At 44.9% G+C, this 72089-nt stretch overlaps 2 protein-coding genes and 1 non-coding gene across 3 annotated transcripts; 2 read left to right on the top strand and 1 right to left on the bottom strand.

Moving 5' to 3' along the window:
* The first annotated feature begins 33088 nt into the window (after positions 1-33088).
* LOC127346391 (U4 spliceosomal RNA) lies at positions 33089-33241 on the top strand. The gene has a single exon (XR_007879555.1). It is a non-coding gene; the product is annotated as a U4 spliceosomal RNA (small nuclear RNA).
* Positions 33242-35096: 1855 nt separating this feature from the next.
* Positions 35097-39645, top strand: LOC127343229 (lipid phosphate phosphatase 2). Its single transcript, XM_051369352.2, has 7 exons — positions 35097-35520; positions 35613-35700; positions 35797-35906; positions 38119-38212; positions 38353-38541; positions 38620-38679; positions 39297-39645. Exons 1-7 carry the CDS (start codon positions 35278-35280, stop codon positions 39503-39505), a joined length of 993 nt encoding a protein of 330 aa, XP_051225312.1. The 5' UTR covers positions 35097-35277; the 3' UTR covers positions 39506-39645.
* A 20257-nt stretch (positions 39646-59902) lies between these two features.
* LOC127338519 (uncharacterized) lies at positions 59903-60573 on the bottom strand. Its single transcript, XM_051364600.2, has one exon. It carries the CDS (start codon positions 60571-60573, stop codon positions 60088-60090), a length of 486 nt encoding a protein of 161 aa, XP_051220560.1. The 3' UTR covers positions 59903-60087.
* Positions 60574-72089: the final 11516 nt, after the last annotated feature.

The raw sequence follows: 72089 nt of genomic DNA, 5'->3' as shown, positions 1-72089 counted from the left end.
CAAAGCCTCTTATGCAATACAAGTTGCATGTCGAACGAGGAACAAGTCTCATGAACGCGGTCATGTAAAGTTAGTCCGAGCCGCTTCATCCCACTATGCCACAAAGATGCAAAGTACTCAAACTAAAGATAACAAGAGCATCAACGCCCACAAAACCATTGTGTTCTACTCGTGCAACCATCTATGCATAGACACGGCTCTGATACCACTGTAGGGATTCGTTGCATAGAAAACAAAAAATTTCCTACCGCGAACATGCAATCCAAGCCAAGATGCAATCTAGAAGACGGTAGCAACGAGGGGATTATCGAGTCTCACCCTTGAAGAGATTCCAAAGCCTACAAGATGAGGCTCTTGTTGCTACGGTAGACGTTCACTTGCCGCTTGCAAAAGCGCGTAGAAGATCTTGATCACGGCGCCACGAACGGGCAGCACCTCCGTACTCGGTCACACGTTCGGTTGTTGATGAAGACGACGTCCACCTCCCCGTTCCAGCGGGCAGCGGAAGTAGTAGCTCCTCTTGAATCCGGCAGCACGACGGCGTGGTGTCGGTGGTGGTGGAGAAACCCGGCGGGGCTTCGCTAAGCGTGCAGGATGTGGTGGAGGAGAGAGGGCCGCTAGGGTTTGGGAGAGGGGGGCACCGGCCACTAGGGGGTGCGGCCACCTTGTGGTCTTGGGGTGGCCGGCCCCCTCCCCTTGGCCCCTCATTATATAGGTGGAAGCCCCAAGTGTTGGACTACAAGTCTCCGAATAAGACCCGAACCCAAAACCTTCCATGTGATAGGGAAACCTACCCAAGGTGGGAATCCCACTTGGGGTGGGATTCCCCCTTTCCATGTGGGGGGGGGGGGGGGGTGGCCGGCCCCCTTAGGGGAGTCCACTTGGGACTCCTCCCCCTTTAGGGTTGGCCGGCCATGGAGGTGGAGTCCCTTTGGGACTCCGCCTTCCAAAATGGTTTCTTCCGGACTTTTCTAGAACCTTCTAGAACCTTCCATAGAACCTTCCGGATCATTTTAAATCTTATAAAATGACTTCCTATATATGAATCTTATTCTCCGGACCATTCTTAACTCCTCGTGATGTCCGGGATCTCATCCGGGACTCCGAACAAATATTCGAACTCCATTCCATATTCAAGTTCTACCATTTCAACATCCAACTTTAAGTGTGTCACCCTACGGTTCGCGAACTATGCGGACATGGTTGAGTACTCACTCCGACCAATAACCAATAGCGGGATCTGGAGATCCATAATGGCTCCCACATATTCAACGATGACTTTAGTGATCGAATGAACCATTCACATACGATACCAATTCCATTTGTCACGCGATATTTTACTTGTCCGAGGTTTGATCATCGGTATCACTCTATACCTTGTTCAACCTCGTCTCCTGACAAGTACTCTTTACTCGTACCGTGGTATGTGCTTGATACGTCCCCGACGTATCCATAATTTCTGTCGTTCCATGCTTGTTTTATGACAATACTTACATGTTTTGCTTGCACTTTATAATGTTTTTATGCGTTTTCCGGAACTAACCTATTAACAAGATGCCGCAGTGCCAGTTCCTGTTTTCTGCTGTTTTTGGTTCCAGAAAGGCTGTTCGGGAAATATTCTCGGAATTGGACGAAATCAACGCCAAACCTCCTATTTTCTCCGGAAGGCTCCAGAACACCGAAGAAGAGTCAGAGAGGGGCCAGGGGGCCACCACACCACCTGGCGGCGCGGGCCAGGCCTAGGCCGCGCCGGCCTAGGGTGTGGCGCCCCCAGGTGCCCCCCTGCGCCGCCTCTTCGCCTATAAAAGCCCTTTCGACCTAAAAACGCAGTACCAATTGACGAAACTCGAGAAAGACTCCAGGGGCGCCGCCGCCATCGCGAAACTCCAATTCGGGGGACAGAACTCTGTTCCGGCACCCTGCCGGAGCGGGGAAGTGCCCCCGGAAGCCATCTCCATCAACGCCACCGCCTCCGCCATGCTCCGTGAGTAGTTCCCCCATGGACTACGGGTTCTAGCAGTAGCTATGTCGGTATACTCTCCCCCATGTACTTCAATACAATGGTCTCATGAGCTGCCTTACATGATTGAGATTCATCTGATGTAATCGGTGTTGTGTTTGTTGGGATCCGATGGATGATACATTATGATTAGTCTATCTATAAAGTTTGTGAAGTTATTGTTGCTGCAATCTTGTTATGCTTAATACTTGTCACTAGGGCCCGAGTGGAATGATCTCAGATTTGAGCTCTATATTATTGCTTAGATTGTATCTACAAGTTGTATGCACATGTCACTGTCCGGAACCAATGGCCCCGAAGTGACAGAAATCGGGACAACCGGAGGGGATGGTAGTGATGTGAGGATCACATGTTTTCACGGTGTGTTAATGCTTTGCTCCGGTGCTCTATTAAAAGGAGTACCTTAATATCCAGTAGTTTCCCTTGAGGCCCGGCTGCCACCGGCTGGTAGGACAAAAGATGTTGTGCAAGTTTCTCATTGCGAGCACGTACGACTATATACGGAAAACATGCCTACATGATTAATGAATTGATGTTCTTTCTTAATGCCTTTGATTCCTGTCAATTGCCCAACTGTAATTTGTTCACCCAACACTTGTCACTTATTGGAGAGTTACCACTAGTGTAGATCGCTGGGAACCCCGGTCCATATTTCATCATCAAATACTTGTTCTACATGTCATCATATTATCTCTGTGTTACTATTACTGCTGCTGCGTTACTATCACTATTGCTCTCATATCACTGCTACTTTCACATCACCCCTGTTATTAGTGCTTTTCCAGGTGCAGCTGAATTGACAACTCAGTTGTTAAGGCTTATAAGTATTCTTTACCTCCCCTTGTGTCGAATCAATAAATTTGGGTTATACTACCCTCGAAGACTATCGCGATCCCCTATACTTGTGGGTCATCAGTGGTCTCTTATGAACTCATTCATATGCTTGCAAGACATTAGACGACATTCCACCGAGAGGGCCCAGAGTATATCTATCCGTCATCGGGATGGACAAATCCCACTGTTGATCCATATGCCGCAACTCATACTTTCCGGATACTTAATCCCACCTTTATAACCACCCATTTACGCAGTGGCGTTTGATGTAATCAAAGTACCTTTCCGGTATAAGTGATTTATATGATCTCATGGTCATAAGGACTAGGTAACTATGTATCGAAAGCTTATAGCAAATAACTTAATGACGTGATCTTATGCTACGCTTAATTGGGTGTGTCCATTACATCATTCATACAATGATATAACCTTGTTATTAATAACATCCAATGTTCATGATTATGAAACTAATCATCCATTAATCAACAAGCTAGTTAAGAGGCATACTAGGGACTCTTTGTTGTTTACATATCACACATGTATCAATGTTTCGGTTAATACAATTATAGCATGGTATATAAACATTTATCATAAACATAAAGATATATAATAACCACTTTATTATTGCCTCTAGGGCATATCTCCTTCAGTCTCCCACTTGCACTAGAGTCAATAATCTAGATTACATTGTAAGGTACCTAACACCCATGGCATTCTAGTGTTGGTCATGCTTTGCCCTAGGGAGAGCTTTAGTCAATGGATCTGCTACATTCAGATCAGTGTGTACTTTGCAAATCTTTACTTCTCCATCTTCGATGTACTCGCGAATCGAGTGGTAACGCAGCTTGATATGCTTCAGCCTCTTGTGTGACCTTGGTTCTTGTGCATTGGCGATGGCACCCATGTTGTCACAGTATATGACTAGTGGGTCCAATGCACTAGGAACCACACCGAGCTCTACAATGAACCTATTCATCCATACCGCTTCTGATGAAGCCTCTGAAGCCGCTATGTACTCTGATTCTGTTGAAGACTTCGCCACCGTGCACTGCTTCGAGCTTGCCCAGCATCGCAGCACCATTCAATATAAACACGTACCCAGATTGTGACTTAGAGTCATCAGGATCAGTGTTCCAACTTGCATCGGTGTAACCGCTTACAACGAGCTCTTGGTCACCTCCATAACAAAGAAACATATCCTTAGTTCTTTTCAAGTACTTCAGGATACTCTTGACCGCTGTCCAGTGTTCCATTCCTGGATCACTTTGATATCTGCTAGTCAAACTAACAGCATGTGCTATATCCGGTCTAGTACATAGCATGGCATACATGATAGATCCTACTGCCGAGGCATAGGGGATATTATCATCATTTCTCTTTCTTCTGCCGTAGCCGGTCCTTGAGTCTTACTCAAGACCTTGCCTGGTAACATAGGTAAGAACCCTTTCTTGCTTTCGTCCATTCTAAACTTCTTTAGAATCTTGTCCATGTATGTACTCTGTGATAGCCCTATTAGGCGTCTTGATCTATCTCTATAAATCTTGATGCCTAATATATAAGATGCTTCACCAAGGTCTTTCATTGAAAAACTATTATTCAAATAACCTTTTACACTGCTTAATAGTTCTATATCATTCCCAATCAATAATATGTCATCTACATATAATATCAGGAATGCTACAGAGCTCCCACTCACTTTCTTGTAAATGCAGGCCTCTCCATGACACTGTATAAACCCGAAGTCTTTGATCACCTTATCAAAGCGTCGGTTCCAACTTCTTGATGCTTGCTTCAGTCCATAGATTGAACGCTGAAGTTTGCATACTTTGTCAGCATTTTTAGGATCGACAAAACCTTTGGGTTGTACCATATACAACTCTTCCTCAGTGTCTCCATTAAGGAACGCCGTTTTGACATCCATCTGCCAAATCTCATAATCGAAAAATGCAGCTATTGCTAACAAAATCCTCACAGATTTTAGCTTCGCTACAGGTGAGAAAGTCTCATCGTAGTCAACTCCTTGAATTTTGTCGAAAACACTTTGCGACAAGTCGAGCTTTATAGACAGTAATATTACCATCAGCATCTGTTTTTCTTTTGAAGATCCATTTATTCTCGACAGCCTTGCGGCTATCAGGTAAGTCTACCAAAGTCCACACTTTGTTATCATACATGGATCCCATTTCGGATTTCATGGCTTCTTGCCATTTGTTGGAATCTGGGCTCATCATCGCTTCTTCATACGTCGCAGGGTCCTCATCATTGTTATCCACAATCATGACATTTAGACAAGCATCATACCAATCAGGAGTGGTACGTTCCCTTGTCGATCTACGAGGTTCAGTAGTTTCCTCGTTCAAAGTTTCATGATCATTATCATTAGCTTCCTCTGTTGCCGGTGTAGGCGTTACAGGTACAACTTCCGGTACTACGCTACTCTGATCAATGAGTATAGATTCATCAATCTCATCGAGTTCTACTTTTCTTCCAGCCACTTCTTTAGTGAGAAATTCTTTCTCAAGAAAGGTTCCGTTCTTAGCAACAAAGATTTTGCCTTCGGATCTGTGATAGAAAGTGTACCCTATAGTTTCCTTAGGGTATCCTATGAAGACGCATTTCTCCGCTTTGGGTTCTAGCTTGTCCGGTTGTAACTTCTTTACATAGGCTTCGCAACCCCAAACTTTAAGGAACGACAGCTTAGGTTTCTTATTAAACCATAATTCATACGGTGTCGTTTCTACGGATTTTGATGGTGCTCTATTTAAAGTGAATGCGGCTGTCTCTAATGCATAACTCCAAAATGATAACGGCAAATCAGTAAGAGACATCATAGAACGAACCATATCTAAGAGAGTTCGATTACGACATTCGGACACACCGTTTCGTTGTGGTGTTCCCGGCGGTGTCAATTGTGAAAGTATTCCGCATTTCTTTAAATGCATGCCAAACTCATAACTCAGATATTCACCTCCTCGATCAGATCGTAGAAATTTAATCTTCTTGTTACGTTGATTTTCTACTTCACTTTGGAATTCCTTAAACTTCTCGAAAGTTTCGGATTTATGTTTCATGAAATAGATATACCCATATCTACTCAGATCATCTGTGAAGGTTAGAACATAACGATAACCACCGCGCGATGCTACACTCATTGGTCTGCACACATCGGTATGTATGATTTCCAATAAGTCAGTAGCTCGCTCCATCATACCAGAAAATGGAGTCTTAGTCATTTTTCCCATTAGACATGCTTCGCATCTATCAAGTGACTCAAAGTCAAGTGATTCAAGTAATCCATCGGTATGGAGTTTCTTCATGCGTTTCACTCCAATATGACCAAGACGCAGCAGTGCCACATATAAGTAGAATTATCATTCAATTTAATTCGCTTAGCATCAATGTTATGTATATGCGTATCACTACTATCGAGATCTAACAGAAATAAGCCATTCTTTTCAGGTGCTCGACCATAAAAGATATTATTCATAAAAATAGAACAACCATTATTCTCAGACTTGAATGAATAACCATCTTGCATTAAACAAGATCCAGATATAATGTTCATGCTCAACGCGGGTACAAAATAACAATTATTTAGGCTTAAAACTAATCCCGAAGGTAGATGTAGAGGAAGTGTGCCGACAGCGATCACATCGACTTTGGATCCGTTTCCAACGCGCATCGTCACTTCATCTTTCAGTAGTCTTCATTTATTCTTTAGTTCCTGTTTCGAGTTACAAATATGAGCAACCAAACCAGTATCAAATACCCAGGTACTAGAACGAGAACCAGTGAGATAAACATCTATAACATGTATATCAGATATACCTTCTTTCTTTTTCTTGACAAGGCCGCTCTTCAGATCAGCCAGATACTTGGAGCAATTACGCTTCCAGTGTCCCTTCTCCTTGCAGTAATAGCACTCAGCATCAGGCTTAGGGCCGTTCTTAGGTTTCATAGGAGGTGTGGCAGCTTTCTTGCCACCCTTCTTGAATTTTCCCTTAGACTTGCCCTGTTTCTTGAAACTGGTGGTCTTGTTGACCATCAACACTTGGTGCTCTTTCTTGATCTCAATCTCAGCAGCTTTTAGCATGCCAAAGAGTTCAGGTAACTCTTTGTTCATGTTCTGCATATTGTAGTTCATCACAAAGTTCTTGTAACTTGGTGGCAGTGATTGAAGGACACGATTAATCCCCAGTCTGTTAGGAATTACTATTCCCAAGTCACTGAGTTTCTTCGCATGCCCGGTCATGGCGAGCATGTGCTCACTAACGGAGCTGCCTTCTTCCATCATACAGCTAAAGAAATGTTTCGATGCTTCATAGCATTCCACGGCCGCATGAGTCTCAAATATAGCTTTCAGCTCATTCATCAACTCATGAGGATCGTGGTGCTCAAAACGTTTTTGAAGATCGGATTCCAGACTGCACAGGATGGCACACTGAACTTGAGAGTACCGAGTTTTCCGAGTTGCGTAAACAACTTTTACTTCATCGGTTTCAGTTTCTGCAGGAGGGTCACCTAGCGGTGCATCAAGCACAAATTGCAGATTTCCGCCAGAGAGGAAGATCCTCACATGACGGAACCAGTCGGTGAAGTTGCTACCGTTGCTCTTAAGCTTTTCTTTCTCTAGGAACTGGTTAAAATTGATTGGGGACGCCATCTCTACAACATATATTTGCAAAAGTTTAGACTAAGTTTATGACAAATTGAGTTCAAATTTTAATTCAACATAATTAAAAATCTAGGTGAACTCCCACTCAAAACAATATCCCTCGCATTGTCTTAGGGATCACACGAACCAAATCCACCGCACCTAAGTCCGATCATCACGAGACAAGGTGTGATTTCAATGGCGAACACTCAAAGTGTTCATCATATCAACCATATGATTCATGCTCTACCTTTCGGTATCACGTGTTCCGAGACCATGTCTGTACATGCTAGGCTCGTCAAGGCCACCTTAGTATCCGCATGTGCAAAACTGGCTTGCACCCGTTGTATGCACTTGTTGATTCTATCACACCTGATCATCACGAGATGCTTCGAAATGACAAGTCTTGGAAACGGTGCTACTAAGGATGAACACTTTATTCTCTTGAGATTTTAGTGAGGGATCATCTTATAATGCTACCGTCGCGATCTAAGCAAAATAAGATGCATAAAAGGATTAACATCACATGCAGTTCATATGTGATATGATATGGCCCTTTTGTCTTTGCGCCTTTGATCTTCATCTCCAAAGCACGGACATGATCTCTATCATCTTCGGGCATGATGATCTCCATCATCGTCGGCGTAGCGTCAAGGTCAATGGCGCCGTCTTCATGATTGTCCTCCATGTAGCAACTATTACAACTACTTTGAAATACTACTCAACATGAAATTTAAAGACAACCATAAGGCTCCTGCCGGTTGCCACAATACAATAATGATCATCTCATACATATTCATCATCACATTATGGCCATATCATATCACCAAACCCTGCAAAAACAAGTTAGACGTCTCTAATTTGGTTTGCATATTTTACGTGGTTTAGGGTTTTCGAGAGAGATCTAATCTACCTACGAACATGAACCACAACGTTGATACTAATGTTGTCAATAGAAGAGTAAATTGAATCTTCACTATAGTAGGAGAGACAGACACCCGCAAAGCCTCTTATGCAATACAAGTTGCATGTCGAACGAGGAACAAGTCTCATGAACGCGGTCATGTAAAGTTAGTCCGAGCCGCTTCATCCCACTATGCCACAAAGATGCAAAGTACTCAAACTAAAGATAACAAGAGCATCAACGCCCACAAAACCATTGTGTTCTACTCGTGCAACCATCTATGCATAGACACGGCTCTGATACCATTGTAGGGATTCGTTGCATAGAAAACAAAAAATTTCCTACCGCGAACATGCAATCCAAGCCAAGATGCAATCTAGAAGACGGTAGCAACGAGGGGATTATCGAGTCTCACCCTTGAAGAGATTCCAAAGCCTACAAGATGAGGCTCTTGTTGCTACGGTAGACGTTCACTTGCCGCTTGCAAAAGCGCATAGAAGATCTTGATCACGGCACGAACGGGCAGCACCTCCGTACTCGGTCACACGTTCGGTTGTTGATGAAGACGACGTCCACCTCCCCGTTCCAGCGGGCAGTGGAAGTAGTAGCTCCTCTTGAATCCGGCAGCACGACGGCGTGGTGTCGGTGGTGGTGGAGAAACCCGGCGGAGCTTCGCTAAGCGTGCGGGATGTGGTGGAGGAGAGAGGGCCGCTAGGGTTTGGGAGAGGGGGGCGCCGGCCACTAGGGGGTGCGGCCACCTTGTGGTCTTGGGGTGGCCGGCCCCCTCCCCTTGGCCCCTCATTATATAGGTGGAAGCCCCAAGTGTTGGACTACAAGTCTCCGAATAAGACCCGAACCCAAAACCTTCCATGTGATAGGGAAACCTACCCAAGGTGGGAATCCCACTTGGGGTGGGATTCCCCCTTTCCATGTGGGGGGGGTGGCCGGCCCCCTTAGGGGAGTCCACTTGGGACTCCTCCCCCTTTAGGGTTGGCCGGCCATGGAGGTGGAGTCCCTTTGGGACTCCGCTTTCCAAAGTGGTTTCTTCCGGACTTTTCTAGAACCTTCTAGAACCTTCCATAGAACCTTCCGGATCATTTTAAATCTTATAAAATGACTTCCTATATATGAATCTTATTCTCCGGACCATTCCGGAACTCCTCGTGATGTCCGGGATCTCATCCGGGACTCCGAACAAATATTCGAACTCCATTCCATATTCAAGTTCTACCATTTCAACATCCAACTTTAAGTGTATCACCCTACGGTTCGCGAACTATGCGGACATGGTTGAGTACTCACTCCGACCAATAACCAATAGCGGGATCTGGAGATCCATAATGGCTCCCACATATTCAACGATGACTTTAGTGATCGAATGAACCATTCACATACGATACCAATTCCATTTGTCACACGATATTTTACTTGTCCGAGGTTTGATCATCGGTATCACTCTATACCTTGTTCAACCTCGTCTCCTGATGTCGTCGTGGCGAACGAGCAGATGCCATGGGATGGCTTAAATTGGGGCCGAATGGGCGCTAGAGGATTCGGGGGAGGGTTTGCGACTAGGTGGGATGAACTTCCGGATGCTTTCCTCAAGAACTCAGCCAAAGGCCGGTAAGCAAGAAGAGAGATAAGAGGAAGAACTCTTTACTAGATCGCTAGCTTCATTCATCTCAACATGGTTACAGGTTCTTGGATACAAGGTCTATCGTCTAATCTCTTCTGTCAACCCGCGCCCGTATGAGGCAGTGCCCCCTCTCCTTATATAGGGGAGAGGGTGGCTTACAGAGCAAGAAACCCTAATGGCATCTTTGACTGGACAAACTACTTTACAAAGCTACTTTAATCATGGATGACGCCGGGGTCTTCTTTAATCAGGGACGCTGACGTCCTCCGGCATCTTTCAGCGTCACCCCTCTCTTTGGCGCCAGGGCTCCGATTAAAGTCACTTTGCTTAGCTCATCCTTGTCTTCTAGCTCTGAAGAGAATCTTTGACTGGTCTTGCCGACAGGCCCTTCTTTCTGGTATCTTCTTTATCCGGTTCCGGTATACCCCTCTTGGGGATACCGGCTTAGCTTCACTTAGCCAAATTCTTATCTTTGTGCTCCGGTAAGAATATTAAACTGGTATCTTGATGGTTCAAACCATCCAGTTTGGCATGCCTTTGGCATACCGGGGGTCATCCCCCCAACATTAGTCCCCGAAGCTGGTATAGTCTGTCGGATTCTATCCTACAGACCATGCCAGGTTCTCACGTTTTTAGGATACCGGTTTAATTTTTCCGGCGTTGAGTTTGGATCCGGCATCATTGCCCGAACTTTTCTTTTCTCTCTTTGCAAGGTATCCTCCGGCATCTTTGCACGGACTTTTCTTTTCTCTCTTCACAAGGTGTCTTCCGGCATCTTTTTTCTCCGGTATCTTCCGCATTTACTCTTTCCTCGGCGAAGTCGAGAATATCTCGGGCCCCGCGCCTGTCAGTGACATGCGCACTGTTAACTGGCGCGCCAGTGTCAGATGTCACTTCGCTTCGACTCCCGCGCGTGCATTAAATGCACCACTGCGGATCCCACTAGCCACTTCGGATCTGTGTGTGCCTCCGTGTGTCTTCTTATTTTTTCGCGTGTACCTCCTTGCCACGTGGCGGCCCGTGGTGCGAACCGTCGCGGCCCACAGAGCGAACCGCCGCGGCCCGGCGGTTTTCGGCCCACCTTCTCCCTTCTATTTAAGTTGGAACCGTCGCCTCTTCTTCCTCTTCTCGCATTCCCCATTCTTCGCGCACAGTGCTCCTCGCTCTCTGCGCCTCCGCCGTTCTTCGTTCGCCGTCGTCCGCTCGAGCTCTGCTGTCCAGCGAACTCACGCCGCATCTCCACCGGACCACGCCGTGCGGAAATCTTTTGCAGCGCCTCCGTTGCGACCGCCGCATTCTCGCTTCTTCGCGCCCCTCACCGCTTCGCCGTCGACGGTGCTCGCCGGCGACCGCAGGCCTGTTGCTTCGCCGCTGAACCTCTTCCCCAGCGACCGCTCCGCCTCAGGTTAGTTCCAATCTCACTTTGCTTGCCCTTAGCTTGTTTTCTAGATCTTGGGTCGACAGTGTTTTTATTTCCTCTTTTTCTTTGATTTTCTTCTTACTCGTAGATCTTCGCGCGGGGTTCAACTGTGGGATTTCTGTTTTTTCGCCTCCAAACCAATGTCTAGCGAGGAATCTTCCTCTGCTTCTTCTTCTACTTCCTCCTTCGGTAGCCGGCGTAGAAAATCTTCCGGTAGATCCACGGCTTCAGATCCGATGGATACCGATTCCGGCAGCCAGCAAGAATCCGGTAGCCACCAAGAATCCGGTAGCCACCAAGAATCCGGTAGCTCTAGCCAAGCTTCTGGCGTAGAGCCTTCCCCTATCACTCGTGGAGCCTGGATGAGCTCCAATGTTACCGAATACGAGATCGATTGGCTATACCGGTCCCGCAGGATTCCGGAAGGAGTAACCTGCCGGCTTCCCGGTGACGAGATCGAACCGGTGCTCCAGCCCGGTGAACATGTTGTTTTCCTTGCTCATTTTGAGCGTGGCTTGACCTTCTGCTTCGCCTTTTTTCCGGGAGTTCCTAGATTTCTATGAACTTCAACCTCATCACCTCCCTGGCAACGCCATTTTTTATCTTTCCTGCTTTGCCACCTTCATGGAGGCCTATATTGGCATTCGTCCCACTCGTGAGACGTTTGCCCGCTTCTTTGCTCTGCGGATTAACTCCGTTCAGGGCAAGGAAATTCCTAAGCCCAAACCACCCGTGCAGTGCGGGTCCTGTATCATCGGCTCCCGCCAAGGGAGCACTTTCTTCAAATTCACCGGCCTCGAGTCTTGCCGCGCCTGGCAAGGGACTTTCTTCTACGTGAAGAACAACGGCCCCGCGAACCTCATCGATTTGTCGCCCTTCAACGCGGCGCCGCCCAGCAGAGCCAATTGGAGCTACAACCCGAAGACGGATCACATCGAAACCAACCGGGTGGTGCGCTTCATGGCAACTTTGAAGAAGGAGACTAACATCTGCTCGGATGACATCATCCGCACTTTTATCTCTCGCCGGGTGCTTCCTCTCAAGCGCCGGCAGCATAGAATGAGCGAGATGTACGGTCCTGGCGATCCCACCAAGATCACCGGTTGTCCTCTTAGCAAGAAAGACGTCGTCCGCAAGGCTAGGCAGATCTGCCAAACCGCCATGCCGTTTGACTGGGAATGGGGCCTCCTTCCCCTCAGCACTACTAACCCTCCGACCCAAGAAGTAAGAGATTACGCAATTAGGGTCGGTTTGCCGGTAACTTTTTACTCTTGTTAATCTTCTTTTTTCTTGTTTCAGGCCAAGGACCGCTTCCCCACCATTCCGTCGACCCGGATCCTTACATCCATTGGAAGGATCTGAAGATGGGCAAGACCCCAGCTTCGCGTCTTCGCAGATCTCCGCCGAAACCAACCGGTTCTTCCGATGATCTGACCATGCTTGAGGTACCTTTCTTTTCCGGTTTCTTATGCTTTTTTCATTATTGCTCTTTTGCGAATCCTTTCTTAGCTATCTTTAACTCATAGATCCACGAGCACGCGCCGCCCTTGCACGCCGAGGCCGGCTCCGAGTTTGTGGACAAGCTCATGGCCCAGGGCCAGAAGCATAAGGCACCGGCATCTGATGCCGGTTCCAGCCAGGCCCCTCCCTCTAAACGCTTCCGGACGGAGCCTTTGGGGGAGAAGGAAGTGGGCATGCGGCGCTACGGGCGCAAGCAGATGCCGACCGCCTCCGGGTAAGTTTCTTGTTTTCTTGCTTGCCTCTTTTTGCCAAGTTCTTTTTCCGGTTTCTTTTTTCCAACTGTTTTTCTTTCTTTTTCTCAGCCCTGTGCTCAAGCTTGGCTCAAGGCCAGCGGGCTCTGAAGGTTCCGCAAGGACCTCAACCCCTCCTCCTCGCTCAAGCCCGGCACCATCTGGTGCCGGCAACACCTCTGCCTCCCCTCTGGGGGGCACTACAAGTTCGGGGCGTGCGGCCCCTACACCGCCAGAACACCGCACGGAGGAGGATTTTTTCTTCCCTCCAGAGACCCAGGATACCGGCGCCAGCAACATCGGCGTCGAGGAAGAAGCTACCGGGCGGGCGGAACCTTTGGTTCCTCCCGTCCTTGAAAAGAAGACAACTTCCGCGCCGGAAACTTCCGTGCTGGAAAGTTCCAACTTGGGTGGTGCTCCTAGCGCACCCCCTTCTCCAAGAACCGCTCCAATGCCACCGCAGGATGCGCCTCGCACCAAGCCCGCCGGGGCTGCCCCCACTGCGCCGCCGCCCAAGCTCTCCAAGCTTATCAAGGGGAAGGCGACGGCCTCCGAGGCCCCCTCTGACGGTCAGCAGTCTCTGGTGCTGCACGTCTCCAAGGCTGCTAGCGCTGCCAGCGAGAAGGCCACCGGCTTGCTCGGCCGCATTACTGAGTTCCGGCGCGGGGGCCGGGAGCTGGGGCATCTACTGCCCTATGCCCAGAAGTGGAACGCTGCGGATGTGACCCCGGCGACCCGCGGCGTGGGCAAGGAAAGGCAGCCGGTGCCAGACCCCGCTGGGGACCGATCTTCCGAGGAGCATTTCATGCGGCTCCGCCGAGCCGTGAAGGAGCTTGACAATGCGTGGTTTGACTCCACGAACAATCTGAGGGTAAGTTTTCAGCAACTCTTTTCAATTCTTGCCGGTTTCCTTACTTCCGGGATTTTTCTATCTTTTCTTTAGTTTCATGCCGGTTTCTCTCTTTTCTATCTTTCCTTGGGAGTCGTTCTTTGCGGTTTCTATCTTTTCTATCTTTTCTTGTCTATCTTCCCAGTCCCCGAGTTTTGTGTTGAGAGCGTAGCTCTTAGCACGAAACTTAACTTAAAAAACTTAGCGCGAAACCGGCATTGCCAGTCCCCGAGTTTTGGGTTAAGAACCTTGTTCTTAGCGCAAAACTTAGCTAGAAAACGCGCGAAACTAGCACTGCCAGTCCCCGAGTTTCGGGTTAAGAACTTTGTTCTTAGCGCAAAACTTAGCTAGAAAACGCGCGAAACTAGCACTGCCAGTCCCCGAGTTTCGGGTTAAGAACTTTGTTCTTAGCGCAAAACTTAGCTAGAAAATGCGCGAAACTAGCACTGCCAGTCCCCGAGTTTCGGGTTAAGAACCTTGTTCTTAGCGCAAAACTTTAACTGATCTCTTTTTCTTGAACAGCTCACGGCTGACGCTCGGAAGGTCCTCTTTGAGGAGCTTCTATGGGAGCACCGGGACCTCGCTGAGGCACATGACAAGTACCAAGGTAAGTTTTTGTACCACCGGTATCTTTTTACCGGAAATCTTTCTTCCTCCTAACACTCATGATTTTTGTTTAACAGTGATCCCGGAAGCTTCCATTGAGGCTCTCAAGGAGCAGCTCGCCGCCGCCCAACGTACAACTTTCCCTCTTTCCTGTTGGCTTGCTTTTCTTTTCATCTTAATAGTACAACTTTGTTAACATCTTCTTTTCCGGGTTTCAGGGGAGAAGGACCAGCTCATCCGGCAGCATCAGGAGGAGCTGAGCGCCCAAAAGACCAGCTACCAGGAGCTCAAGGCTCAGCTCATCCAGCTGGGCCTTGACCATGCTAAGGCGCTGAAAGCCGCTGAAGCCGACGCAGCAGCCAAAATGCATGAAGCTCTTGAGGATGCCGGCAACTCCAACATGGTGTTGCAGGCTGAGCTGGAGGAGCTGGGCAAGGTGCGGAAAGCTGCCGAGGAGAAGGCCGCGCGGCTCGAGGCGGAGCAGAAGGAGTACGACCGGCTGGTCGTGCAAACTGATGCACATGCCTACCGTAAGTTTCTTCCTTTTCCCTTTTCCGATTTCTGCTTATAAGCTTTTTTTCTTCCGATTGCATTTTCTTCCCGAAGCCTTTTCTTAGCCTCTTTCTTTCTTTGCGCAGGCCTCTTCCCAGACTCTCAGAGGTTTGCCATCAAGAGGGTTGAGGAGCATCGCGTTGGCCAGGCCCAGGAGAATCTTGGCGTGCCGTGGACCCCCTATGACCATCTGGTTGCGCTGAACGCGCGGGTGTCTCACATGCGCGCCATTGATCGTAACCTCTCTGACATTCTTGATGTAGCTACCCAGCTCTTCAGGACTCTGTGGCCTGGCGAGGTGGTGCCGGATACCTTCTCGCTGATCAGCGACCGCCTCAAGGGTGCCGGCAGGAGGATCCGTGAGTGCCAGTGCTCCGCTGCCCGCGCTGGAGCAGACTCTGCACTCCGCGTCGCCTGGTCGTGGTATCCGGAGCTGAAGTTGGACGCCCTCACCGGAGTGCGCGAAGGCGCGGAAACCGATTTGGACCCGATCCTCACCGCTAAGCGGCAGGATCGCGCGTACCACATCGCGGAGTACGCCGATATGCGCAGCTTCATCCCTCCCCCTCCTGACGTCCAAGACTATCTCGACGAGGAGGAGGATGAAGCCGAGGAGGAGCCTCTGGGTGATGCCGGTGCTGGCGATGCTCCTCCAGAAGCCCCCGCTGCCTGATCCCCTACTGTTCAATGTTTGCCTGTGAAATATCTGGTTGTCCTGTTTGACTCAAAACAATGCCTCGTTAAATTCTACCCCGGTATGCCGGGGTTTATGATGTAAAACTCTAAGTTTGCTTTTGGTTGCTGCACAACAGTTTATGCCGGTAAGTTATACCGGTAGTTAATTATCTTAAGTTTGCCTTAGCATATTTGCTCATGGTTTTGATTTTATCCTGCACTGCAAAGATTTCCAAATTGTTTCCGCATCCGATTCGATGCACACTTGGTTCTTTTGCCTTGGCTCTGCCTGCCTTCTCTGGGCGTTCTTTGGCGTATGAGCACAAGGTTCTTTCACCAAACAAGCATTTTCTTGAACTTAGAAATAACTTCGAAATTTTGCAAAAAACCGGTTTGACCGGGGTTAGCTAAATTTTCCGGATTGTTTGTTCCCACTTTCTCTTTTCGCAGTTCGCGTGCTTAGTTGCTACCGGTTTATCTTGCTTGCCATGAAGCCGGTTTGCGGACAGCAGCAGAGTCGAAGACTCCGGTAGGTTTAGCACGCTACTAAACCGGAAAGAAAAAATGTTCACCAAGCAACCGGTGAACTGAAAAAATAAACACATTGCATGCAACTTGAAGGGTAGTCCCCGAGATTCATTCGAGATTCCGACATCTTTTTATTCATAGCATATAAGGTACAAAAAAGGAACTTCTTACTCCACAACTTCAAGAGTAGAAAGGACGCAACAGAGCCACGTTCCATGGACGCTTGCTTTCCTCTCCGGATTTGTCCGCCTTTCCTTTTTTCGACTCCTGTGCATCGATCAAGTAATAGGAGTCATTGTGAAGAGCTTTGCTCACAATGAAGGGACCTTCCCATGGTGGTGAAAGCTTATGCCGGCCTTCAGTGCGCTGCACTAGGCGTAGCACCAGATCTCCTTCCCGGAAAACTCTCGGGTTAACCTTCCGGCTATGATAGCGTCTGAGGTTTTGCTGGTAAATGGCTGTTCTTGCCAAAGCCAACTCTCTTGCTTCTTCTAGCAAGTCCACATCATTTTCTCTGGCCTCTTTGACCTCTTGCTCAGTATAGAGCTGTACCCTTGGTGAATCATGAATGATGTCGGTTGGTATGACCGCTTCTGCTCCGTATACCATGAAGAATGGCGTGTATCCGGTGGACCGGTTTGGAGTTGTTCTTATGCTCCACAACACTGATGGTAGCTCATCAAGCCAACACCCTGGTGACTTTTCTACCGCTTCGATGAGCCTTGGTTTGATACCGGAAAGTACCAAAGCATTCATTCTTTCCACTTGGCCATTGCCTTGCGGGTGTGCCACCGAGCACAAATCTAACCGGATGTTGTTGTCCTCACAAAACCTTTTGAACTCACCTTGAGCAAAGTTGGTTCCATTGTCAGTGATGATGCTGTGCGGGTATCCATACCGCAAAATGACATCCTTTAAGAACTTCACAGCTGTGTGCCCATCACACTTTGCGATAGGTTTCACTTCCAGCCACTTGGTGAATTTATCCACCATAACCAAGATGTGAGTCATGCTGCTCCTTGCGATTTTAAATGGGCCAACCATATCAAGGCACCAAACAGCGAATGGCCATGTTAGCGGTATTGTCTTTAAACCGGACGCTGGGGTATGATTTTGCTTGGCGTACCTCTGGCAGCCATTGCATTTTCTTACCAAATCCTCAGCGTTTTCCAAAGCGGTGGGCCAATAGAATCCATGCCGGAACACTTTTGCTACCAGCGCCCTTGATGAAGCGTGGTGCCCACATTCTCCTTGGTGAATTTCCTCAAGCATTTCCTTTCCTTCTTCCGGTTCCACACATCTTTGTAGGACACCAGTAACACTTCTTTTGTACACCTCGCCGTTGATGAATGTGTATGCCTTGGATCTTCTTTGGATTCTTCTTGAGTCATTTTCGTCATCCGGCAAGGTGCCGTTGATCAGGAATTCCTTAATAGGTTTAACCCACGACGGTGTCTCTCGAACTAAAAACACCGGTGTATCTATCTCCATGCTATCCACCAGCATTGTTTCTTCCGGTGCGGCTGCATCAGTCCCCGAGCTTGCCGGAGCAGTCCCCGAGTTTACCGGAGCAGTCCCCGGGTTCCCTTCATCAATCTCCATGGGTACTATGTGTGATTCCGGTACGAAAATTGATTCTGATTCCGGGCTTGGTTTGATTGATGGTACTCTTAAGTGTTCCAAGGCTATTCCGGGAGGAATTTCCTGCCTAGATGAGCCCAGTTTGGACAAAGCATCCGCGGCTTCGTTTTCCGCTCGCGGTACATGGTGAAACTCACAGCCTTCAAAGAAGCCGGCAATCTTTTGCACGTGAAACCGGTACAAAGCCATGTTAGCATCTTTTGCGTCCCAATCTCCGGAACATTGCTGCACCACAAGATCTGAATCTCCATAGCAAATGATCTGGTGCACACCGATTTCTTTTGCTACCTTGAGCCCATGGATCAGAGCCTCATACTCAGCGACATTATTCGATGCCCTGAAATGCACTTGCAGAACATACCGGAGATGATCTCCCTTGGGCGAGGTAAGCACCACACCAGCACCTAGACCCTCTTTCAATTTGGATCCGTCGAAGTGCATTTTCCAGTACTCTACTCTCTGATCTGGCGGTTTGTATTGCATTTCCGCCCAATCAACAAGGAAATCAGCCAAAGCCTGTGATTTTATGGCATCTCTCCTTTCATACACAGGCACATATGGTGATATCTGGATTGCCCACTTTGCAATCCTACCGCTAGCGTCCTTGTTGCACATGATATCGGAAATGGGTGCCTCGCTCACCACTTTCATGGGGTGTTCTTCAAAATAATGCTTAAGCTTTGTGGCGGCCATGTACACGCCATAGGTCATCTTTTGGAAGTGAGGGTAGTTTTGCTTTGAGAGGGAGAGCACCTCGCTCAGGTAGTATACCGGCCTCTGGACGGTTTTTCCTTCCTCTTCTCTTTCAACTACAACCACTACGCTCACAACCCGGTTTGTTGCTGCTATATACAATAGCATAGGCTCCCTTTCTAGAGGTGAAGCCAGTATAGGAGCTGTGGCCAACATAGTTTTCAGCTCTTTAAACGCTGCGTCTGCCTGAGGGGTCCAGACGAACGTGTCAGATTTTTTCATGAGAGCATAGAGTGGCAGAGCTTTTTCTCCCAACCTGCTTATGAACCGGCTTAGCGATGCCAAGCTTCCGGTAAACTTCTGCACGTCTTTTAGATCGCGCGGTATGGTCATTCTTTCAATTGCTCGGATTTTTACCGGATTGACCTCAATGCCTCGGCTTGATACGAGAAAGCCAAGCAACTTGCCGGCAGGGACACCAAAGGTACATTTCGCCGGATTGAGTTTCATCCGGAATCTTCTCAAGTTATCAAATGTTTGCCGGAGGTCATCGATTAAGGTTTCTTTTACCTTTGTTTTCACCACAACATCGTCCACATAGACTTGCACATTCTTTCCAATTTGATCAAACAAGCATTTTTGCATACAGCGCTGGTACGTTGCACCAGCGTTGCGCAAACCGAAAGGCATAGTGACATAGCAATAAGCCCCGTGCGGGGTAATGAACGCAGTTTTTATTTGATCTTCCTTTTTCAAGGGGATTTGGTGGAAACCGGAATAAGCATCCAAGAAAGACAACAGCTCACATCCTGCAGTGGAATCAATCACTTGATCGATCCTAGGTAAAGGGAAAGGGTCCTTCGGGCAAGCTTTGTTCAAGTTGGTGTAGTCGATGCACATGCGCCACACCTTTGGAGCTTTTGCTTCCATGTTCTCTTCTTTTTTCTTCTCGACCAGCACCGGATTGGCTAGCCACTCAGTGTGTAGTACTTCCACAATGAAACCGGCAACCAGTAACTTTGTAACCTCCTCTCCAATGATCTTCCTCCTGTCTTCAGCAAACCGGCGGAGCGGCTGCCTTACCGGCTTTGCATCTTTCCGGACATTTAATGAGTGCTCAGCCAGCTCCCTCGGAACACCTACCAAGTCATCAGTAGACCAGGCAAAGATATTCCGATTCTCACGGAGGAAGCTGACGAGCGTGCTTTCCTATGCGTCATTCATGTCGGCACCGATACGAACGGTGCGCTCAGGGTAAGCCGGATCCAGCACAATGTCCTTTGTTTCTTTTGTTGGCTTAAATGCCGGTGCGCCCAGGTTTGCACTCACTGCCGCTAAACTCAGCTGTGAGGACTGAGCCAGCGCAACCGCAGTTTGCATCCTCCTCTTTTCTTCAGCGATCACCAGTGATTCTGCCAGGTTTGATCCGGCAGAAGCTGTTTCCAGCGAGACTTTGTAGTTTCCCACCACAGTCAAGGGTCCACGAGGTGCCGGCATCTTCATCTTGAGATATGCCGTGTGAGTCGAGGCCATAAAAGCAGCCAATGCCGGTCTCCCCAGCAAAGCATGGTAAGGACTATCTAAGTCCACCACTTCAAACTCAAGGTTCTCAACCCGGCAATTGTCACGTCCTCCAAACGACACATCCACCCGGACTTTTCCAACCGGTGCACAGATGTCCGGAACGATTCCATGGAACGTTGTGCGCGTTGGCTGAAGCATGTTTTCTGTTATGCCCAGCATGTTCATGGTGTGCCGGTACATGATGTTTATGCTGCTCCCATTGTCTATCAGCACCTTGCTGAATTTGACTCGAGCATTTGGCCCTTGCATGATTGGGTCCAAGACAAGCGCATATCCACCCGGGTTAGGCATGATCTTAGGGTGATCCTTGAATGACCACGAGATCTCTTGATCAGACCACAGCATGTACTTTGGTACTTCCGGCATCACCGCGTTCACTTCCATAGAACGGCAATATAGGCTCTGTCTGTCGGTTGGCTCAGTTACGAACACAACGCAGCACATATCTGGATCTTTGTAAATGTTCCGGCCCAAAGGTGCCGGTGGAGGTGGTTGGCCATTGCCTTCCACCACCTGGTTAACTTGCTGGTATTGCTGCCGGTTTGGCTGCACCGGTAAGGCGTTTGCCCCGGTAAGCGGAGGTGGTGGTGGTAGCTGTTGTTGCCGCGACATGTCTTGCGGTGGTTGTGCATCTTTTACTGTTCCCTTTTGCATCAGGTACTTCGTCCAGGTACAATCCTTCGTCAGATGGTTTGACAGGTGTGCCGGATTCGGCGTGTGCCATCGGCAAGGTTGGTCCATGGCAGCTTCCATGGTGTACTTCGCGGGTTCTTGCCAGTTCTTTTTCTGAACCCAAGGCTTCTTTTCTACCCACTGTTTTTTAGGACCCGCCCATGGCTGCGATCCGGTTCTCTGCCTCTCGATCGCCACCGCCTCAGAGTTTTCTTGCACTGCAGCAACTTGCTGCGGACCGTACCTTCGATCCGGAAAATCTTCCCTTCTTTTGTTGTTCCGGTTATCCCGGTGTTGCTCTTGGCGCTGCTGTTCCGGCTCAGGTTGCACTGCCGGCTGCGTTGGGTCTCCCAACGCATAGCTATCCGCCACACGTATCATCTCTGCCAACGTTGTCGGCATGTTTCGCTGCAGCTTTTGCCACAACGGTGAACCTCTCCTGCACCCACTGCTAAACCAAGCAATGGCTTGTGCCTCGATTACCCCTTCACAGGAGTTCCTTGTAGTGTTCCACCGGGCCAGATAATCCCGGTCTGTTTCGTTCTGGCGCTGTATGCACAGAGCGAGCTGCTGCGGCCTGTTTGGCCTCTGATAGGTGCTGCTGAAATTGCTCACGAAAGCTTCCTCAAAATCCAGCCAGCCGTTTATGCTTCCTGCCGGCAAGTTGTTTAGCCAGATTCTTGCCGGTCCAACCAAAAACGATGGTATGATTCTCACAGCCCATCGCCGGTTTCCTCCTCCAGCTACGGTCCCTCCACCGCCTGCGACGTATACCGCGGTCACATAGTCCGCGAGCCAGTCTTCCGGCTTCGTAGTGCCATCATATGTTTTTGTGTCACGAGGCAACATAAAGTTGCGGACTGGTGGCTTTTCTTTCATGATCCTTGGACCAAAACACTTTGGGCCCGGGGGACCATCTTCCTCGATCATTTCTGACAAGTATACTCTATCCAGACGGTGCCTCGCATCCCGTTCCGGTAGGTATCTTTCTCCCAAGCGTTCTCCCAATGGGTTCCGGTATACTGCCGGTCTCGCGGAATCAGCCTCATCATAACATTCCGGTACCGCGGCCCTTGCCTGCCGGTACCTTGGGGGATCTATTTCCTCCTCATCATACGCCGCCCTTGCAGCTCGATAATTTTGCTCGGTTTCTTGTCTACCGGCATGATTGTTTCCGGCATAGCCCTCTTTGGCGTAGCCTCTGTTTGCCCCTTGGCCCTTTCTGCCGGCATCATATTGCCTGGCTTGTTGCTTTCCGGCAAGAACCGGATTATACACAGTCATCTGCTGCGCATTTACCTCTTTTTCTCTTCTTCTGTCCGGATGGGGGGATGAAGCCTGCCCATGGGACTTGCTACCGGCATTCCTTGTCGAACGCGCGGATTTTGAAGCCACAGCCTTGTTTAGCCTATCAAGCTGTTCAGCATTTTGCTGCTCGATAGTTTCAAGAAGCTCCCGGACACGCTCTTGTTGTTTTGCTAGAGCGTCCCCGGAAAGCGAGTCACACAGCGCTACAGCAGCTTTAGCAGCTTTTATTGTTTTATCCGGGCTACTGTACTTAGGCTTCTCTACAATGCTCACAGATGCAGATGTGCTTTTGCCGGCAGCAATTTCTTTGCGCAGATCCTGATCTAGATTGCGAGCCTTAAGCCGGTTTTCCGGTATCCTAGCAGCATGAGCACTAACAGAAGCAAAGCCATGGGCAGCGTTATACTCACGTAGGGTTAGGTTCAGCTCGCGCTGCGCCCTGGCGATGTCCTTGCCGCTCTCGAGCATCTTCTGGCGCTGCGCCTCCAGCTCCGCCTGACCCGCTGCCGGGTCGAAGTTCTGCGCGATGGGGGTGGCGAGGACGTTCATCGCCGCTTGGAGCGGAGTTTCTGGTGGCGCGGATGATGCTCCCGCTGCGCCTGCGCCTCGTTCCAGCGGTGGCTTGGCCGCACGGGTCGAAACCGCACGCCCAGCGCCCTCTTCCGTAGCTTCTTTGCCGGCGTCGACCGCGCCTGCCATCATCACCTCCACGCTGCCTGGAGCGCGGCCAGCATGTAGCCACCTTGGCGGATCCGGCGCCACCAGCACCGGCGAGAGGCACTGGCGCACAGGAACGGTGCCGAAGTAGATGCGGTGGCTGCCGAACTCGATGATGCGGCCGTTCTTGGGGAAGATGCCGCCGTTGGCGAAGCAGCCCGCATTGTCGTTGATGAAGTCCATGACGTAGATGCGCTGCACCAACGCGGAGACCGTACGCTGGCCGGCGACGTTGAGGATGCCCGCCCGAATGTGAACTCCAGCAAGCGCCACTTCATGCCCCACGGTGGGCGCCAACTGTCGTCGTGGCGAACGAGCAGATGCCATGGGATGGCTTAAGTTGGGGCCGAATGGGCGCTAGAGGATTCGGGGGAGGGTTTGCGACTAGGTGGGATGAACTTCCGGATGCTTTCCTCAAGAACTCAGCCAAAGGCTGGTAAGCAAGAAGAGAGACAAGAGGAAGAACTCTTTACTAGATCGCTAGCTTCATTCATCTCAACATGGTTACAGGTTCTTGGATACAAGGTCTATCGTCTAATCTCTTCTGTCAACCCGCGCCCGTATGAGGCAGTGCCCCCTCTCCTTATATAGGGGAGAGGGTGGCTTACAGAGCAAGAAACCCTAATGGCATCTTTGACTGGACAAACTACTTTACAAAGCTACTTTAATCATGGATGACGCCGGGGTCTTCTTTAATCAGGGACGCTGACGTCCTCCGGCATCTTTCAGCGTCACCCCTCTCTTTGGCGCCAGGGCTCCGATTAAAGTCACTTTGCTTAGCTCATCCTTGTCTTCTAGCTCTGAAGAGAATCTTTGACTGGTCTTGCCGACATGCCCTTCTTTCCGATATCTTCTTTATCCGGTTCCGGTATACCCCTCTTGGGGATACCGGCTTAGCTTCACTTAGCCAAATTCTTATCTTTGTGCTCCGGTAAGAATATTAAACCGGTATCTTGATGGTTCAAACCATCCGGTTTGGCATGCCTTTGGCATACCGGGGGTCATCCCCCCAACACCTGACAAGTACTCTTTACTCGTACCGTGGTATGTGGTCTCTTATGAACTCATTCATATGCTTGCAAGACATTAGACGACATTCCACCGAGAGGGCCCAGAGTATATCTATCCGTCATCGGGATGGACAAATCCCACTGTTGATCCATATGCCTCAACTCATACTTTCCAGATACTTAATCCCACCTTTATAACCACCCATTTACGCAGTGGCGTTTGATGTAATCAAAGTACCTTTCCGGTATAAGTGATTTATATGATCTCATGGTCATAAGGACTAGGTAACTATGTATCGAAAGCTTATAGCAAATAACTTAATGACGTGATCTTATGCTACGCTTAATTGGGTGTGTCCATTACATCATTCATACAATGATATAACCTTGTTATTAATAACATCCAATGTTCATGATTATGAAACTAATCATCCATTAATCAACAAGCTAGTTAAGAGGCATACTAGGGACTCTTTGTTGTTTACATATCACACATGTATCAATGTTTCGGTTAATACAATTATAGCATGGTATATAAACACTTATCATAAACATAAAGATATATAATAACCACTTTATTATTGCCTCTAGTGCATATCTCCTTCAGGAACCACATAAATATTTGTATTTTCAGTTGGATTTTTATTTTCCAAAGATATTTACGAAGATATCTTGTATGCCCATTTAACATATCAGCATGCATCGATTTAACCGTGAATTTCCCTGAAGATGTTAGACCCCAAACGAACTTATCAAGATCATCATTTGAATTTATCAACATTAAACGTTGAAATAGGTGTGCCCATTGATCTCATTTATCACCAATTAGTCTTCTTCAAAAACCAAAATTTAAAGGAGTTGACCTCATAACATTTGCCACAGTATCATGCTTACGGTGGACTATATTGTATAGTTGGGGATACTGAGTTGCAAGCGTCTGATCACCTAGCCATTTATCTTCCCAAAAACGCACTCCTTCTCCAGAGCCTACCACAAATTTACCTCTACTAAAAAATTCCCCCTTGATTTTCATTAGTCCCTTCCAGAAAGGTGAGTCTGTCGGCTTACTTTCAACTTCAGCCAGAGTTTTTGTGATAGGTACTGATTTTTTAACAATTGTTGCCATAATCCTTCTTCAGAAAGAAGTTTAAAAATCCATTTACTAAGAAGGCAGGAATTTTTAATCTCCAACACTTCAATACCCAAACCACATTGGTCCTTAGGTCTGCAAATCAAGTTCCACTTAGTTAACCTACATTTCTTTTTATTTTCCTCACATTGCCAAAAGAAGCGTGATCGGAAAAAATCTAGCCTCTTCCTTACCCCTTTAGGTAACTCAAAGAAGGATAGCATAAACATTGGTAAACTAGTAAGAACTGAATTAATCAACACAAGGCGATCCCCATAGGATAATAATTTTCCATCCCAACACCCTAATTTTTTTTCAAACCTACTTTTCACTGGATTCCGCTCAGAGTTTTTAATTTCTGTAATGAATTGGAATACCCAAATATCTAAAGGATAGAGAGCCATATTCACAACCAAATAGTTGTTTATACTGTTCCTCTTCCTCTTTAGCCTTACCAAAGCAGAAAATCTCGCTCTTGTGGAAATTAATTTTTAGTCATGACAGTTCTTCAAAGAAACGCAAAATCAATTTCATATTTATAGCCATTTCAATGTCATGTTCAATGAAAAGTATCGTGTCATCAACATATTGCAAAATGAAAATTCCTCCATCAGCCAGATGAGGGATGAGCTAGCATATCTGCAATAATGTTAAATAACATCAGTGACAGTGGATCCCCATGTCGAAGTCCTTTTCTGGTTTGGAAGTAGTGACCAATATCATCATTGACCCTCATCCCTACACTTCCTCCCCTCACAAATTGTTCGACAAGTTGACACCAACTAGGATGAAAGCCTTTCATGCGCATAACTTGTTGAAGAAAAGACCATTTTACCTTATCATAAGCCTTCTCAAAATCAATTTTAAAAATCACACCATCCATTTTCTTCCGATGAAGTTCATGAATGGTTTCATGTAGGACAACTACTCCTTCAAGAATATGTCGTCCTGACATAAAAGCCGCGGTATAGGACTAATAACTGTTTCGGCAACTGTATTAGCTCTAATAGTAGCGACTTTCGTAACAAAATTAAAACTAACATTAACAAGGTAAATCGGTCTATATTGCTGGATTTGAACCGCATTCTCCTTTTTAGGTAATAGTGTAATAACACCAAAATTCAATTTAAACAACTGTAACTCCCCTGAATTCAGTTGATAGAACATTGTCATTAAATTGCCCTTGATAACTTCCCAGAAGGTTTGGTAGAGCTCAGCTGAAAAGCCATCAGGTCCGGGAGATTTATTTAACTCCATCTGAAAAATAGCATCCTTATCTTCCTTGTCCGTGAATTCAGCAACAAGGATATCATTTTCCTCTTGGGTTAATTGCGGTATATCCTGCATATACTCCCCATTCAGTGTGAGGGTAGAAGGAGTTGGCTCAATCTTTCAAGTAATCACACGATTTGGACACCGAGATTTTTTGTTAATGAGGTTCGGTGAACGTGCCTATTCTCCAGCGTCACTACACGCGCTCCTCCCCAATGATTTCAACACCGAACGCCATTAGTACAAAACCATTGTCACTAACGGATTTTCTCTGATGGCCTGGAGGTCATACGGTGACTGGTGGATTCAGTGACCCCTTAGAACCTTCACCCATCAGGCGTAGGGCAACTAGTCATCTCTGACATGTAGCTATGTCTGACGGTTGCCTTATTATGGCCCGTCAAAATCTCCCATCAGTGTTATGCGTTATGCCTCGCTGGCAATTATTTTTCTTTCACAATATGCACACGTCCGGAGTTTTGGCCAGGTCCTCCGGGCGTACCTGCTGACACGACCGTTAAGTGGTGTACACAAAAGTTTGGCAACTCACACCCGCTCTCTCGCCAAGAGTCCTTCTCCGCTCTTTCTCCACTGCCAGTTGCGCATTCGGCGGCAGCTAGGGTTTTGGTGAGTTGTATATCCTGTACATAGGAAGGATTCTCGTCGAAATGTCATTGTCAAATTCCAAGTACCATAGGAGTATCTAACTTCCGTATTCTTATCACTGTTCAAAAAATCGGCCGAGATACCGATTTATCAGCCGATTTATCGTGAATCGGGTGGTAACCGATAAGATTTCATCATATCGGCTAATTTATCGCTGCACCGATATTTCGGCCGATTTTCCGTCTGAGGGCCGATATTTCGCACGATTTTCACTCTAGTGACAGATATTTCGGCTGATTGTCCGTGAAATTTCACTAAAATTTTGTATGGCAGTCGTTATTTTCTTCCTATGGTCTTGTACAACTGTGCATTAGCTCAAAATTTTCATTTTGATTGATTCAAATGCAAATAATCAAGGTAATACTTCTGCTTAATGCTTCAATATTATTTTTACATAGCATATTATACAAAATTGAGTGCTGCAAATTAGAATATACAAAAAATTAAGCTGATAAATGGGCAACCGATAAAATCGATTAATCGGACGATAAGCGATTAATCTTCATTTTGAGGCTGGCCGATAAGTTAAGATTAACAATTTCTTGAACATTGATTCTTATGCCTCAGGGTCAGTACATTGGGCTCGGCTTCTCGAGTCAGTTATTTTGAATTTCTTTTCACATGTTGGAACTTCTTTTCTGATTGGTTTAAAATCACAAATGAAATGTTGCGTTGACTTTGGGTATCTTTTTGCAAATGTTGTGTCCATGCTGCAATCATTCGTAGTGGTGTTCCAAGGGCTTGCTTCCATATTGTTTAAGCGCAATAGTTATTTTTTCGGAAATTTGCTTCAACCACATAAGAATCTGTTGCATAAACACATTTGTTTCCTACATTTTTTTTCGAAATGGGGAAAGATCCCACCCTCCGTATCCAAAAGATGCATACGACTTTTATTACTTTATTAAAACTTAGTCTTACACTTATTGCAATTCACGGATCACACAAAGTTGATACATGTATCAACCATCTAAAAATAAAAAATAAAAAGCAGCGCCACTACATCATAGCAAGATACATCTATCAAGCTGCCAGCAGCACCGGTTGAATAAATCCCAAGCAAGCGTTTCCAAAGGGTTGCACCCAAAATCTATGTCTGGGTGGAGCTCCTCCGGCTGGAGACATAACCACATACGAGTCCACTGGATGGCAAGGGGAATAACCGGTAGAAAAGAAGCACAATGTGTGTTGTTAAACATAATATCATTAGGAATGCGCCATATTGCCCATAAAAGAGCGCAAAGTCAACCCTAGTCTGACCCTTGACTCTTATTCAATCCATGCCACAAATTTCCAAAAATATTGGTGACATTTCTAGGGGCGGAAATTCCAAAAGACATATGAACAATGTGCCAAATCGTTTTTGCAGGAGGACAGTCAAAAAATAAATGTTGTATTGTTTCATCTTTATCACAAAAACAACACTTAATACTTCCCTGCCAATTTTTTTTAGAAGATTATCTTTTGTTAGTATAACCTTTCTATGTAAGAACCACATAAAGCTCCTAATCTGTAGAGGAACTTTGATCTTCCAAATGTATCTACAAAAAAAAATCGTGTGTTCATTAATCAAATCGAGGTACATGGACTTGACCGAGAAGTCGAGAACCCACCTGAGGGTGTCAAGCTGCAAACAAAAGTACCAGACGCTTGCGAAAAATCCACCTCAACCAAATGGTTGACCAAGTGCAACCATTTGGACCAGTTGTATTCATTTAAGTTCCTCCTAAAAGATATATTTAGAGGAAACCTAGATAGTACATTTCCCACTAAAACATTCTTGTGTTGCACAATATTGTAGAGAGAGGGATATTGTTGAGCAAGAGATATGTCACCGAGGCATATGTCTTCCCAAGATCTAGTATCTAAGCCGTTCCCTAGTGTAAAAGAACCCCTAGAGAAAAATTCCCCTTAACCCTCATCAAGCCTTTCCGAAAAGGTGAATCTGTGGGTTTAGCTTTTATTTGTGATAACTTTCTGCTATTCAAATATTTATTGTGAAGAGTTTCTTGCCATACGCTATCTTCATTTAAGAGCTTAAAGAGCCATTTACTTAACAAGCACTTGTTCTTTATTTCTAAGACTTCGACCCCTAGCCCACCTTGGTCTCTTGGCCAACAAATTTTATTCCATTTTGTAAGTCTATACTTCTTCTTGAGTTCATCAGATTGCCAACAAAATCTAGACCTGAATAAATCCAATCTCTTGCGTACTCCTTTAGGTATCTCAAAAAAGGGCAACATAAATATTGGTAAACTAGTAAGCACAGAGTTAATAAGCACTAAACTATCACCATAAGAGAGCAGCTTACCAATCCAACAACTAAGTTTTTTCTCGAAACGGTCCTCTACAGGTTTCCACTCGCCTATTTTTAGTTTTCTAAACTAGATCAAAATCCCTAAATAACGGAAGGGCAAATATCCAACCTCGTAACCAAAGAGATGTCTATACTGATTTTCAACCTCTTTCGCTTGCCCAAAACAAAACAAAAATCACTCTTATGAAAGTTAATCTTAAAACCCGAAAGTTGTTCAAATATATGCAAAGAATTAACTTCATATTCAAAGCCTTTTCAAGATTATGGTCCATAAAAATAATAGTGTCATTAGCATATTGTAGAATAGATATGCCCCCATCAACTAGATGTGGTATTAATCCATCTACCTGACCATACTCTTTAGCCCTAGCAATCAGATAACTAATATGTCCGCGACAATATTAAAAAGAAGATGAGATAACGAATCCCCTTGTCTAAGTCCTTTTTTAGTCTGGAAAAAATGTCCTATGGCATCATTCACTCTAATACCAACACTACCCCTAGATACGAAATCGTTGATCCATTGGAACCACTTTGGATCGAAACCTTTCATACATTGAGCTTGTTGTAAAAAACACCATTTACTTTGTCATATTTTTTTTCAAAATCTATCTTAAGAAGTACATCATCTAGTTTCTTCCTATGCAACTTGTGGATAGTTTTATGGAGTATCGCAACCCGCTCAAGAATGTGTCGGCCTGGGATAAAATCATTTTGAGTAGGTCTAATTACCTTTTATGCTAACTCAGTAACACGATTCATTCCTACTTTAGTAAAAACCTTGATGCTGACATTAAGGAGACGAATTGGTTTATATTGCTTTATCTGAATCACATTCTCTTTTTTTGTAAGCAAAATGATTATTCCAAAATTTAAATGAAATAGGGAAAATTCCCCCTTATAGAATGAAGAAAATAAACTCATAAGATCTCCTTTTATGAAGGACCTGCAACTTTGGTAGAATTCAGCTGGGATCCATCTGGTCCCGGGGCTTTGTTCTTTTCCATTTGCATAATAGATTCAAATACCTCCTTCTGTGTGAATTCGGTAGTCAAGATCAATTTCTCCTCAACTGGGATTTGCGGAATATCTTCTATTTGCGATTTAACAAGAGAGCAATCATTTGAGATCGATTCCCCAAAAAGTTTCTTGTAATATTCGGAAATATATACCCTTAGGGCATCTCCAGCGGCGCGACGCAAACGGTCGCTGCGTTCGCTTTGGTCGTAAATGCGTCTGGCACCCTCTCCAGCGGCACGACGCAAAGTGACTGGGCCGTCCGCGGAGACGCAAACCTGGCCCAAATATGCGCCAGGTTTGCGTCTCGGCGGACGCTGCGCGGACGCGCAAAGTGTCCACTGCGGTCTCCACCGGGCCCGCCTGGCAGCGAGCCTGCATGGAGGGCATCGCTTCCGCGGCCATCGCTTCCACGGTCAGCGCTTCCGCGTCTGCGCCGCAGCCTTCGCCATGAATGCCGCAGCTTCCTGTTCTGCGCGTGCACTGGCGGGCGGCGGCTGGGCTTCTGCGGCGCTTTCAATGGCATCGTATCCCGTGCGCGGCCGCCCTTAAAAGTCCAGCGGCCGCGTTGCTCCTTCGCCCACAGCTCCACTCGCACCACAACCGCCGCTGCGCCATGGGGAAGAAGAACGACTTCGAGGCCTCCGGCAGCGGCAGCAAGAAGGTGCCGCTCCCCGTCACGGTGGGGAGGCTCATGCACGGCAAATGGGTGCCGTGCGACGCCTGGTCCGGCGTGCAGCTGCCTGGCGGCTGGCGGCTCAGCTGCCGCCGGGTGCCCATCCCTCCAGTACCTGCGCGCGAGCCTGAGCGGACCAAGGAGATCCGGCGCAGGAGGCGATATCTGCCGGCGGACCTCCTCGCCGATCCGGCGTACGCCATCGACTCGGAGAGTTGGCGTACGTACCTGTCCACGGAGACGGACAGCAGACGAAGGGCTGACTTCATGGGCGACAGCGATTATCCCTTCGGCCCTGCACCGCCGGCTCGTCGTCAGCAGGCGCCGACGCGTCGTCAGCAGGCGCCGACGCGACGTGAGCAGCCGTAGCACAACGACCGTGAGGACGAGGACGACGACGACGAAGCGTACGCCGTGTACGACGACGACGACGACTACATCGAGGCGCTCGCGTACCATAGCGAGGAGGTGAAGGACGACAGCGAGGACTACGTCGGCCTCGTCTTCCACGAATGGCAGCAGGCCATGGCGGAGGGCCGGAACTTCGAGTTCCCCGACAACATGACGGACGACGAGATGGCCAAGCTCGGCCTCCTCGTCTCCGAGTACGACGCGCCTGTGCAGCCGCCGTTGCCCCGCTACGCCACCGCTGTTATGCCGCCGGGCCTGTCCGCGGATGAAGCCCTTCGACAGACGCTCCTGGACTCGGCGGCGCCTCCTCCACCGCCGCCACAGCCTTGGGCGCCTCCCCCACTGCCGCCACAGCCTTATGGCTGGGCTCCTCGTCCGCCGCCACAGCCGCAGCCCTGGGCGCCTCCACCGCCGCCTCAGCCGCAGCCTCCTCAACCTCGAGCACCGCGATCGCGCCCGGCGTACGCTCCCCCGGATGGCTACTGGCCGTGGGACGTACCGGAGGTCATCTTGCTCGACAGCGACGAGGAGCAGCATGGCCACGATGCGCAGCAGTAGGCGTTTTAGGTTTTTTTTATGTTTTCAAGTATGTAAGTTATGTTTTAGTTTTTGTAAATTATGTTTCAGTTCAAAAAAATGATTCGTCCTAAAAAAATGCGTCGTGCCGCTGGAGCCACCCCCGACGTAAACGGACGCGCGGTCGTTTTCGACCAAAAGGGCCGACGCAAACGGACGCGCGCGGACGCTAAAATGCGTCGCGCCGCTGGAGATGCCCTTAGGTTTTCCTCTCCAACTATGGTTCCTTCATCTTGCTCTAATTGAATTTTTTTTCCTCCTATGCTTGCCATTAGCAACTAGGGAAAGTATCTTGAGTGTTTTGACTTTTTTCATGGTTTGACACAGCGCAGAATAAATATTCAGCAATATTCTAGTAAATAATATAAAAAATGCAATGAGTGGGGATATTTTTGGGACGGCTCGGCATCACAATTTTTAAGTCGAGCCATAACGGACCAAAATGTGGCTGATCTGAATCTCACTCCGCCTGGCCGAAACACTGCCCATTGTAATACGTGTCACACACGGTTTTGTTGAATTTTTTGACTTGGTACGCAGATGTCACACACGGTTTTGCGAAATTTTTTGACTGTATATCGATGTATGTCAAAAAGAAAAAGACTTGAGCACGACTCTAGACTCGACGACTGCAGTTGCTTAGAATTTGTAGTTGCCCACTAGGCCACCACAGCGGGGCAACGGCTAAAGTGTATGCAGATGCGTGGTCCAGGCTCACGTGGCTGCTGGGCCCTCAAAGTATCCATGGGCCGAGCCAATGGAGTAGCAGCGCAGCTCAAACGGTAACCCCTCTTGTTTGTTAATTCATCGAGTCCGTTTGTTGCTCCGTGCAGTGTTGATTGCATTGTATTAGTCCCACCTCGGATACGGAGGAGAGAGCGCGAGGCATGACGGGGTATAAAGAGGGGTGGCTGGGTAGAGGAGGAAGGCATCTTTGCGCTTGGGGCAATGACGCAGCTAGTGAGGTATTACCGAGGCGCGTCAATTGCTGGTTGAAAACTATTTCCAAACCCCCTCTTTGGCCCTCACGGGTCACTGAGAATTTCTGGAAGGGCTCTCTCACCTTCGGGCGAGGGTAAAGCCCACAAATCTAAGCACCAAAAATATTTGTTCAGACTGGTTCAGTAATCAGAATATCGCATTACCTTTACAGCTGTTGCGTAGAGCAGGGCGCAACGTTTCTCGTGAGAGTCGATGCTGCAATTACATGATACTGCATGAGTGGTGGCACTCGATATACCTGCAATTACATTGATACTACATGAGTGGTGGCACTCGAAGTACGCAACCAGTAGTAAAAGTAGCAACCCTCTGCCCAGCGTGGTGTGGCGGTGGCGGCGGTTCTCCTCCTGCTGCGCGGGGCAGCAGCGGCCAGGACCTTCCTCAACGCTGGCGGTGGAGGGTGGGGTGGCGACCTAAGCTGCGATGCAGATCTCGTCTGGGCCGATCCACTTTCTCGGGCAACGGCACGCTGGGGGTGGCTGGCGGTGATGGCCAGTAGGCGGCGGCCAGGTCAACTCCTGCTGCATCTTCCCGCCTTCCCGTTGTGCTCCTAGGCTTCTCATGTGGCACGAGAACGTCTGGGGCAGCAAACCTCTTCTTCGCCGATGATGGTCGGCCAGAGGATGATGTGGTTGGTTTAACGACCCGTCACCGAGTCCCGGCGGCGTGGTGGAAGGCATGGTAGCCGGCGATGGCCGAGCCATGACCGCGGTCACGTCAGGTTGGTGGCATGTTAATGCATGGCCATCCTTGTTTTCGCCGGGCGGAGGGTCGACCGGCTGCAAGGCTTTGCACATTTGCTTGGTGTCGCTCCTTTGCCTCGGCTGGCCTGGGATGGTCGGCGGTGTTGGGGCCCGACCTGAATAATGGTGGCGGTCCTATGTGTCTCTCTTGTGTGAAAATGAAGACCTTCTGAGGCATGTCCGTCTTGATCTGGCCGACGTGATGAGTTCCGGAAAGTTTCGCCAGCGAATGTAATAGTGCACCTTATGCCTTGAGTTTGCTGGATCGGGTGGTATTCGGTCGTGCGCACTCATGCTTTTATTTCGACTGTTTGGTTCTGGAGGGAGTGGCGCGAAGCTCTGTTTTTTGTTTTCATCAGGTGACATTTTGATCCATGAAGGTCGTATTAGAGGACTAGCTAAGGGTGTTCCATTCTCTACGATTTTGACGGACTTGCTTGGTGTTCCGGGTTTCGCAACAGTGGTATGAAAGTGGGGTAATAACACAGGTGAAGTTCAGAGTCCTACCTTTCAGGGTGAAAATCCAAGGTCTGGTCTTAATTGGTTGTGCATGGCAATAACCTTGTTGAAGGCATTGTTTTGAGAGTGGAGACTATCTTCACGGTAAAAACCTAAGATCTTTGATCAGGCGATGACAGCATTGGTGCACTGTTCCCTTCTTGGAGGCGTCGCTTTTAGAGAGTCTGAAATTCAGGTGTTGTCTTGGTTAATGGTAGTATTGCTGTTGCTAGATGCTGGTAGTATTGGTGTTACTAGATGCTGGTAGTATTGCTGTTGCTAGGTGTTTTTGTTTCTTAGTTTTTTAGTTTTCTATTTTTTAGTTGTGTGCATCCGTACTGTCATTAGGGATTGCGTTGTTGCAGAAACTAGGTGTAATTGGTATCTTCTGATATTTAATATATATTAGTGGTGGCACTCAGTGGTCAGTGCTCACAGGATATCTTTTGAACGAGTACCAGCAAACCGCGTGGGAAGCTCTTTACGCGGTAACGACGACCCAGACGCGGAACAGTGAGTCAACTGATCTGAAATGCCACTGTCGAATGTCGATAGTACTTCGAAATTTGGCGCTCTCCAGAAATAAGGACACAAATAGGTAAAGCCCCAACCGAGGAGAAGCTACGCAGCAACTTCCAGCTCTTGCGATCTTATAAACAAGGGGTGTTGCATTGCTCCAGAACTCGATCCACATCCTCGATAGCAAATTAGAAACAAAAGAAGAAAACGACCGAGAGTGAAGCTAAAACTACACTACGTCAACAGCATTGCCTCTACCTTTGCCTGGCCGTGGCGGCCCACATTATCCGCATTGCAGCTCATTAGTAGCGCCAAGTAGCTAGTGTAGATCGACAATTCGACGTAGGAGAGATCGAGATGCAGGCATCGCCAGCAGCAGCAGCGGCAGTAGTTAGAGCTCCGGCTTGCGCGACAATACGCTCTCATGGCGTCAGGGTCCTGAGGTCCCACGCCTACGACTGGCTGGCGCTGCTCCTCCTGGTCGCCGTCGAAGTCCTCCTCAATGCCATCGAGCCGTTCCACCGCTTCGTCGGCGCCGGCATGATGGCAGACCTCAGATACCCCATGAAGAGCAACACCGTCCCGGTCTGGGCCGTGCCGGTGCGTGCGGCGCCCTAACTGTCGTTTTGGAAGTTTTTATCTCCCTCCCATTGGTTGAGTTTCAAAATTTAAGATTTTTGCCCGTTACACAGATCATTGCAGTCATTGCACCTATGATTATCTTCACCGTCGTCTACTTCCAGAGGAGGAACGTGTACGATCTGCACCATGCTATACTTGGTACTTCTTTCTCTCCCTAGTTCTCGATGAGAAGGCATTGTAATCTTGTCTCATGGTTTTCGATCTAATGTACATTCCATTATATTTCACAACCAGGCATTCTGTTTTCTGTGCTCATCACGGGCGTCCTGACCGACGCGATCAAGGACGCCGTCGGCCGCCCGCGCCCTGACTTCTTCTGGCGCTGCTTCCCGGATGGAATCGCTGTAACAACTCTCACTCGAATTTCTCTGCTTTTTTTTTTCTTTACAATGAAGGCACTTGGCCCTTCTTTAGATTGAAAGCAAAGTTTTGTTCGTCCCAATACAAGAACCGGGGCTCCCTCCTGGCGCTCCGCATGGTCTAAACAACAAAAGCTACTGCCCCATATATGATTACCATCACTCCCATATTTTGTTTTTTTGTTGTAATCTCCAAGGAAGACTATTCTTAATTATTAGCAATTTCCCATATGATTTAATCTTGAAATATGAAATATAAAACATGATAATCATAATAGTCATGATAACTGGATCGAGCACGGAAGTATAGTATCTTGTTTGAATTTACACCCTAGTTGGAAGGAGATCATGAATCACTTACCAAAGTAAAGAAAAAAAATTAATTTTGAGAAAAACTTTCAGTTTCAAGATTTTACGAAACCCACATGATCTAACACCCCCATCATAAGCTAGCCACATATACATTGACTTGGCGGTATACTCCCCCTTTTTTCAAAGCCGACTTGATCATGGCTTGTTGACCTAACAAAAAAGACTGTTGTCGTATATCTGACAAAGACATCCAAAATTCCATATCATCTCTCTTGTATGCTCTTTTGAAACATATGTCACAAGAATGTGAGGGAGTGTCATAATTATCACTGATAGAGGCAAGAAATGTTCCAAAACATAGTAGGAAACCTCACTTTTAGTGGGATATTCTTGACCTAAACATCGTACTAGGATCTTGTTCTTCTTCCATCCCGCCACCACCACCACCACCACACACTTAAACCATTGGTTCACACTGTGCAAACCATTCAAGAACTAAGATCCCCTTGACCCATTAATAATAATAGGCTCCTCATTGGTAAGATATATGTTATTCAAAAATTGCAGACAATGAATGCCATTGGAGCTATTAAAGAATTTTCAGCCCACTTGATAAGCCAGGATATGTTCGTGAGTCTAGTGTTCATTATACCCAACCCCGCGGAATGTTTTGGTCGACAAGCATACTCTCATTTCATCATATGATATCTAAAAGACCGTAAATAACCTTCCCAAAAGAATCTCTATTTTACCTTGTTCATTTCCTTGTGCACTTCCTCTCCGGACAATGAAAGGCATTTTGGAAAAAAAATCGTGTTGGCAAACAATCATTGGATATAGAATCGGAGTAGCTCCCGGGGTGGATCCACTCTCTTGGTAATCTCTACCACGGCAATTTGGACAAAAATAACCAAATGTTAAAACAAATTTCAAAAGTAAACCTTCCGTGAAACAAATTCACGGATCTAACCCTTTTGTGTCACGCCTGTCTCCATGGCGTGGCACCTTATTATGTGGCGCCGTTGGCTGGGGTGTGCCACGCCTTGGGTTGGGGTGCAAAAAAAGCAAGTGCAGTGCCATGGTCTAGGGCGTGGCATCCCATTGTGTGGCGCCGTAGGTTGGGGCGCTACACAATGGGGTGCAACACCCTAGCCTACGGCGTGACACGGAGGGGTTAGATTCGTGAATTTGTTTCGCTGATAGTTCATTTTTTGAAATCCTTTTAACTTTAGGTTAGTTTTGTGCGAATTTCCCTCTACCACCAAAATCATGAATTGATCATTATTGAGTCTATGATCACCAATTGGCACTCCCTAATAAATGATAGATAGATGTCTCAAGTTAGAAGTGAAAAGATTAGCCACTCTCTTTTGTTTTTCCTATCACATCCCAAAACAAAAACCGCACTCTTGTTGTAATTATTTTCATCCCTGACATGCTTACAAAACAATACAACGGGAATTTCAAATGAACAATGTTGATATGTGTTTTTTCCCATCAGAATTACATTATCATCACTATACTGTGATGTATTGAATTAAGGCCTTTGTGAATTAAACGAGGCACCAAATCAATAATATGACGAGCAGATTTTGCAAAATCAATAATAACTGCAGTCACCAAATCAAACAACATAGGGGAAAGTGGGTCACCCTGCCTCGCCCTTCTAGAAGTTTGAAAGATAGAGCCTTGCATCACCCAAGCACACTCTAACTTAAAGCCATTTCCGACAATTACTTCTAAAATTCCCAAACCCTATCTTTTCATTCTTGTTTGAGAAGGGTTCTCGGCCATAAATTTCTCTGCATTTTACAGCTTAATTACCAAGAACGTCAAATGCCATGTTGCTTGCTCCCAAACTTAGTAGTGTTCACTTGATGTCCAGGTGTACGACAACGTCACCACAGGAGTCATATGCAACGGGATCGCAAGCGTGATCAAAGAAGGCCAGAAGAGCTTCCCAAGTGGCCACACTTCATGTGAGAGAGACTTGATTCAGTTGTACTTTAGTAGATTCAGTTGCACTATTACTGTCATAAACTGATGGCAGCAACGGTGTATACTTTTCATGTGTGCCCGTTATTGCCTAGCTAATGAGCTTTGTTTTATTCCGTGGCAGGGTCCTTTGCCGGGCTGGGATTCCTATCGTGGTACCTCGCCGGGAAGATCACCATCTTCGACCGCCGGGGGCATGTCGCCAAGCTGTGCATCGTCATCTTGCCTCTGCTGGTCGCGGTGATGGTCGCTGTATCACGGGTTGATGACTACTGGCACCATTGGACGGATGTGTGCACGGGCGGCATCCTCGGTATGTTGCTTCACGAATTATTTTGTTATTCTGAACTGTTTTTGTATGGTGCTGATGAGGTTTGCCATGTCCATGTAGGAACGGTGGTCGCCTCTGTTTGCTACCTGCAGTTCTTTCCACCACCCTCTGATGAGAAAGGCAGGCTTTTCCTCTCACTTCAGTGCATGCCTGCAATTACATGGATCCATGACAGGTGTTTTAAACTTGTGTTGAGAATGGAAACAAGTTTCCCTCGCGGGCCTTCCTGCTAACATACACCACCACAAAAACGGGTGAATCATGCGGTGCAATGCGATGCAAACTAAACTGTTTTTTTTTTTTGAATGGAGGCAAAAGTTTTGCCTCATCTCATTTAATAATATTCAATAAGAAGAAGTTTTACATAATGAACTGCGGGCAAAAAGCTCAGATACAAAGCTTACTCTTCTCGTATGAGTGACCCTAAATGTTTAGCACCCGCCACACTTTACAAAGCTGCTTCTAATTTAATCTTTTGCACAACAATAATGGGCATGGTGATTGGTGAATACATGGAGAAAAAACCCTCACATTAGGTTCATTCCAAATTTCCCACGAGGTTACCATGATGAGAGATGCAAGGGACTTTCTCCTAGTGCCTATGGCAGATGACCGATTCCTACGAAACTGAACTATCGAGACTAACTTACTTACAAAACTGTATGCAATTTTGGCATCGTACCTCCCTACGTTTCCTGTCAGACAAGCTAATAATTTATGCGTTTTGATGACTGCAGGGTTCTGGCCTCACGCGCACTTCAGGCACATCACCGAGAGCCAAGACGCGAACAGAACGCAGTGTGCTACCGAAATGAGTAACACCGACTCCAGACCCCTGACCGACTCAACAACAATTGTTGTTTGGCAAGATCAGACGAGAACAAACACGAGCCGAACGTTAGACGCAATGGAGTCCGGTACGTTGCATGCCCCTTCCAATGTGTAGGGCAGTACTGGAGATCATGATGTCGATGTATCTCTATGTGTATATATATATATCCTTTCTGCTTCGAATGTGTATATTTCATTTTCTTTTCTATGGTTGATATTTCCCGGTCCTGGTCTTGGCATGCTTTTTTGAAGTAAAATCAACTGAGGGCCTCTCTACTAGTTAATTACTTGAGTTTTTTTTCGAAATGGGAGCATCGCTCCAGCCTCTGCATCAAAGTGATGCACACATCTGTTTTTTCATTAACCAAGTTCGAGTATCAAAGTTTTACAACTCACTTATCAACTAAAGTTGCAGCATAAATCAGCCACTTAAAAAGATTACAGGATGCTTTATTTCTTCTAAACATCGCCAAGTCTCTTAGTGTGCAACCAGCCACCCTGGCTGAAGATAGCCTGAACGACCGCCGTCAAGTGATTGCATCCAGTATCAATAGGCCCCCGTTGCTCTGGTGGCAGGAGGTAGGACCACGTGTGAATCGAAGAAGCAGCCCCGTGGATAACCTGCAATTTTTTTTTTTTTTTGGTTTTGAACATCTATTAAAAACAACGTCATTTCAGCGATTCCAAATTGCTCACACTAAAGCGTAAACCCCTACACGGATCTGAGCTTTTGTTTGTTTGTCTATCCCATTCAACCAATTTCCGAAAAGATTATTGATACTTGTGGGAGGAGTATGTTATAAGTGAAATGAACAACTCGCCAAACAAGATGAGAAAAAGAGCAGGATATAATAAGGTGGTCAATTTTCTCCTCAGAACCACAAAACATACATTTAGTACATCGTGTCCAATATCTTTTTGCAAGAGTATCCTTCGTTAATATCACCTTGTTATAAAGAAACCACATAAAAATCCTAATTTTTAGTGGAACCTTTATTTTTCACATGAACTTTTTAAGAAATATTGTATGCCCATTCATACAATCGGCATACATGGATTTAACTGTAAAAAGTCTTGTAGTAGTAAGGTGCCATTTAAATCTATCTGGTTCATCGTTTAAATGAATATTCATTAGCCTTGTTACCAAATGTATCCAAGCATCCCATTTCTCCCCGATTAAAATTCTATTAAACCTTATGTTCAATGGATTTTGAGAGAGTACATCAGCAACTAAAACCTCTTTAGTCCTGACTATGTTATATAAAGTTGGGTATTGATTTGCTAATGAAGTATCCCCAAGCCAAGTGTCTTCCCAAAATCGGGTCCCTGTGACATCCCCAACATAAAAAGATCCACAATTAAAAATTCATTCTTAACCCCCATTAATCCTTTCCAAAAAGACGAATCAGTTGGTTTTGTTTGAACTTGGGAAAGTGTTTTGCCACCGATGTATTTTATTAGAAAGTAGTTCCTGCCACACTCCTTCCTATGAGAGAAGTTTAAATAACCATTTGCTAAGCAGTCGCTTATTCTTAATATATAATACCTCAATACCTAGACTCTCTTGGTCTTTTGATCGACAAATAATGTTCCATTTAGTAAGTCTTTACTTCTTTTTGAGCTCATCGCTTTGCCAGAAGAAACAAGACATGTAATAATCCAATCTCCTCCCATCACCCTTTGGTATTTCAAAAAAAGAAAGTAGGAACATAGATAGGCTTGTTAAAACTGAGTTAACTAGGACTAATCTATCCCCATAGGAGAGTAATTTTCCTAACCATGAAGCAAGTTTTTTTCGAACCGATCTTCTACCGGTTTCCATTCTTCATTAAGCAATTTCCTATAATGAATATGAATGCCTAGGTACATAAACGAGAGACTGCCTATTTCACAACCAAATATTGTTCTGTAGTCATTCTCATCGTCCTTGGCCTTACCAAAACAGTATAACTTGTTCTTATAAAAATTAATTTTTAAACCAGATAGTTGCTCAAAGATAACTAAAATCAACTTCATATTGACGGCTTTTGCTAAGTCATGTTCCATGAACATAATAGTATCATCTGCATATTGAAGTATTGAAATACCACCATCTACTAAATGAGGCACTAAACCTCCAACTTGTCCATCCTCTTTTGCCCTTGCAATGAGAATTGCAAGCATATCATCAATAATGTTGAAAAGAATAGGGGATAAAGGCACCTTGCCGAAGGCCTTTCAGTGTTTGAAAGTGTAGGGATTCGTTGCATAGAAAATAAAAAAAATTCCTACCGCGAGAACGCAATCCAAGCCAAGATGCAATCTAGAAGATGGGAGCAATGAGGGGATGAACGTGACTAACTCTTTAAGATTTCCAAAACCTATAAGAGTAGGCTCTTATTGCTGCGGTAGACGATCACTTGCCGCTTGCAAAAGCGCGTAGAAGATCTTGATCACGGTGCCACGATCGGGCATCACCTCCGTACTCGGTCACACGTTCGGTGTTGATGACGACGTCCTTCTCCCCGTTCCAGCGGGCAGCGGAAGTAGTAGATCCTCCTCGGAATCCCGGCAGCATGACGGCGTGGTGGCGGTGTCGATGGAGATCTTCGGCGGAGCTTCGCTAAGCATATGCGGGAGAAGTAGTGGAGGAGGGGTGCTAGGGTTTGGGGAGAGAGGGTGCCATGGGCGCCGGCCTCAAGGGGGCAGGGGTGGTGCGGCCAAGCCATGGGCTGCCCCTCCCTCTCCTCCTCATTATATAGGTGGAACCCCAAGGGTTTGCCCAAAGTCTTCGAATAAGACCCCAACAGAAAAACTGCCTTATGGACGAAACCTAGAGGGACAGGGACTCTCCCCTTCCCCCTTTTCTTGGCCGGCCAAGGAGGTGGAGTCCACCATGGACTCCACCCTCCCACTTGGTTGGCTGGTTAGGGTTTGTGGAGTCCCTCCGGGACTCCTCCTTCCATAGTAATTTATTTCCGGATAATTCTAGAAACCACCTTCCATAAATTCACCGGATCATTTCCAAACTTGGAAAGTGACTTCCTATATATGAATCTTATTCTCCGGACCATTCCGGAACTCCTCGTGATGTCCTGGATCCCATCCGAGACTCCGAACAAAACTTCGAACTCCATTCCATATTCCATATCTACTTAAACGACATCAAACCTTAAGTGTGTCACCCTACGGTTCGCGAACTATGTAGACATGGTTGAGACTTCTCTCCGACCAATAACCAATAGCGGGATCTGGAGATCCATAATGGCTCCCACATATTCAACGATGACTTTAGTGATCGAATGAACCATTCACATACGATACCAATTCCCTTTGTCACGCGATATTTTACTTGTCCGAGGTTTGATCATCGGTATCACTCTATACCTTGTTCAACCTCATCTCCTGACAAGTACTCTTTACTCGTACTGTGGTATGTGGTCTTTTATGAACTTATTCATATGCTTGCAAGATATTAGACGACATTCCACCGAGAGGGCCCAGAGTATATCTATCCGTCATCGGGATGGACAAATCCCACTGTTGATCCATATGCCTCAACTCATACTTTCCGGATACTTAATCCCACCTTTATAACCACCCATTTACGCAGTGGCGTTTGATGTAATCAAAGTACCTTTCCGGTATAAGTGATTTATATGATATCATGGTCATAAGGACTAGGTAACTATGTATCGAAAGCTTATAGCAAATAACTTAATGACGTGATCTTATGCTACGCTTAATTGGGTGTGTCCATTATATCATTCACATAATGACATAACCTTGTTATTAATAACATCCAATGTTCATGATCATGAAACGATGATCATCTATTAATCAACAAGCTAGTTATAAAAGAGGCTTACTAGGGACTCCTTGTTGTTCACATAACACACATGTATCAATGTTTCGGTTAATACAATTATAGCATGGTATGTAAACATTATCATAAACTCAAAGATATTATAATAACCATTTTATTATTGCCTCTTGGGCATATCTCCAACAGTCTCCCACTTGCACTAGAGTCAATAATCTAGTTTACATTTGTAAAGATATAACACCTTGACCTTCCGGTGCTTTATCATGTTTTGCTCACGGGAGAGGTTTTAGTCAACGGATCTGACATGCTCAGAACCGTATGTATTTTGTAATTTATTTGCGTCTCAACGCATCACTCATTTCCAAATGAGTCGGCATTAAATATGTTTGGTCTTCTGGTGGAACCTTAATTCCGCGGTCTAAAATATGTCACTAATATTGTCACACACAATATAGCTTCAAAGTTCTGACTCTGTCGGAACTACACCAAGTTCTAAAAGAACCTCTTGACTTAACATCCTTTGTCATTGTCAAAACAATGACATACTCTGCCTTCTTTTGTAGAATCCGTCACAATATTTAGAACTCTTCTAAATCTAGCATAGACAACTTCTAGTTCATTGTGCTACCTTTTAAACAACACTTAGTCTAATTTGAAATTGAAATTTTATTTTCATATGTGACAAAACAAATATCGGTGCAACACTTTACAGCAATTTGTTTGTCATTTCTTCATACAAAAACTATACATATATATTCTTGGTTCTTCTTAAGTACTCAAGAATATTCTTACTGTTTTTCAATGATCATCACATGAATCATTCTGGTATATGCTCCTAACTTTTTAGAGCACAAGATATCTGATTATGTACATATTATTCATGATCTAAAATCACCCATGTGTTTTTACTCATCGAGTGTCAGATACACTCAAGTCTTGTTAAACCTTCACATGACAAGAACATTTTCTTAATATTTCTACACTGAACTACTTCAATATCCATTCTATGTACTTTGACTTAAACTTATTATGTGTTTCAATCTATCTTCATAGATCTTGACACTAAATTTGTTTCAGTCCATATCCTTTCATTGAAGTTAATTTCTCAATGAAACCTTTTTAATCAAGTATATAATTACATCATTTATAACCAACTATATGTCATCTACATAAAGTATTATAAATATCTCTCAGCGCTCCCACTTAATTTCTTGCAAATGCAAGCCTCTTCATCATTTCTGATGAAATCAAAAACTCTTTGACTATTTCATCTGGTGAAGATTCCAACTCCGTGATACTCACTTCATCCAATTGAAGTTTGTATACCTATCTAGTATTTCACGGACTAGCAAAACAATTGGTTGTATCTTGTATACACCTTTAATACACACGTCTGATAAGTAATGTATTTTGCCATCCTACTAGCATATCTCATAAAAGAAATATGTAGTGATTACTAGAATAATCCACATAGACTATAAGCATTGCTACGGAAGATCTAATCTTATCGTAGTCAACTCTTTGAACTTTGTTCGTAAACAACTTTTCGACAAGTCGAGCTTCTTCAAGGATATTTCATCCAAGTCCATCAATTTTATAGATCTATTTACTTTCAAAAAGTATTTATCTATCTTGGATTTCATGGCGTATAGCCATTTTAACGGAGTCAGGGCCCATCATAACTTCTTTGTTTGTAGTTGGTTTATCATTGTTCAAAATCAATCCTTTGTCCACAAATCATTTATTTGATCACAAAGTAAACCATACCTACAAGGTTCAATATGTACTTCGATCTCCATGGCTAAAACACTTTGTAGTCATGGGAGCCATGATCGTCGAGACCGCTTCCGGAACCAATTCCGATGCTGCGCTACTCTGATCATTATGCTCAGGTTCATAAACTTTATCAAGTTCTATTGTCCTCCCACTCAAAAATTTCGCTAGAAACAATTTCTTGGAAATAAGAAACATTGACAAACACTTTTGTCTTTGTCTCCATAGTGGAAAGAATTCCCAATCAATTCTCTGGGATAACCAACAAAGACATTCATCCGATTTTGGTTGTAAACTTATTTACTTATGCTATGCATACCAAAATTTAAGAAAGGATTATTAGGGTTCATACCCATGCCATAACTCATATGGTGTCATTTCTACGGATCATGATGATGCTCTATTCAGTGTAAAATCGGTAGTCACTAAAGCATAATCCACAAAAATATAATGGCATCAATATTTTATCCCATCATTGATCCAACAAGGTTTGGATACATCTCTCGGATACTATATCATCATTATGATACTCCAAGAAATGTGTATTGTAGAACAATTTCATGACTCTCTTAGATGTTCGCTAAAACTCGTAATTCAAATATTTCCACCATGATCGAATCATAGATATTTGACTTTTCTATTACTATGATTTCCACTTCATGCTGAAATTTATTTGAATCTATTCAAATGTTTCAAACTTCTTCCTTATCGAATATATCCACATAGACTATACTCAATTCATTGTTGGAAGTTTTCATGAAGTAGAAGAATCTCCCGCACACAACTGTGCCCAGTGAGCCACATACATCATCATGTATTTTTCCACTAAGTTAGTTGCCTGTTCAACTCTTGGCCTATGAACGGTATTTTAGTCATTCTCTTTTAGAAAAGATTTGCAAGCGCCAAACGATTTCAAAAAATCAAATGACTCCAAAAATCCATTTGCATGGAGTTCCTTCATGCGTTCCTTTCTAACATGACCTAAATGGCGGTTCCACAAATAAGTGGAATTCAAATCATTTGCCTTATGGCATTTTAGCGTCAGTGTAATGTATGTGTGTTTCACCATTAAGATTTATAATAACTCATCCATCGTATATGGAGTAATGTCATAATTTGAACAACTCATTGTTTTTATTTGACCAGAGCAAAATAACAATTATTAAGTTCTTTATTATAAATTCTAAGGGTTAGATAGAATGCCAACGATGAACATAATAACACTTTATTTTTGTTCCAGACGTGCATTCCTATCATATTCCTTGTCAGTCACTTAGGCCATTGTATTCTTGTATTGCGTTGTTTTGTATGACACTTCATACCAACCAATATGGTACAAATACCCAAGAATTTCATTGTGTGACCAAACGAGGAATACATCCATAACATGTATATCTTTTATATACACCTGAGCTAGACTTTCTAGTTTTTTCTTTCTTTCTACCAATAATCTTTTGAAGTTTCTCTTTTAGCTTTCCTCATTATTCAGAAAAACACATCAACTTCAATAACTTCTTGGTTTGTTGGTCAAATACCAATAATTTTGAGGTTCTTACTTTGAAGTTGATCATCATATGACAAGTGTTCCGGATTTCACTATTAGTAACCTTGTAATATGATGAACAATTTCACTCATAATTTTATCTATTGTATCATGATGACTTTCCGAGACCATGTCTGTACATGCTAGGCTCGTAAAGTTTTAACCTTAGTATTCGCATATGCAAATCTGGCTTGCACCCGTTGTATGCACACGTAGAATCTATAACACCCGATCATCACGTGATGCTTCGATACGACGAGTCTTAGCAACGGTGCATGCTAAGGATGATAACTTCATGGATATGCGAATATTGTTAGTGCCCCAATAGTTGGAGGATTGGGACGCCTTGCTTCTTCAACCTTCGTACATTCCCATAAAACTTATGAGTTTATGTAGTCTCACCAAATTATATTCTATCATCTTGCAATAAGGTCTTAGATATCATATATATCTCATACCTTGATTATTTCTGAAAACTAAATTTTCAGCTCCTTACTTTTCAAATAGATTTGAACTTCAAGTTTCACGGAGACAAGATAACTTTAGGTACTAATTGAAACCATAGCTCTTTGAATCAACAATGCGAGGTTTACTAAAAGTTTGCAATAGGACTTAATCAATTCTTGATTCTTTAACAATACGGTATCAGTCCGTAAAGTTTCTTGTCAGATTTTAACAGTATTTCTATCTCAATAACAAGACTAGCGCATGGTAGAAAAACGGATGCCAATACTACAAAGTTAATTCAAAATACTACCCAGACTATGTTTATGATAATTAGTTCATGTTTTAATCTAATTACTAATGAACTCCCACTTAATACAACATCCCTCATAGTTGTTAAGTGGTACACGATCCAAATTCACTACACCAAAACCGATCATCACGTGAGATGATGTAGCTTCAATAGTGAACATCAACATGTTGATCATATCATCCATATGACTCGTGTTCAACCTTTCGGTTTCCATTGTCCCGAGGCCATGTCTGTACATGCTAGGCTCGTCAAGCAAACCCAAGTATTCCGCGTGTGTAACATGGCTTACACCCGTTGTATATGAACGTTGAATCTATCACATCCAATCATCACGAGATGCTTTGAAACGACGAACTTTGGTAACGGTGCATACGAGGGGAGAACACTTTATTATCTTGATATTAATGTGAGGGATCATCTTATAATGCTACCATCGCGTTCTAAGCAAAATAAGATGCATAAAAGGATTAACATCACATGCAGTTCATATGTGATATGATATGGCACTTTTGTCTTTGCGCCTTTGATCTTCATCTCCAAAGCACGGACATGATCTCCATCATCAACGGGCATGATCTCCATCATCGTCGGCGTAGCGTCAAGGTCCATGGCGCCGTCTTCATGGTTGTTCACCTCATGTAGCAACTATTACAACTACTTTGAAATACTACTCAACATGAAATTTAAAGACAACCATAAGGCTCATGCCGGTTGCCACAATACAATAATGATCATCTCATACATATTCATCATCACATTATGGCCATATCACATCACCAAACCCTGCAAAAACAAGTTAGACGTCTCTAATTTGGTTTGCATATTTTACGTGGTTTAGGGCTTTCGATAGAGATCTAATCTACCTACGAACATGAACCACAACGGTGATACTAGTGTTGTCAATAGAAGAGTAAATTGAATCTTCACTATAGTAGGAGAGACAGACACCCGCAAAGCCTCTTATGCAATACAAGTTGCATGTCGAACGAGGAACAAGTCTCATGAACGCGGTCATGTAAAGTTAGTCCGAGCCGCTTCATCCCACTATGCCACAAAGATGCAAAGTACCCAAACTAAAGATAACAAGAGCATCAACGCCCACAAAACCATTGTGTTCTACTCGTGCAACCATGTATGCATAGACACGGCTCTGATACCACTGTAGGGATTCGTTGCATAGAAAACAAAAAATTTCCTACCGCGAGAACGCAATCCAAGCCAAGATGCAATCTAGAAGATGGGAGCAACGAGGGGATGAACGTGACTAACCCTTGAAGATTTCCAAAACCTATAAGAGTAGGCTCTTATTGCCGCGGTAGACGATCACTTGCCGCTTGCAAAAGCGCGTAGAAGATCTTGATCACGGTGCCACGATCGGGCAGCACCTCCGTACTCGGTCACACGTTCGGTGTTGATGACGACGTCCTTCTCCCCGTTCCAGTGGGCAGCGGAAGTAGTAGATCCTCCTCGGAATCCCGGCAGCACGACGGCGTGGTGGCGGTGTCGATGGAGATCTCCGGCGGAGCTTCGCTAAGCATATGCGGGAGAAGTAGTGGAGGAGGGGTGCTAGGGTTTGGGGAGAGAGGGTGCCATGGGCGCCGGCCTCAAGGGGGCAGGGGTGGTGCGGCCAAGCCATGGGCTGCCCCTCCCTCTCCTCCTCATTATATAGGTGGAACCTCAAGGGTTTGCCCAAAGTCTTCGAATAAGACCCCAACAGAAAAACTGCTTTATGGACGAAACCTAGAGGGATAGGGACTCTCCCCTTCCCCCTTTTCTTGGCCGGCCAAGGAGGTGGAGTCCACCATGGACTCCACCCTCCCACTTGGTTGGCTGGTTAGGGTTTGTGGAGTCCCTCCGGGACTCCTCCTTCCATAGTAATTTATTTCCGGATAATTCTAGAAACCACCTTCCATAAATTCACCGGATCATTTCCAAACTTGGAAAGTGACTTCCTATATATGAATCTTATTCTCCGGACCATTCCGGAACTCCTCGTGATGTCCTGGATCCCATCCGAGACTACGAACAAAACTTCGAACTCCATTCCATATTCCATATCTACTTAAACGACATCAAACCTTAAGTGTGTCACCCTACGGTTCGCGAACTATGTAGACATGGTTGAGACTTCTCTCCGATCAATAACCAATAGCGGGATCTGGAGATCCATAATGGCTCCCACATATTCAACGATGACTTTAGTGATCGAATGAACCATTCACATACGATACCAATTCCCTTTGTCACGCGATATTTTACTTGTCCGAGGTTTGATCATCGGTATCACTCTATACCTTGTTCAACCTCGTCTCCTGACAAGTACTCTTTACTAGTACTGTGGTATGTGGTCTTTTATGAACTTATTCATATGCTTGCAAGACATTAGACGACATTCCACCGAGAGGGCCCAGAGTATATCTATCCGTCATCGGGATGGACAAATCCCACTGTTGATCCATATGCCTCAACTCATACTTTCCGGATACTTAATCCCACCTTTAAAACCACCCATTTACGCAGTGGCATTTGATGTAATCAAAGTACCTTTCCGGTATAAGTGATTTATAAGATCTCATGGTCATAAGGACTAGGTAACTATGTATTGAAAGCTTATAGCAAATAACTTAATGACGTGATCTTATTCTACGCTTAATTGGGTGTGTCCATTATATCATTCACATAATGACATAACCTTGTTATTAATAACATCCAATGTTCATGATCATGAAACGATGATCATCTATTAATCAACAAGCTAGTTATACAAGAGGCTTACTAGGGACTCCTTGTTGTTCACATAACACACATGTATCAATGTTTCGGTTAATACAATTATAGCATGGTATGTAAACATTATCATAAACTCAAAGATATTATAATAACCATTTTATTATTGCCTCTTGGGCATATCTCCAACAGAAAGTAGTGTCCAATATCATCATTAACTCTGATGCCTACACTTCCTCCCTGTATGAATCTGGCAATCCGGTCGCACCAAACATGCGGGAAGCCTTTCATTCGTAAAGCTTGCTGAAGAAAGTCTCATTTGACTTTATCAGAAGCTTTTTTGAACTCAACTTTAAAAAGGATAACATCCATTTTCTTCCTATGAAGTTCATGAATAGTCTCGTGTAAAATCACCACACCCTCTAAAATGTTTCTACCTGGTATAAAGCCGATTGTGTTGGTCTAATCACTTTGTGTGCAATCACAGTTGCTCTATTAGTGCCGACCTTAGTAAATATTTTGAAAGTAACATTTAAAAGACAAATGGGCCTGTATTGCTCGATTCTACTTGTATCTTCCTTTTTGGGTAGTAACGTTTTGACTCCAAAATTGAGTTTGCATAACGGTAGATTCCCATTTTTTAGCTGAATGAAGAGGGCCATCAAGTCAAATTTAATGAATGGCCAGAATTTCTGATAAAACTCCGCAGGAAACCCATATGGTCATGGTGCTTTATTATGCTCCATGTTAGATATGGCCTCGAACACCTCCTCCTCCGTGAAGGGTGATGTGAGGATATCTTTTTCTTCATTAGATAACTAAGCAATATCATGAGTGACTTCTTCACTCAAACAAACGAAACTAGGTGCCGGTGCGCCAAATAGTCGTTTATAGTACTCAGTTATGAAAGTCTTGAGGTTTTCTTGACCCACAATGGTCCCCTCATATTGTTCAAGTTGGAAGATACATTTCTTCCTATATTTACCATTAGCAATTAGGTGAAATTATTTTATATTATTCCCACATTCTTATATATGTTTAAGCTTTGCCTCGTTGAGCCCACTTGGTCTCCTCATCACGGCGCAAATTTGCTAAACATTCATCGGCTTATTTTTTTGTTGCCCTCTCGGCCGCATTAAGCAGGCATACTTCCGCTTTTAAATCTAATTCATCTATTAGACCAGTCAGTCTTTTCTCTTTCTTATAGATGCCACTTTAGCAAATAAGGTGCTAATATATTCGTTTAAGATACTATTATCGACCCTATAGATTGCAGACACTAGATCAAGCAAAATGGAAACCCAGTTTATACTGCCAGATCCTGGGACGGGGCAAATACATTTTTTTGAACGTGGGAGGCAAAATATTTGCCTCCATTCATTAATTAAGGAGAAGAGTCTTGACAAGACCAACAACAAAGCAACAAAGATAAAAAAACAAAAAAAGGTTTCAAGGGGATTACTCTCCCGTCATTAGAAAACTCAAATGCTTTGCTCCCGCGGCAACCCAAAGTTTTACTTCTCTCTTAATAACGGCAAGTAAGATGGTAGTAGGTGCCGCTTTGTTGTTGAAGACCCTTGCATTTCGCTCTTTCCAAATAGTCTAAGTTACAAGCATTGTGAGGGAGTTCATGATCTTACGATTTGGGTTGGTCGCATAAGTCATATCCAAGTTTTCACCATATCCCAAAGCCTTTTGAAGTAGCGACAATGGGAGAAGAGGTGAGCCATCGTTTCTTGGGTTTGCTTGCAAAGTGGACAAAGCCCATAATTGTTCCATCCTCTCCAATCAAAGCGATCCGTCAACCAAATCATGTTATGAAGAGCCAACCATACGAAGAATTTGACCTTAGGGGATGCCCAAACTTTCCAAACCAACTTATTCATAGGCGTGCTAGTTGCTCCAAGGAATTGTGTATTACCGATGCCGGGCCGAATGTTTTTGACGTAGTGATTACTCAAAATAACTTCTTTTTTTAAATAATCGGGCTGATTACTGAACAATGAATACACACTAGCTTCTGTTCTATGCCAAGGCCAAACAAGGCAGGCAAGCAACCACCATCCCGGCGCACCGCACATACACTACCTCAGGTGCTAGGATTGCCGGCACTTTGGTGCCCGGCACTTTGCTATTCTGCCACTAATACTAACTTTTAGCGGCAATTTTCTGTTAGTGCCACTAATTACTACTTAATTAATGGAAAATTAGTAAAGTGCCTCTAATGTTTTGGTAATTGACGGCTATATAGCGGGTGCGCGAATGAGGCCATGACGAGACGACTCATAGCCCTGAAGCTTCGTGGGTGGTGGCAGCAGTGGCGGGCACGGGGAACCAGCTTGACTCACCTCGCTCGCCGCCAAGCTCTCGCTGACACTTCTCAACACCCACTCGACGATGGAAATTCTGTCTACCAAACTTTTTGTTGATCTGCATGTCTCACTATGCATATAGGAGCGAAACTGCAGATAAGGCTGTTCCACTTGGATACTGCACTGAACTTCTCGCTGGGAGAACTCGTATATGCAGGTATGACTGTATGTTTGTAACAGTATGCATGAGTCTGCGAATGATGGAGCAACGAGAGATATTCTTGTAAATTCTTCTGCTAATGTTGCACTTTCACTTTTCAGCTGGAGCGATGTAGACTCTGGCCCGTGGAAGATATTTTTGACTACCTGATCGCGGAAGATATAATCCACTAAAGACAGGGACGCTATACAATACAAGAGCCAAACCACATACATCACGAAAAGAAAGGTGAGTAAAGGATAAAAACAAATGAGGGGAAAAGGAAAGATTTGTAGTTCTACCTGTACCGCATCAAACGAGATGTATCTTTTTTTTTAGAGAAAATGGGTCTCCCCAGATTTCATTTACGAAATCAAGTCTTTACAACACTCTAAAACACACCTAGAAAGGTCCGGGCAGACTCAGCTGGTCCGTAAGTTTAGCTAAAAGGATAAAGACAGAGGGCAAAAGATAGACAATCTACAAGGTAAAAAGGAAAGTTAAAAGAAAAAGGAGAAGCTCCACTCCCCACGCTTCCATCTCTTGCTCCTTCTTTTCTTTTCACCTTTTCCGGTCAGGTAGTCACTTGGCTCCGTCAAAGATCTTTTTTCCTCCTAAGCTTGAACTTGTCCAGCTTCCACCCATTCAGATTTTATTCCCCCTTTTCTCACTTTCCTTAAGCTCCAAATTGCTGAGGCAATACCCACAGCTAAAATATTTCTTTCCTGTTTCTTATATTCTTTCAACCATATAGATATGCAATGTCGGCTGATTCAAATTGGCAGTTGACACCAAAAGTACAACTAACATATTCCACATTTTACCCTATAGTTGTGCATTTGTGACACATATTACCCCATTTAGTGCAACTTTTACAAAATATTCCATCTAGGAGTCTTTAAACATGGTTTTACCCCAATTTAGCATTTTGTTTGTTTTTGGTAGATAGGACCGGCGTATTTCGTCGATGTGGTGCGACAAAATGTGTAAATATCGCAGGCCCTCGTCTACAATTATGTCCCGACTTCTCTTATCCAATTGTTCCATTCCTCGTCCCCGTAGTGATATTTTTAAAAGTAGGTAATCACCTCATAGCTTGCCCAATGAATACGCACCAGAAATCGAGGGTCCAAATATTCTAAAATGCATAATCTAAATGATTTTTTATTCAACGGGAAAATTAGTGTCACAAATGCAGAACTATGGGGTAAAAAGTGGAACCATATAGATATGCAATGTTCAGCTAATTTAAATTTTCAGTTGACACCAAAAGTACATCTAACTCCAGTCCAAACATATCTGGCTAGTGGACACAGGAAAAAGAGATGTGAAATAGTTTCAGTGTTACCACAAAACAAAAATTTCGCTTCACACTTGCCTCCTCTGCACCAAGACATCTGATACTTTTTTTTGAGCACAAGCCAAAGAAAAGTTTTGATTCTAATTGATTTTCCACACAAATCTATAAGGTGCCACCCCACTACATTACACAGCGGAATAGAAGGATTTAACAGAAAAGTTGCATGAACTTGTTAGTTTCCAAACCTGCTATCAGGCTCTTCAGTTAACACCACATTTTCTACAATGCTCTGCAGTTGCAGGTATTGGGACCTCAGGGCCCCCATTATAGCCCTTTTGAACCTTAGTGAGCGAAGACCCCTTATTAATTACTTCATGAGCAGTTACTTCTTTATTTATTGAGACATAGAAAAGACTACGAACTTGTTGGCTAAACTGCCGTCAGCATTCTAATTATCCCCCCCCCCCCCCCCCCCTCCCTTCGTATTTGCACTGTACTAGAAAAAAAATTAACCAACGAGGATGTATCTTCAAAGTTGTTATAACAATCAATTGATACATGCGGGTTTTTTTATTGCAAAAGTCTCATAAGAGTATTATTACAGTTCATAAATCACATAAGGCCTCGGCATGGATAAGCTACCTAACGATGACTAAAATACCACACCAAAGCATCTTCATGTGAGGCGTCTCTTAGAACTCCAGCCGCACCTGTAGAAATCTCGTGCTACCATCGCCAAACGGTTACAACTAATATCCATGTCCGGGCGCTCCTCAGCTGGCTAGAGAAATAACCACGTATGGATTCAATGCGTAACCAAAGGGACAACTTGCAGAAATGATGGAAACTTCCTCGATTAAAGATCAACATTTCGCACATTTCATATAGCCCATAGTAAAGCGCACACACCAACTCTAATGTGGCCTTTATCCTTCTTTGCAGCTCCATTTAACTGATTGCCAAATAAGTTGGTAATATTAACCGGGGCGTATATTAAACGCCATGTAAATAATTATCCAAAGAAATGGACATGAAAAGAAAATATGGTATTGTCCCCTCTTGATCACAAAAACAAAACTTAGTACACTCGCGCCAATTTCATTTCATGAGATTATTTTTAGTGAGAATTACCTCCTTATGAAGCAACCACATAAAAATCCTAATTTTAAGTGGTACCTTAATTTTACAAATATACTTCTTTAAGTTAATTGTATGGCCATAAGCAAGTCGAGACACATCGATTTGACAGTAGAAGACCTCGAAGTGGCCAAATTCCATCAAAAAACATCTTCATTATCACTTAACTGAACCATCATAACTCTTATAACAAAATGTACCCATATATCCCATTTATTGACCGATAAGAATATTCTAAAACCTATGTTTAAAGGAGTTGAGGCCATGGCATTTGCAATGGTAACATTAGTAAATTTAATAATATTGTATAAGGTTGGATATTGATCCTTGAGAGGGATATCTCCCAACCATGTATCTTCCCAGAACCTAGTATACCGTCCATTACCTATAACTACAGAGGCTCTCTTAAAAAACTCATCTTTGATGTTCATTAAGCCTTTCCAAAAAAGGGAATATGTAGCTTTAGCTGAAACTTGAGAAAGAGTTTTAGTTTTTAGATATTTGTTTTGGAGAAGCTCTTGCCCTCCCCCCCCCCCCCCCACACACACACACACACATACACACACTCTTCATTCATAAGCTTATATAGCCAGTTGCTAAGTAAGATTTTATTCTTGAACTCTAAAACTTCCGCTCCTAAACCGTCCTGATCATTCGGTCTACAAATTGTAAGGGTACATTGCCCCTATGTGTGGTTTTGGTAATTAATGACAACCCCTATGGACTAATGTTTTCATTGAGTTTATATGAAGGAATATTCCATAGGTACTACTTGCTCTCCATGTGTTGGATTCAGGTATGGATGTCATGAAGATAAAGGTATATCTTGTGTATTGGCATCAAGATCATCGGTATGAAGATATATATGTGATATGATCAAGAAGAAGAAATGAAGATGGAGTTCTTATGTGGAACTCAATATTAGCCATGCTCTATCTTATGTGAGTATGAGAAGATACAAGGTTGAGTTGGGCAAGTTCAAGATGAGCATCTTGAGTGAATCACATGCTTGAAACTTGCCGTCCATTTGGTGATAATGGACATGTGAAGATGTGCATCAATGGGGTTTTCCCATCATAGTGTATGGGGGAGTATTCGTGAGTCTTCACGAAGCAACATTGATCAAGTGAGGCATTCCGGCTTGAGTGAAGCTTGAAGAGTTATCATCAAGATCAAGCGGGATGCGCAAGACAAAGGTATGGACTTGCTAGGTTTTCCTTTTACCGGTCTCAAGGTGGATGTTGGGAGACCGGATTATAGGATAGATAGCCGCACTATTAAGAGGGGCTTTCGGTTAAGTAACTTGATCACATCGTCTTAGGGAGCTCAATCCTTTGCATACTTTGCATATCCTTATTGCTTCTTGGTGTTTCTCTGTGTGAGGTTCTTGAGCTTGTTGCTAGCTTTACAACAAGCCCAAGTTCATCGAAAACGGAATCCGCATGCATCTTCTATTGCGTTTTCGAGTTTGGACGTCTTCACCGTTTCTTGACGATGGGAGACTTCCTCTCTAAAATCATCTAAAATGTTCTGTGAGGAGTCTCCATATTTCAAGTTTTTGTTGGGGTTCTATTCGTCGTTATCTTTCCAACAAAATTGGTTTCATGTTAATCGGAGTTCGGGAGCAATAGTTATTAAAGAAAAGGTAAAAGAGAAAAAGAAAAAGAAAAGAAAAAAAAGGGGGGAGGCGGCCGGTTGCCGCCCGGCCTGCCGGACCGCATGCCGGCCCACCCGATCGACCGGGCGGCCACCGGCCCACGCGCCGGGCAGCCCAGCTCCACCTCCGGTCCAACCGGACCTTAACCGGGCCGCCACTCTGTCCGGCCCCAGCGCCGGCTGCTACCGGGCCACCCGGCAGCTTCCCCGGCCAACCGGGCTCGGCGCGGCCGGGCCTTAGGCGCCCGCACGGCCCACCTCCCCGCGCGCCCCCTTGCTCCTCGCCGCCCATGCGCGCGCTCTGCTCCGCCCGGTCGGTGGGCCGGTCCGACCGGACAGGCCACCGGCCTCTCCGGCCCAGGCTCCGGTCGGCCGGCCTGCTGGCCGGCCTGGGCACTTTTTTAGGCGTTTTTTATGCGTTTTCCACCCCGTTTCTTCCCCAACGGTTATTTCTTCTTCCCCCACTATAAATACATTTCTTCTACCTTGAGACAACAAGTTCTTCCCATTCTCTCACCTCCATTGTTGCTATTTGAAGAAGTTGCTCTCTCCCTTGATTCCTCCAACCGTTCTTGCTCATATTTGAGGATTTGAGAGAGGAGATCTAGATCTACACTTCCACCAATCCATTTCTTCTCTAAGTGAGGGAATCTCTTGGGATCTAGATCTTGAAGTCTTTGGTTGACTTTTCCCCTTGTTCTTCCTCTCCAATCTCATCCTAGCATTCGTTGCTTTGGTGGGATTTGAGTGTGAAGGACTTGAACACCTCCGGTGTTCTTGCTTTGCATCATTGCATAGTGTTGAGCTCTCCACCACGATTTGTTCGAGTGAGAGACCGTGAGCTTGTTACTCTTGGAGGGTGACCTCCTAGTTGGCTTGGTGGGTGTCCCGGTGATCTCTTCGTGGAAGATTGTGAAGGGGCCCGGGCTTCTCCTTCGTGGAGCTTGTGAAGTGGTTGTGGAGCTTGCCATCTCCGGAGCGGAGGAAAAGCTAACCATAAGGAAAGGGCCATAATCCTTCGTGGGTGTGGTTCGGAGAATAGGGTGAGCCTTCGTGGCGCGGGGAATCCTTCGTGGGACCTCCACTCCTCCAAACGTGACGTACCTTGTTGCAAAGCAAGGGAACACGAGAATACATCCTCGTCTCCGTGTGCCTCGGTTATTTCTATACCCGAGCTCTCTTTTCTTGTGATAGCCATCGTGCTTGAAGTACATATATCTTGATATCACTTGTGCTACATATATCTTGTGCATATCTTGCTTAGCTCTAGTTGCTATTGTTACACCTAGTTGAGCTTAGCATATTTAGGGTTTGTGCTTGTAAACTAAACGATAGTTTAATTCCGCATTCCTACAAGACAAATCCGCAAGAGTTTGTAATTGCCTATTCCCCCCCCCCCCCTCTAGGCGACATCTCGATCTTTCACAAATAATATCCCATTTTGTAGACTATACTTCTCCATGTGGCCATCACTCTGCCAAAGGGGGGGGATTGGAAAAGTCGTCATGTTCTCATTCCAATTTAGATCTCTAAGAAAGATAGCATGAACATCGGTAAATTCGTGATGAATAAATTTATAACAGTAAGATGATCGCCTTAGGAATGCATCTTGCCTACCCAGCTACTTAGTTTTTCTTAGAGAGATATTATATTGGTTTCCATTCACCATTCTTCAGTTTGTGAAAATGAATTTGTATATCAAGAGATCTAAATGGAGGTAATCCTATATCAAAAGAGTCTTTGACTAATTTTCTACCTCTTTGGCCTTCCCAAAGTAAAAAAAAAAACCTCACTCTTGTAGAAGTTTATTTTGAGTTTAGACAGTTGTTTAAAAATATATATTGAGGGCTTTGTCTAAATTGTGCTCCATAAAAAGAATAGTATCATATGCATACTGTAGAATGGAGATCCCCCACCCACTAGATGGGGAATCTAGCCACTAACTTGACCATCTTCTTTGGCTTGCATAATAATAATTTCAAGCATATCAGTGACTATGTTAAACACAATGAGAGTTAGGGGTTCCGCTTGACGTAAACCTTTCTTTATTTGAAATTAGTGACCTATCATCATTTACTCTAATCCCCCCCCCCCCCCTCAATATACCGCTGGACTGTTCACATCACTTTGGATTGAAACCTTTCATGCACATAGTTTGCCGTAGAAAAGGCCAATTCACTTTATTGTAAGCCTTTTTGAAGTCAATTTTAAAAGGCACACCATCCATTTTCTTCCGGTGAAGCTCTAGGATGGTCTCATGAAGGATTACGACGCCCTCTGGAATGTGCCTTCATGGCATAAACACGTGTGAGTACACTGAACAACGATATCAGTAACTCAATTGGTCCCTACTTTGGTAAATATCTTAAAACTAACGTTGAGTAGGCAACCATGACGATATTGCTGGATTTGAACAATGTTTTCCTTTTTAGGTATAAAAAATGTCATCCCAAAATTTTAGATGGAATAAAGGTAGCTCTCCTCTTTAGAAGCTAACAAATATACCCATTAGATCTTGTTTTATAACATCCTAGAATCTTTGGTAGAATTCCGCAGGAACCTGTCTTGGCTTGGTGCTTTATTTTTTCTCATTTGGGAGATAGCATCAAAAACTTCCTTCACAGTGAAATCCGTCATCAATATAACATTCTCTTCAACTCAAATTTGTTTTATATCATGTACTATTGACTCATACATACCACAAGAATTGTTAATCGGGGGTTGGGGGGGGGGGGGACAAAAAATTTATAGTATTGGAGATACAATTTTTCACGTTCTGTTGAGCTAGATGTTGGGGCGGCGGTCCTGCAAATTTCACAGTGTTGAGGACATCGACCTTGTGTCATGTGTGCGACAAGGTTCCCTCAATGTTGTGTGTTTGGTGCCTCTATGGCGTTGCTCTTTAGGAGGTTTGGCTTCTTCATCTTTGCTGGAGCGTCTCGTGCCTGCTCCTCTCCCATAGCAGTCACGTGCTTTCTCTTTAGCTTTGGTGCAAGGTCAAGTCTTGGCAGAGCGGTGTTTGAACTTGGCCATGGTTATCTTTGCTTGTGTGGGTTCGTCCTTGGGGTGTTGGTGGTTGTATGGTTATCATCCGATTTTTCCATTAATAACTGAGTATCTTCTTCTTGATTAATAGATAAGGCAAAGTATTTGCTTTGGTTAAAAAATATCACCTTTACTTTGCTGAGTACTCCCTCCGTTCATGTTTATAAGGTGTACATACGTTTTTCGAGACGAACTTTAACTAAAAATTGAGGTACCATTTCGTGCAACGAAGTGGAACATTGTGAGAACAACAGGACATGCAAAGTTTTCTCTTCGTACAGAACTATAGCAGGATTACGTAATTTACAGGATAAATAAGCACCAGCGGAAAAAAAAAAGCCAGGAAGATTGCACGCCCAATGGCAAGCAGAGGTTCCAGCAGGAATCGTGGGAAGGGGGCAGAGCAAAAAAAAAAAAAAAAAAAAAAAAAAAAAAATCATCATTCATATCTGGCAGCCGCAGCAGCAGAAGAAGCAGGAGAGCGCGAGGCCGAGCACGACGGCCTCCAGCACGTACATGAAGCGGAACGCGACGGTGTCGAGCAGCGCCGACGCCCAGCCGCCCCTCAGGTTCACGGAGAGCCGCTTCCAGCGCAGCGATCGCGACAGCGAGGCCAGCCGCCTCGACGCGCCGGCGCCGCCGAGGCTCTTCCACCGCCGCGGCGCGCCCTCATGCGAGGCCAGCCGCCGCAGCCACCCGCGACGCGGCTTCTCCTCCGCGCCGTCGGAAGCGGCCGGTGGCGCCATCATCTCGGGAGCCCTTCCGGACGGCGCTGCCCCCCGCTCGTGCTCGGCGCCCAGAGGTGAGTAATGGCCCCGAGGCATCATCCGCCGGATAAACCCCTTGACCCGCGGCGCGCTCGCCCGGGAGCCGTCTGTGGCCTCCGACTGGTGCGCCGTCGCCGGCGCTATGCCCGTCGTCGTGGCCATGGCGGGGCGGGAGGGCGGAGACCTGGGCGAAGAAGATTCAAGATACGGTATGCTGGTATGGAGCGGAGACGTGCGGGTTTGGAGCGGCGGAGACCGAGCGTATAAAAGGAGGCGGTTTTGATCTCGGGACGTGACGGAAACCTATCGCGGTCTGGCGCTCTTTTAAAAGAGAGATTGATATTTGAGCTGCTTTGTGTGCAAGGCATCCATCCACCGAGCCGAGCGTACCTACAGCTCAGCTTGTGCTGTAAAGGCCGTTGCTTATTTCATTGATTCGCAACTGCAAACCCTATCGGGAGGTCGTATATATTGCACTGATCGGCCTATAGCTCGCCGCATGCTGTAAGTTCAAGGATACGTATATATAATATTTCGAGATGACATGCAAAATTATATTCTCCCTCCTAAAAAGTATGTACATTCAAATTTAGATACTACTTGAAAAAATCTAGTACTCGTATTTATTTAGGGATGATGTCAAGCTGCGAAACGTCTCAAATTGAATCAGAGCATTCTTCCGTCCGTAGACCATCTAGAATCGATGGATGTACTATATCAGACGTATTCCCATGGTTTCGTTGGTTCCTCAGCTGGGTTAGGCTGGTTCGCCAGATGTAAAAGGGCGTATCTGAAATTCTGAATTGATAGGCCGGCAGGCCATACAGGTATGTGCTTCTCTCTCGAGTGCTGTCGCTGGACTCAGCCACGGGCTGGAGCCGAACTGGACGGCGGTACAGCGGGGCGTGCAGGCCTACCATACACGCTTCCATGCTCCTTTCAAATTTGCCGCTTGCCTATAGGCAGTTGGGTCAAAAAAAGTGCGGTGGTTCGGTAGCCTCGAGCGGCGATAACCGTTAATCAAGGGTCGCTAGCGTGGAACCAAGCACATGTCTTCTTCTCCTTCTGCCGTTCTCCCCACACCTGCGCCAATCAAGCAAGAACTTAGCATATGATATGACAAGTTGCAAAATTTTGCATGGGAGAAGTGGCACGCCTAGGGACCTGTTTGGCAGCGTGTAAGGCATATGGCCTGTACCTGAGGAGATGGAAATAGTTTGTTTGGTTGTCTCCTTGAGGTTGTATCTGTTAGAGATAGAATAGTTAGTTAGATAGAGCTAAGTTGTTTCTATCTTTATGTTCACGCCAAGCATCTGTAGATAAAGATCTTGTGCGGTTTTTCCCTCTCTCTATCTCTTGTAACAACTATGTAAATCTCTGCCAATGTTGGCCTATATAAACACGGAACCGAGCCGAGTTCAAGGCATCGTTAAACCAAGAATTATCACATGGTATCAGAGCTAGTCTTCCAAAAACACATCTAGAAACACGAAAAGCCAACCATGAGCTCCTCCTCCTCCACCCTCGGTATGAGCAGCCCGCTACAGACGCAGGGCACGTCGGAGAAGCTGACAAGGGAGAACTTCCTGCTGTGGGAAACGCAGGTCCTCCCTGCCATCAGAGGCGCCCGCCTGATGGGTTTCCTCGATGGAACAAACAAGGCGCCGTCGGAAACGATCTTTGACACCATCGACGGTAAACGCACCGAGGTGAGCAATCCAGATTATGAAAACTGGGTTCAAACTGATCAGCAGGTCCTTCACTACCTGCTGGCATCGCTGTCAAGGAGATCCTCGTCTCCTGCATCGGCATGAGGACAGCGTCGGCGGTCTGGCTGGCGATCAAGTCCATGTTCGCCGCCAAATCGCGCACTCGCATCGCCAATCTGCGGGTGCAGCTCGCCAACACCAAAAAGGAGGGCAAAACCACGGCGCAATACTTCGCCGCGGTGAAGGCGATCACCGATGAGCTTGCAGCAGCAGGCCGCCCCATGGAAGAAGACGAGGTGGTGGAGTACCTCCTCGCCGGGCTTGACGACCCGTACAATCCCCTCTTCGCCGCCATCGGGGCAAACCCCGATCACAAGATCACCGTCGCCGAGCTCTACGCGCAGATCAGCTCCTACGACAACCACATGAATCTCCTCCTCGACGGCATCGACAATGATCCGAAGTCCTCCGCCAACTCTGCTGCGCGCGGACGTGGCGGACGGCGTGGCAGCCGTGGAAACTATCGCGGCGGCCGTGGCGGCGGTCGTGGCTATGCTCAAGGGCATGGCCAGGGACATCAGCAAGGCGGCCGTGGAGGCTGTCGTCCTGGCGGCGGCAACAAAGGAAGCGGCAAGGACCACGATATCATCTGCCAGATTTGTGGCAAATCGGGCCACCCTGCATACAAGTGTTGGTACCGATACTCTGAAGATGAAGAGGAGGAAGAAGAAAGAGGTGCAAACGCCGCCTCCTACGGTGTGGATACCAATTGGTACTCTGACACCGGGGCCACAGATCACATCACCGGTGAGCTCGAGAAGCTCACCATGAAAGAGAAGTACAATGGTCGTGAGAAGATTCATGCGGCCAATGGGACAGGTATGGACATTAGTCATGTTGGTCATGCATTTGTTAACTCCCCATACAAACAACTCCACCTTCGAAATGTCCTTCATGTTCCAAGTGCTACAAAAAATCTTGTTTCCATTCATCGTCTAGCATTAGATAATAATGTCTATGTTGAATTTCACCCTTGGTACTTTTATGTGAAGGATCTGGAAACGAAGAAGGTACTTCTTAAAGGTAGATGCTACAAAGGCCTCTATCCATTGGTGTCATCATCATCATCAGGAAATAAACAAGTTCTTAGCGCCACCAAGCCTTCAGCTACACGGTGGCATGATCGATTAGGTCATCCTTCCTTCAAAATCGTTCATAGAATTCTTAGGAAATTTGAGCTTCCTCATTCAAAAGAATCTAGGTATGAGTTTGTGTGTGATTCATGTCAAAGAGCAAAAATTCATCAACTTCCTTATACAAGATCCACTAGTATGTCCACTAAGCCACTAGAGTTAGTGTTCTCCGATGTTTGGGGACCTGCTCCCACCTCTGTTGGTCGTTTTTCATACTATGTAAGCTTCATTGATGACTTTAGTAATTTTTCATGGATCTATCTCATCAAGAAGAAATCTGAAGTTTTTCAAAATTTTCAGAACTTTCTAACTCTTGTTGAACGAAAATTTGATAGTAAAATCATTGCCATCCAAACAGATTGGGGAGGTGAATATGAAAAACTACACCCCTTTTTTACCAAAATGGGTATATCACATCATGTGTCTTGCCCTCATACTCATCAACAAAATGGGTCAGCAGAACGCAAGTGATGACCCACAAGTATAGGGGATCGCAACAGTCTTCGAGGGAAGTAAAACCCAAATTTATTGATTCGACACAAGGGGAGATAAAGAATACTTATAAGCCATAACAACTGAGTTGTCAATTCAGCTGCACCTGGAAAAACACTAGTAACAGGGGTGATGTGAAAGCAGCAGTAATATGAGAGCAATAGTAACAGTAACACAACAGCAGTAGCAATAACACAGAGGCGATGACACCAGAAAATATTCGATACTACTTCCAATGACATATAGAACGAGTTTATGATGATGAGAGATGGACCGGGGTTCCCAGCGATCTACACTTGTGGTAACTCTCCAATAACAAGTGACAAGTGTTGGGTGAACAAATTACAGTTGGGCAATTGATAGGATTAAAATAGCATTAAGACAGAACATCAAGATTATTAATCATGTAGGCATGTTTTCCATATATAGTCGTACGTGCTTGCAATGAGAAACTTGCACACCATCTTTTGTCCTACCAGCCGGTGGCAGCCAGGCCTCTAGGGAATCTACTGGAAATTAAGGTACTCCTTTTAATAGAGCACCGGAGCAAAGCATTAACATTTGGTGAAAACATGTGATCCTCATATCACAGCCTTCCCCTCCGGTTGTCCCAATTTCTGTCACTTTGGGGCCTCGGGTTCCGGACAGCAATATGTGCAAACAACTTGTAGATACAATCTAAGCAATAATTATAGAGCTTAAATCTAAGATCATGCCACTCGGGCCCTAGTGAAAAGCATTAAGCATAACAAGATTGCAGCAACAATAACTTCACAAATTTTATAGATAGACTAATCATAATGTATCATCCATCGGATCCCAACAAACACAACACCGATTACATCAGATGGATCTCAATCATGTAAGGCAGCTCATGAGATCATTGTATTGAAGTACATGGGATAGAGAGTACCAACTAGCTACTGCAAGAACCCGTAGTCCATGGGGGAACTACTCACGGAGCATGATGGAGGCGGTGGCGTCGATGGAGATGGCTTCCGGGGGCACTTCCCCGTCCCGGCGGCGTGTCGGAACAGAGATTCTGCCCCCCGAATTGGAGTTTCACGATGGCGGCGGCACCCCTGGAGTCTTTCTGGAGTTTCGTCAATTGATATCGCGTTTTTAGGTCGAAAGGGGTCTTATAGGCGAAGAGGCGACGCAGGAAGGTGCCTGGGGCCCCCTCACCATAGGCTGGCGCGGCCAGGCCTAGGCCCGCGCCGCCTTATGGTGTGGTGGCCCCCTGGCCCACCTCCGACTCCCCTTCGGTGCTCTGGAGCCTTCCGGGAAAAATAAGATATTTGGTCTTCGTTTCGTCGAATTCCGAGAATATTGCCCGAACAGCCTTTCTGGAACAAAAAATAGCAGAAAACAGGAACTGGCACTTCGGCATCTTGTTAATAGGTTAGTTCCGGAAAACGCATAAAAATATTATAAAGTGTGAGCAAAACATGTAGGTATTGTCATAAAACAAGCATGGAACATCAGAAATTATAGATACGTTGGAGACGTATCAGCATCCCCAAGCTTAGTTCCTACTCGTCCTCGAGTAGGTAAACGATAAAAAGAAATAATTTCTGTAGTGACATGCTACTTACATAATCTTGATCATACTATTGTAAAGCATATGAGATGAATGCAGTGACTCAAGGCAATGATCTATAGTTGCTAACAAATAGATAACATATAGCAAAACTTTTCATGAATAGTACTTTCAAGACAAGCATCAAAAGTCTTGCATAAGAGTTAACTCATAAAGCAATAAATTCAAAGTAAAGGCATCGAAGCAACACAAAGGAAGATTTAAGTTTCAGCAGTTGCTTTCAACTTTCAACATGCATATCTCATGGATAATTGTCAATACAAAGTAGAATAATAAGTGTAATAAGCAAGTATGTAAGAATCAATGCACAGTTGACACAAGTGTTCGCTTCTAAGATGGAAGGAAGTAGGTAAACTGACTAAACATAAATTAAAAGAAAGGCCCTTCGCAGAGGGAAGCAGGGATTAAATCATGTGCTAGAGCTTTTCAAGTTTTGAAATCATATAGAGAGCATAAAAGTAAAGTTTTGAGAGGTGTTTGTTGTTGCCAACGAATGGCAGTGGGCACTCTAACCCCCTTGCCAAACAGACTTTCAAAGAGCGGCTCCCATGAAGGCGTTATCTCTACCACCAAGGTAGATCATCCCTCTTCTTTTTTGTTTACACATGTACTTTAGTGTAGTTTATTTTTATTTTTTGGTGACACTCCTTCCAACCTTTGCTTTCACAAGCCATGGCTAACCGGATCCTCGGGTGCCTTCCAACAATCACATACCATGAAGGAGTGTCTATTTATTTTAGTTTTATTTAGATGACACTCCTCCCCACCTTTGCTTTCTCAAGCCATGGCTAACCGAATCCTCGGGTGCCTTCCAACATTTCACATACCATGGAGGAGTGTCTATTTGCAAAATTAAGTTGCTTACTGACGAATCAGAGCAAAACATGTGAATAGAATTATTAATGAAAGTTAATTAATTGTGGCTGGGAGCCCCGTTGACAGCTCTTTTTGAAAAATTAGTGGGTAATCGGATGAAGCCACTAGTCCATTGGTGAAAATCTGCCCAACAAGATTGAAAGATAACACACCACATACTTCCTCATGAGCTATAAAACATTGACACAGATAAGAGATGATAAATTTTGAATTGTTTAAAGGTAGCACATGAAGTATTTACTTGGAATGGCAGGAAATACCACATAGTAGGTAGGTATGGTGGACACACATGGCATAGGTTTTGGCTCAAGGTTTTGGATGCACGAGAAGCATTCCCTCTCAGTACAGGGCTTTGGGCTAGCAAGGTTGTTTGAAGCAAACACAAGTATGAACCGGTACAGCAAAACTTGCATAAGAACATATTGCAAGCATTATAAGACTCTACATTGTCTTCCTTGTTGCTCAAACACTTTTACCAGAAAATATCTAGACCTTAGAGAGACCAATCATGCAAACCAATTTCAACAAGCTCTACGGTAGTTCTCCACTAATAGGTTTAAACTACATGATGCAAGAACTTAATCATGATCTACTTGAGAGCTCAAAACAATTGCCAAGTATCAAATTATCCAAGACAGTATGAGGCATTTTCTGTTTCCAACCAAATAACAATAAATGCAATAGCTTCCAACTTTTACCATTGAACATTAGAAGTAAAACGAAGAACACAAGTGTTCATATGAAAAAGCGGAGCGTGTCTCTCTCCCCCACAAGGATTGCTAGGATCCGAATTTATTCAAACACAAATAAAACGAAAATAAACACACAGACGCTCCAAGTAAAGCACATAAGATGTGACCGAATAAAAATATAGTTTCAATAGAAGAAACCTGATAAGTTGTTGATGAAGAAGGGGATGCCTTGGGCATCCCCAAGCTTAGATGCTTGAGTCTTCTTGAAATATGCAGGGATGAACCACGGGGGCATCCCCAAGCTTAGACTTTTCACTCTTCTTGATCATATATCTTCCTTCTCTCTTGACCCTTGAAAACTTCCTTCACACCAAACTTCTCATAAACTTCATTAGAGGCGTTAGTACTAAAAAAACTTTAATCCACCTTAGTCTTGTAGTGACACATTGCAAAAACTCAATAAAACATTAGCTACAGCTCTCCAAGTCTAGAAAGCCTTGCTTAAAGTCCACAAGAGACAATGTAAAAAACAGAGACAGAATCTGTCAAAACAGAACAGCCAGTAAAGACGAATTTTTAAGAGGTACTTACGTTGCTAAAATCAGAAAACTCAAAACTAATGGAAGTTGCGTACATATCTGAGGAACACGCACGTAAATTGGCAGATTTTTCTGAGTTACCTACAGAGAACCCTGCCCAAATTCGTGACAGATAGAAATCTGTTTCTGCGCAGAAATCCAAATCTAGTATCAACTTCCTATTAGAGACTTCACTTGGCACAAAAATGCAATAAAATAAGGATAAGGAGAGGTTGCTACAGTAGTAACAACTTCCAAGACACAACAAAACAGTAGCAAAATAAAGACATGGGTTATCTCCCAAGAAGTTTTTTCTTTATAGCCATTAAGATGGGCTCAGCAATTTTAATGATGCTCACATAAGGAATAAGAGAATGAAGCAAAAGAGAGCATCAAAAGGCAAATTCAAAACACATTTAAGTTTAACCCGCTTCCTATGCATAGGAATCTTGTACACAAATAAATTCATGAAGAACAAAGTAACAAGCATAGGAAGATAAAACAAGAGTATCTTCAAAATTTTAAGCATATAGAGAGGTGTTTTAGTACCATGCAAATTTCTACAACCATATTTCCCTCTCTCATAATAATTTTCAGTAGCTTCATGAACAAACTCAAAAATATAACTATCACATACAGCATGCTTTTCATGATCCACAAACACATAATTTTCATCAATCTCAAAAATAATGGTATTAAAACTTTCAAACCCACTTTTATCAATAATATAACAAGATGATTGATCAATCTCAAGGGATATGGGACTCATAGATAAAGTTAAAACCTCTCCAATCCCATCTTCATTAGTAATACAATTAATATTATCAAGTAACATAGGACCATCATCTAGAGTTTTATCATAAACATTTGCTACGCAAAACTCTTCAGTACCATGCATTTCGACATCGGGCACAAACAAAGCATTATCATAAGATTTATCAAAATAGCATGGATTATCATAAATAACAGTAGCATAATCATTCTCACAAGTTTTACTCATAGGGAATATTTCAAGAGAATTCGCAGGAACATAACATTCATCCTTCTTCGGTAAGCATGGGGGACAATCAAATAGTGTAAGAGATAAAGAGTTACTCTCATTAGAAGGTTGGCATGGGTAGCTAATCCATTATTCCTCCTTTTGTTCATCACTCTCCTCTTCTTTTTCATCCAATGAGCTTTCAGGTTCATCAATTTCCTCCTCTTTTTCATCCAATGAGCTTTCAGGTTCATCAATTTCTTCTTCCACAGGTTCCTGCAAATTGTGAGTGCATTCTTGTGCATTAATGAGTCTCTCTTTATAATCAATAATATAAGGATTATCGCTGTAACTTTCTATGCAAAAATTTAGAAGAGACATAATCTTTAAGGTCCTTACAAACAACACAAGTTTCGTAATTTTTAACCATGAAGGATTCGATCTCAGAAGCTCCCATAAATAAGACAAATTGTTCTACCTCTTCGAACCCAAAATGAATATAGTTATTCCAATTATAGTTCTTAATTAAAGCTTCTTCACTAAAGCCACATTGGAATTTCAGATGCTTAGTATCCTGTTGAGAGCAACAGTTTATATCATGGCGTTTAAGCAAGATTTTAGCAATTGTATTCAATTTTTCTATCACAGCACTCATGACTTTACCCGTTCTTGATTCTCTATAATTATTATATATTTCAATAAGCTACAAATAGGTTGTGGGTTCCCCCATAACAACAGTTTTTAATTTTTTGGTTTTTCAAATTTTTATGGATTTTTGGGTATATGATAAAACAAGACAAAAACAAATTAGATAAAAGTAAACTAAGCAAAATAATACTAAACAGAAATAAACTAAGCACAAATAAACTAGACAAAAGTAAACTAAGCAAAACAAAATAAAATAAAATAAAAACAGAGAGAGAGGTAGAGTGTACTCCCCAGGTGAACTTATGAGTAGAGCTATGCCTCCCCGGCAAAGGCGCCAGAAAATAGTATTGATGACCCACAAGTATAGGGGATCGCAACAGTCTTCGAGGGAAGTAAAACCTAAATTTATTGATTCGACACAAGGGGAGGTAAAGAATACTTATAAGCCTTAACAACTGAGTTGTCAATTCAGCTGCACCTGGAAAAGCACTAGTAACATGGGTGATGTGAAAGCAGCAGTAATATGAGAGCAATAGTAATAGTAACACAGCAGCAGTAGCAATAACACAGAGGTGATGGCACCAGAAAATAGTCGATACTACTTCCAATGACATATAGAACGAGTATATGATGATGAGAGATGGACCGGGGTTCCCAGCGATCTACACTAGTGGTAACTCTCCAATAACAAGTGACAAGTGTTGGGTGAACAAATTACAGTTGGGCAATTGATAGGATTAAAATAGCATTAAGACAGAACATCAAGATTATTAATCATGTAGGCATGTTTTCCATATATAGTCGTACGTGCTCGCAATGAGAAACTTGCACAACATCTTTTGTCCTACCAGCCGGTGGCAGCCGGGCCTCTAGGGAATCTACTGGAAATTAAGGTACTCCTTTTAATAGAGCACCAGAGCAAAGCATTAACACTTGGTGAAAACATGTGATCCTCATATCACAGCCTTCCCCTTCGGTTGTCCCAATTTCTGTCACTTTGGGGCCTCGGGTTCCGGACAGCAATATGTGCAAACAACTTGTAGATACAATCTAAGCAATAATTATAGAGCTTAAATCTAAGATCATGCCACTCGGGCCCTAGTGACAAGCATTAAGCATAACAAGATTGCAGCAACAATAACTTCACAAACTTTATAGATAGACTAATCATAATGTATCATCCATCGGATCCCAACAAACACAACACCGATTACATCAGATGGATCTCAATCATGTAAGGCAGCTCATGAGATCATTGTATTGAAGTACATGGGATAGAGAGTACCAACTAGCTACTGCTAGAACCCGTAGTCCATGGGGGAACTACTCACGGAGCATGATGGAGGCGGTGGCGTCGATGGAGATGGCTTCCGGGGGCACTTCCCCGTCCCGGCGGTGTGCCGAAACAGAGATTCTGTCCCCCGAATTGGAGTTTCGCGATGGTGGCGGCGCCCCTGGAGTCTTTCTGGAGTTTCGTCAATTGGTATCGCGTTTTTAGGTCGAAAGGGGTCTCATAGGCGAAGAGGCGGCGCAGGAAGGTGCCTGGGGCCCCCTCACCATAGGCTGGCACGGCCAGGCCTGGGCCCGCGCCGCCTTATGGTGTGGTGGCCCCCTGGCCCGCCTCCGACTCCCCTTCGGTGTTCTGGAGCCTTCCGGGAAAAATAAGATATTTGGTCTTCGTTTCGTCAAATTCTGAGAATATTTCCCGAACAGCCTTTCTGGAACCAAAAATAGCAGAAAACAGGAACTGGCACTTCGGCATCTTGTTAATAGGTTAGTTCCGGAAAACGCATAAAAACATTATAAAGTGTGAGCAAAACATGTAGGTATTGTCATAAAACAAGCATGGAACATCAGAAATTATAGATACGTTGGAGACGTATCAGCAAGCATCGCCATATTGTCGAGGTGGGCTTAGCACTGCTTGCAAATGCATCCATGCCATTGAAATTTTGGGATGAAGCCTTTTTGACCGCCACATACTTAATCAACATGCTTCCATCTTCGGTCATTGAAATGAAATACCTATGACACGTCTCCTCCATGAATCTCCTGATTTTTCATCTCTACGTGTTTTTGGTTGTGCCTGTTGGCCCAACCTTAGACCTTACAACAAACGAAAGTTAGCATTCCGTTCCAAACAATGCGTCTTTCTTGGCTACAGTCATATGCACAAAGGTGTGAAATGCCTTGATGTGCCCACTGGACGTGTCTATGTGTCTCGAGACGTTGTCTTTGATGAAACAGTATTTCCCTTTGCCAAGCTTCATCCCAATGCTGGTGCTCTCCTCCGGCGAGAAATTCTTCTCCTTCCTTCCTCTCTCCAAAATCCATCGGAATTAGATCAAGGGGAGGAACAATGCATTGATCTAACACCTAGTGTTCCTGCTGTTATTTTGCCTCATAATGTTCCCCAGGTCCAGGAGCTAGATGGAGAAGAAAATCTCATGCAAAACGATGGTCAAAATCAGCCAAACGGCGATGCTCCGGGCGTGCCGCTAGACGACATGCATGGCACGAACTTCAATACAGATACGCCTGAGATCTTGGAAGAATCTCCCTCGGGATCCAGTTCCGCGTCGCCATCCGGTCGTGCGTCAGAAGATGCTCGCGGGCCCAGTAGCAGCCAACGAATGGACGCCACATCACCTGGCTCCTCCACGTCCGAAAGGGCGGGCAGCTCTCCTGCTGCCACGTCCAGCGAAACAGGCCGACCGGCGACAGCGAGTGGGCCATGTGCTGCCGCACCTGCTCATGGGCTCCCGACCAGGTGGAGAACCGCCAGGCCAGGTGGGCCAATTGAATCGGCTCCCGCACGCGGGCGCCAATCCTCACGCGACGCGGCTCCTCGACAACGCCAGGGGACAGCTACAGCACCGGGATCCTCTGCGCCAGACTCGTCTGTGGTACC

The sequence above is a fragment of the Lolium perenne genome, chromosome 3 (genome assembly GCF_019359855.2).
Source record: "Lolium perenne isolate Kyuss_39 chromosome 3, Kyuss_2.0, whole genome shotgun sequence".
NCBI lineage: Eukaryota > Viridiplantae > Streptophyta > Magnoliopsida > Poales > Poaceae > Lolium > Lolium perenne.
The sequence above is the reverse complement of the archived record's forward strand: the minus strand, read 5'-3'. Positions and strand labels throughout refer to the sequence as shown.

Bases quoted from the DNA above. Each gene is read 5' to 3' on its own strand.
- LOC127343229 (XM_051369352.2), top strand. From the start codon at position 35,278: ATGCAGGCATCGCCAGCAGCAGCAGCGGCAGTAGTTAGAGCTCCGGCT. The intron at 38,213-38,352 runs GTGAGAGAGACT...ATTCCGTGGCAG, and splicing joins CCCAAGTGGCCACACTTCAT to GGTCCTTTGCCGGGCTGGGA. The intron at 38,542-38,619 runs GTATGTTGCTTC...ATGTCCATGTAG, and splicing joins GTGCACGGGCGGCATCCTCG to GAACGGTGGTCGCCTCTGTT.
- LOC127338519 (XM_051364600.2), bottom strand. From the start codon at position 60,573: ATGGCCACGACGACGGGCATAGCGCCGGCGACGGCGCACCAGTCGGAG.